Genomic DNA, 72089 nt, shown 5'->3' on the forward strand with positions numbered 1-72089 from the left:
CAGAATTGATTGACCTGACACGGGCATGTACCTTAGCAAAGGGTAAATGTGTAAACATTTTTACTGATAGCCAGTACGCTTTTTCTACTATACATGTTTTTGCGCAACAGTGGAAAAACTGGGGAATGATAACATCTACTGGCAAACCTATAAATCATGCACAGTTTATTTTAGATCTTTTAGAATCTATTCAGTTACCTCAGAAAGTAGCCATTTGTAAATGCACAGCTCACACCAAGCAACAAGATAGGATTTCAAAAAGTAATGCAAGAGCTGATACAGCTGCAAAACAAGCAGCCACAGAAATATTTCTTTTAAATGAGGAATTACAGCCCTCTGAAACTTTAGATCTCGATATGTTAAAAACAATGCAGACACTCACTACACAAGCTGAAAAACAACGATGGATAAAACGAGGAGCAATTCTCGAAAAGGGGCTGTACATCTCTAGAGAGGGAAAACCGATACTACCCTCTAATTTGTTTCGCTATGAGGCTTTGTTGAGCCATGGGCAGTGCCATGTCTCAACAGGGGGGGGTGGTACAGCTGGTGAACCAGGTGTTCACAACGTACGGATTTACAAACTACTCTAAAAAATTTTGTTTGATGTATCAGATTTGTAACAAACATCATGCACAGGGGGCAATAAAGCCCAAGCAAGGGAGTTTCCCTACACCACCATATCCGTTTCACACTATTTGTATGGATTTCATATAATTGAACAAATGTGAAAATAAGAAGTATTGTCTTGTCATTGTAGATATGTTTTCCACATGGGTGGAAGCCTTTCCAACCAACAATCCAGATGCAGCTACGGTGGCAAAAGTACTTGTCAAGGAAATCATTCCTAGGTTTGGTATTCCTGAAAGAATCTACAGTGACAATGGTACACACTTTGTAAATCAAACCATACAGCAGTTGAGTAAGCATTTTGGTATTTCTTTAAAAAATCATTGTGCATACCATCCGCAATCTGCAGGGCTAGTTGAAAGGCATAATGGTATACTAAAAAACAAATTGAGAAAATTAATAGCTGAGACAAAAAAAACTTGGTTATACTGTTTACCCCTGGCACTGTTGAGTATGAGAACTGTCCCTACAGCAAAAGGATTGACTCCTTTTGAAAAACTATTTGGAAGGGTTTATTATACACCCCAGTGGAAACTTCTCATGTCATCAGACCAGGAAGCTGATTTCACACTAGCTGAATGTATGAAAAAGTTGCTGAGTTCTAAACATCTGTTGCAGTCAAATTCTGTTTCAGATAGAAAACAAACCGAAACATCAGAAGTGGCAGTGATGCCAGGAGACTGGGTGTGGATCAAAAACATCAAGCAAAAAAACTGGGCATCGCCAAGGTGGGAAGGTCCCTACTAGGTGCTTCTTTCGACACCCACTGCAGTCAAGATAGCAGAACAACCTTCGTGGATACACCTGATACACTGCAAGCTGGTTAAGAACTTTGAGTTGGACAAAAATCTTACCTCTCCATCAGGGCCCTCAGCACAAAGTCTGGCTTCAAAGGGGGGTCAGATCAATAGGACTGATCCGTCTCAACCCCAGTGAAGAAACCATCGGTGATGAAGGTCCTATTAGGGCAGAGAGTAAGAGCATGTGTCCAGAATAAAGATGACAGAATCCAGTAAGATCCAAATACACCTACTTGGGAGATTCGGAGAAAACAGAAATGCAGAACAACCGTTTCCTCAAAAGTATTGCATAACCATCCTGTTGACTGTACTATTGACAATAATCTTTTTTGTTGTTTCCATTCCTTTTCTCAGCCACACAAATAGAACTGAACAAGTGTTCAGAGTGGCATCCGAACTTTAACACTTACCAGGCAATCAAATATGTGTATGCTGAGACCTTCAATGTTTCAAATTGCTGGATTTGCACAGCTTTACCAACAACATATGGGGGGTTACTGTTAACTTCAGTTCCCTTAGGAGCCAACAAGACCTGGGAAAACCTAATTTATGATACATCAGATGTCACATCACAAGATAAAGTAGCATTGCACTTGTCTGTTAGACAGAAAGGAACTGTGTGTTTTTACAAGAATGATACAGTTAAGGTGGGTTGGAGCAATTGCAATGTGACTGTTCTCTATAGATGCTACACTAAACCTGATAACATCGGATCCTATTGCAACACGACTTATGATTCATTTATTGAACTGATGCATAGGACAATTGGTGAAGTAAAACATAATGCCGACCTCTATAAACAACTGTCCATAATCGACAAAAAAATGTTTCATGCAGAGCCAGGGCATAGAAAAGTTACTACTAAAGTTGAAGATTGTTACTTTGTATGCAGTAGAAAAGCTTATAAATGGTTACCTGAGAATTGGTCCAGCAGTTGTTTTTTGGGGTACCTGGTTCTGGTCATACGACACACAGCAGTTTTACCTCAAGGAAAAATTTGGAATGTTCGAGAAATCAAAAAGCCTGTCAATCCAGTGCGGCAAATCAATGCACGCTGGACAAACCATCATGCTGTGGGCTTAGAGAACAATGGACCGTCACACATGGACTTGAGTGATACTGTTATATAGTGGGCAGGTGTACTGCCAGCATATGGAGCAACAAAATCAATCTGGGAACTGAGAAAATTGTCTAAGCTTCTCGAAATAATGAGCAATGCAACTTTTTCTGCCCTAGAATTGGTGACTGATGAACTGACTGCCATGAGAACAGTGATGCTTCAAAATCGCATGGCTCTTGACTTCACCCTAGTGGCGAGAGGAGGTACATGTGCGCTTTAATCCAGGAGGAGTGCTGTTCGTATATTCCTGACCACAAATATGAGATAGACAACCATCTTGAGGTAATTCAGCAGGTGTCAGCCATGACCAAACTAGGACCAAATCCATTGACGGACTTTTTCCAGAAATTGTTTGGGGGGTGGGGCAGCATCCTGATGAACATTCTGATTGCCATCTGTGTAGGAATAATCCTACTGGTGGTATGTGTGTGCTGCTGCATCCCCTGCATAAAAAGACTGATTAAAAATTTTAAAGACATTTCAGTTTCAGAAACCTTATACCAAGGTGCTGAACTTGAAGAATTGCTAAAAAACTGAAAATGCTTTCATGAGCTTAAACTGAATGACTCTCTTAACTGCAAATCCTGAGTAGGAAGAGGTTAGGGGAAGAAAAAACTGTTTATGCTTGTCTTGAAAGTAGAATAAAAGTATTAAAAGGGGGGAAATGTTAGAAAAATATATAACAGTAATATGCATGCTTAGTGCATTCAAGGTTTAAAAGGGTTAATACAATTATTCTGTTCACACTGCATGAATCTGCACAGCTATTAGAAACTTAACAAGAGACATTTCATTTCTGCTAATGTCATGAAAATAACAAGAGAAATTTAATTTCTGCTAATGTCATGAAACTTAACAAAGAGATATTTCATTTCTGCTTATGCCATGAGAAAATATGCAGCTGCTAGAAGCTTTGATAAAGAAAACAATAGATGCTTGAAAGTATAAACCATAGTCAGCATTACTTGTACTAAAGCTAGAAATGTACCTTGAATCTAGACAAAATGTAACACATGTATTAGAACTGTACAGTTGAAGAATTGAAAAGTTAAGGTGGGCTAAAATAAGCCCAAGGCCAGGTTATTTTTCTCAAAATGTTTTGCAAGACAGCAGATAATCTAACCAAGTCAGCAATAAGTCTGGTAACATTTTCTGTAGAACATACAAAAAGCTGAGTCTAACTACATCAGCAATAGAATAGTAACATTTTCTGTGTGACATGAAGAGAACTGTATAAGAATAACATATTGATCACCAAAGAGCCAGACAAACCCTGTACCTACATGCTTTGTCTCCTTGCTGCAAGTAATAAAGGGTGCCTTGCTTGAACCTAACGTGCATTGGTCTTTGAAGTATTTTCCTTTTACAACTGTGAAATGTGGAACTGCAAAAAATGTGACAACATTGCACTCTACTTTCATGTTAGAATTCAGTTCCAGTGAGTCTGGATGAAGGTTTCATGCCCATTGTTTTAAGGCTAAAGTTTATGACCAGAATTTACATGTGGAAGGTGCTTTATTGCTTTGGTTTCCACTAGAGTGTATATGTGAAATGTCTTCTATTGTTGTAAGTTTCTGAGCAGGTGTTAGCTTGCTAAATAATGCAGTTTGTGGCCTGAGAAAACTTAAGTGTCAAAATGATGTAATTTGGGAGGGCCTCAGCAGAGCTGTTGGTTAGTGTTTAAAAACTATTGTTCAGTAATAGACTGGGGGCATTTTGATCTTGGATATCTAACTCAGCACTCTGCCTTATGCTCACATATAAGTTTTAGCACTGTGATTTCTTGTAGGAATAGTTAAAGCTAGTAAAGATTAATTGGGTATTTTTCTCTGAAATCAGACCTGTCCTACTGTATTATTTTAAGTTTCTGTGTGATCTCTGAACTCTTAGATATCTCTGTGGTGTAGTAGTTTTGTCTTGTGTTTTAATTATTTATTATTAAATATTTTTAAAACCTTCTACCTGTGGCTGGTTTATGTAGGAATAAATCATGCTTTAGAGTACATTATATATTTATAGAGTTTACTGTCTTAGCCCTTCCAATAAGCCTAGACTGAATAGTCACATTACCAGTGGATAATAATATTGCACAGTAATAATTGGACACCTTTTTAAGGGACTTTTAGTAGCTGATATTATTAGCTGGGTGGTGGCAGGAATTTCGACTGTATGGTCTGGATAAAGAGGCACAGCTGGAGAATCTGTGTCGGCCTTTCCCAGGAGTGTCTGTGAAGTTGTATAAATACTTATCTCAAAGTGTGTGTGTGTGTGTGTGTGTGTGTGTGTGTGTGTGTGTGTGTGTGTGTGTGTGTGTGGTGTGTCAGCTACTTGGCAGGGACATGAAGCACTGGTTGGACAGAGAGGGTACTGGAGACTTTAGCTTGCCTAGCTAGGATGAGATCTGGACCCTATAGATGTGCCAGTGGGGAGTCTTATTGGGGACCTGGTGAGCAAGGGAGCAACCAGCCCCAGACTGACTGTGATTTCTGCGTGCACTTAAGGGAAATTGTACTTTACTGTGTGTATTAGTTATACTTTCCTCTCTTTTAGGAGACAACCTCCCTGGTGTTAGTGGTGAGGATTGAGGCTCCTTGATTGCTGGGCCAGGGCACGGTCATCACAAGTGTTTGGCAGTGGTGGGATCTACTTCACAAACTTATTGGCTTGTAGTGGTGTGGGGTAGAGCAAATTCCTGTAGATTATGTACAGTGATCTCTAAAAGTGTTTTGTACTCTAAAACAGCCACACAGTGTATACTCAGAGTTCAGATCACAATTGTTTTATTTCTTTTGTTAGCTTAGTGTTAGTCAGGGTGAGCAGGCAGCATGTCAGCAGAAGAGTATGGAAAGCTGACAAGGAGCCAGCTGGCAGAGATGTGCTAGGCTAGGGGGCTGGTGCATGGAAACCTGACTAAGACAGACCTGATTGCAGCCTTGGTTACAGCTGCATCAGAAAACAGCAGCCTGGAGGACAATCAGACTGACAGTGGAGATACAATATCCTCAGAGAATGGACAGCTCAACCTTTCTGCAGTGGACTTAAAAATCCAGCTGGAGCTGAAGAGACTTGAGTTGGAGGCCAGGCATATGGAACTAGAAGCAGCTGAGAGAATGAGGAGCCTAGAAGCTGAAGAACAGGAATGGCAGAGAAAGCATGAGAGGGAAATGCTGACTCTTTGCCAGAGTCATGGAGGTAATGGGGAAGGGAGTAACCGGACTCCAGAAGCACAAAAGGTCAGTAAATTTCTTCCACAGTTTAAAGAGGGAAATAATTTTGATTGCTTCATTCATATGTTTGAGCAGGTATGTAAACAGTATGAAGTTGATCAAGGACTCTGGGTACAGTTCCTGACCCCCTTACTCCATGGTAAAGCTGTAACTTCTTTAGTAAAAATGCATGACACTGACTGTTTTGATTATACTGCTGTAAAAAGACACTACTTGAAATGTTTTAAGCTAACAAGCAGACTTTAACTAACTCCAAGTATGTAAATATGTAAATATTGTAAACATCTGAAGAGCCATTCAAAAAAAAAATGTCTGTTTTACACTGTCTTATGATGTATATTACACTTTTGCAGTTTCCTGAATGTATGTCGCTAGGGACGGCTTGCACTTGTCACCCCTGGGCTTTCAGATATTGGCAAAGGCTCTTGCTATCCCCATAGTGCCTTTTTTAGGCAAGGCTCAAAAGACAAACCCACCTCCATAGGTATCACAAGGGATAAGAAACTAAGAGTAATGCTACTCAACGCCAGAAGTCTAAACCTCAAGATGCACGCACTCAAAACTCTCCTTAGCATGGAGAACATCGATATCTGTGCAGTAACAGAAACCTGGTTCAGGGCTCCCGAGAGCACCCCAGCACTACCAGGTTATACCTCATACCATGCTTTTCGGCCCCAAAACTTGGACCGAACCACAAAAGGAGGGGGAGTATCGATATTCATCAAAGATACCCACACCTCCAGGTTGGTGGCAAAGCGCGAAGCATCAGAGACTATCCACGTGCAACTAACAGTGGGTAAAACTGCCTTCCAGTTTATAGCCTGCTACAGACCACCCTCCCAAACCCAGGAACCCCACTCGGCCTTCCTGAGAACACTGGAAAATATGAAGGTCTCTCCAAACACCACTATATTGGGCGACTTCAACTACCCAAACATACACTGTGAGCATTACTCTAGCTCCAACACCCTAGCCCAAAGGTTCCTAGAATTTATAAACTCAAATGCTATGGAACAACTTGTTACCACTCCCACAAGAGGGGAAAACATACTGGACCTGATCATCACCAACATGGGGACTCTATGCTCCAGACCAGAAGTGTATCCCTCACTGGTAAGATCAGACCATAAACTAATCTCACTGGATATTCACATCCCGACCCCACCCCCTGCCCAGAAAACCACAGTGAAAAACTTCTCTAAAGCAAATTTCACACTCCTCAAAACCAAGGTGGAATGCTTCAAAGCCCCCGGGCCTGTGGAAAATATGGCCCAGACCGCAGAATCCTTTATAAACGCATTCTATGAACACCTTCAGGAATGCATGGATCATGCGATCCCAAATAAAACCAAGACCCAATCCTCCAAAGGCAGACGTCCTGTCTGGTGGACCCCAGCCATAAACAAACTATACAATAGAAGGAGGAAGCTACTAAATGATAGAGCAAAATCCCAAAAAGGGAAGGCATCACTGATCAGTATTAGCAAAAAACTACGGGCTTCGAGAGAAAAATTGCACAGGACACTAAGGATAATCACAAGGCTTTCTTTATTTATGTTAGGAACCTGGGTGGTAATTCCCAGATATGCTCAGAATTAGTCCAAAATGACAAAAAATACACCAAACCCACAGACATTGCTAACATCCTAGCTGACAGGTTCAGCGCAAACTTCTCCCCCCTCCCCACCAAAAGGGCAAATATCTATCCCAGCAGAGTGCTGCCCCCTGACATCTCAGATGCTCAGGTAAGAGCCGCCCTCTCCAAAGCAAAAAACACAGCATCAAAGGGACCAGACAGTGTCCCGGGCTGCATCCTACATGAACTCCAAGAAGAGCTAAACCCAAACATAAAACTACTGTTCAATCTCAGCCTTACTACAGGATACGTGCCCAAGAGTGACGTACAGCAACAGTGGTCCCTCCCCATAAAGGTGGTGCCTCAACGGATCCAGGAAACTATCGCCCCATAGGCCTGACTAGCTTGGTCTGCAAAGCTATGGAAAGCTATGGAAAGGATCATCATGGACCTCATAAATAAAGATATTGGGGACCTACAGACACTGGATCCTACCCAGTTCAGCTTTGTTAAGGGCAGATCCTGCCTCTTAAACCTGGTTGATTTCTTTGAAACAGTCACCAAGGCCATTGACGAGGGGAAAGTGGACTACACAGCATACCTGGACCTCGCAAAAACCTTTGATACAATACCCCACTCGGGCATTATAGATAAGCTCACCAGCTTAAATATAAACCCCTATGTCACTAGATGGATTGCAAACTGGCTCAAGGACAGAACCCACCTGGTTAGAATTGCTGGAGCCATGTCAGACTCCAAACCAGTTACAAGTGGTGTCCCACAAGGCTCAGTCCTGGGACCTCTCTTGTTCGGTATATATTTCTCGGAGGTACAGGCCAACACGGAAGGACTGTGGCTGACCAAGTTCGCAGATGACTGCAAACTGGGCGCCATAATCAACTCTCCAGCCGACACAAGCATCCTCCAAAAGGGCCTCATAGAAACAGACAACTGGTGCCAGAGCCATGGCCTCAAGCTAAATGCCAAAAAGTGTATAGTCATCCCCTTTGGCAAAAACAAAGTGCCCACAAATTACCACATAGGTGGTAATCCATTAAGTACAGAAGAAGTAATTAGGGATCTGGGGACTCAAGTTGATAGCATCCCCTTTGGCAAAAACAAAGTGCCCACAAATTACCACATAGGTGGTAATCCATTAAGTACAGAAGAAGTAATTAGGGATCTGGGGACTCAAGTTGATAGCAATCTCTCATTTGACAACCACGTGGCCAAAGTGGTTAGAAAAACATTTTATATAGCCCACCTAATCATGAAGGGATTCACATCTAGATCAGGGGAGGTCATCGTGCCTCTTTACTCATCCCTCATCAGGCCCATAATTGAGTACAATGCCCCTTTTGGGATGTACCTTACCAGACACCTGCAGCAACTGGAAAGACCCCAAAAGTACCTCACCAAGAGGATCAAAGGGCTCAAACAGATGCCATATGCTGCCCGGTTAAAGAAACTCCAGCTCTACTCAGTGGCATACTGCCTGTTCAGAGGCGATCTGTGCCTGACCTATAAAGCCATGTCCAACCCGGAATTAATGGACATGCTGCACCTCAGAAAATCCAAATCCCATCGAGCTACGCGCTTGAGAGACTTGAACCTCAGCACTGAAATAAAAAGGACATGCTGGAGGAACAGATTCATAACCCAGAGGCTTCCTTCACTCTGGAATAAAATCCCAGTCCAGGATAGGCACAGTCCCTCATTGACTCTCTTCAAGAGGAATCTTGATGAGTGGATGGGAGATCGTAGGTTTACCCCGAGTATCACTTCTGTGTCACTGTTAGACAGAGGCACAGTATACTAACCTTGGGCAGATAGCCTAGTATGAACCTATGAACCTATGAATCTCACTCTTGTATTTTATCTCTACATTATGTAACCTTTAGTGTATTTTGTAACCTTTATAATATTGTATTGCTGTTGGAGCTTTTCTCCCTGGGCCTCCACTGAAAATAGGCACATCTCGGCTCAGTGGACTTCCCCGGTAATCAAACTGAAAATAAATAAATAAATAAAACAACTGAAAGGTATATGAAAAGTTTTGTGAGCATAAATGCAAGGCAGATGAAAATGTATGTGAATATGTTGCTGAACTGAGCACTTATTTTCATAGCTGGGTGAGTGGATGTCAGGTCACCACTTTTGAAGGGCTGGCAGACCTTTTGGTAAAGGAACAAGCCCTTAGTTAGCACTTTTCCTGAGGACATGAGGATCTGGTTAGCTGATAGACAGTGTGCTACTTCAAAGGAGTTGGGGAAGAAGGGAGACCTATACCTAGCAAGCAGGGCAGCCTTGCACAGGAAAGGGACCCCCCCAGTACTGTTCATGGGACTAAAGGAACCCATGGTGGGCAGCACAGACTGCACCCCAACAGAATCCACCAGTAGCAGGGGAAGCCACTAGTCCAGGTACACATCCAGAAGGTGGGGTTAAATGTTTTGAATGCAACCAGTGGGGCCATGTGGCATACAGATGTCCACAGAGGCAAGGTGGGGAACCAAAGGCGAGGGAGCCAGTAAGTGGGAAAGACAAAATGCCAGCGGTAGGTTGTCTTGAGACAACAGGGGTATGGAACTACCATCCTGCAGATGTCCTGAGAGGGAAGGATTTGGATGAGGCAGTACTATGTACTTATGCTGTTACACACAGTCAGGCTTGGAGACAAGCATGTAAGTCTGGTAGCCAGGGGGAGACTCAGACAGACTTCACACTTGCAGCCAAGACTGCTGAGGTTGTTACTTCAGGGAGGAAGCTGCTCTGTAGCAGTGAAACTGAAGGTGAGCCACAGCTGCTTGTGGGTACTGATGGTCCCTTGGACAGAGTGACTACAATGGTAGAGGTGACTAGTAGTACCCATGCTGACAGTTAGGCACCACTGTCAGAGGATGCCAGACTTCCTGTGTAAGGGTTGCTGGGAAGGGTTACAAGGAGAAACTTGAGGCAGGCTCAGCTCTCAGACCCTACATTGCAAGGCCTGGGGCAGGTAGCTAGGGAGGCACCTGATTCTCAAGGGAAGGGGGAATCTGTATACTGGAACAAAGGGTTACTGTACAGAGAGTGGACCCCTGAGGGAGGGCTAGAAGGTGAGAGAGTACACCAGTTGGTAGTGCCTAGAGCTTACCATCTGGCGCTTCTAGCCATAGCCCATGATATTCCCTTTGCAGGTCATTTGGGCATAAAACATACAAAGAGACGTATTATGCAAAACTTCTATTGGCATGGAATTTCCAGAGATGTAACAGGGTACTGCAGGACCTGTGAGCAGTGCCAAAAGGTAGGCAATGCAGGAGACAAGGTGAGAGCTCCTTTGATGCCTTTGCCTGTGATTGAGGAGCCATTTCAGAGGGTAGCTATGGGTGTTGAGGGGCCCCTGAGTACCCAAGTTCCACAGGAAAGACGTATATCCTAGTGGAAGTAGATTATGCTACCAGATACCCTGAAGTGCTGGCCCTGTCCTCCATTGAGGCAGAAAAGGTGGCAAATGCTTTGTTAGAGATTTTCAGCAGGGTAGTTTCCCAAAAGAAATACCGACTGACAGAGGTGCCAATTTCATGTCAGACCTGCAAGCTTGTCTGTGGAAGCACTGTGGGATGCAGCACCTAAAGACCACCACCTATCATCCCCAGACTAATGGTCTTGTGGAAAGATTAAACTCTACACTAAAGACCATGCTACAGCCATTTGCAGATCAGTTTAAGATGGAATGGGACAAATATTTGCCCCATCTGTTGTTTGCTTACAGAGAGGTGCCCCAGGAATCCACAGATTTTTCACCCTTTGAGTTACTGTATAGGCATAGAGTGAAGGGACCTCTAGATTTGATTTGTGATGAGTGGGAGGGTAAGTGTGAATCCCACAAGGACTTTGTTGTGACATATATCATAAACCTTAGGACAAGGCATAGGGAACTCATGGGCTTGGCCCAGGAAAACCTGGCAGCAGCCAAACAGCAGGAAAAGGTCTGGTATGACAGAAATGCTCAAGCTAGAGAGTATGCTGTGGGGCAGCAGGTTATGGTTCTCATTCCTGTCAGACACAACAAGCTGCAGGCAGCTTGGATGAGACCCTTCAAAGTGATAAGGAAGTTCAGTGATGTTAACTACATGGCAGAACTACTAGGCAGGATTCAGGGGCACAAATTGTACCATGTTAACATGATGAAACCTTACCATGATAGGAAGGCCCTGGTTGTAAGTATTTGCAGTAGGAGGCAGGAGGTGTCTGAGGGGGATCTATGGCTACAGGGAGGCAGCCAGCAAAATCCCAAATTACTATGGTGGAGCCTAGAGTTGCTGGCATATGATATGACAGTGCAGCACTGTAATGGGGTCAGAAATGCCAAGGCAGCTGGAATCTCAAGACAGGGTATGAAGTAATGTATTCCCAGATAGGCTTATCCTTCTCAAGCAACGTTTCTGAAGGTTAACTTGAAAAACTAGCTTGAGTCTTTGAGGAGGGAAGAGGTGTGATGAAAGGAGATACTGCCAGCACAGCTATCTGCAATTTTGTGAATAATTATTTGTCATTAGTGAATATCAACATGATTTATATAAGATGCTTGGGTTAGAAATGTATTAGAACTGTCTGTCATGTGTATATCAAACTGATGGTACAGAAGTGTGTGTTGAAAAGGTTTTTGCAAAGTGCTTGACATGTATCCACAGAGCACCCTACTGGAAGAGAACAGAAATGTACACGCACTATTGTAACTGTTTAAATGTGTATATTTTCGCAGTGGAAACTGGTACGCAGGAGATTAACTTCAGTCCAGCAAATCTTCAGAAAAATAGCTGAAATTACATTACCTTATGGCAGCACGAGACACAATGTCTAATACTGGGGGGGGGGGGGTCTGTATTGTCTTTAAAGTGAAATAATTACTAGTTTTGAAATGTGATGGAATGCAGTTGTTTTATGACTTCCAGCACTTGCCAAAGATCTGAGGTCTATGTATTTTCACAGGTAGATGCTAAATACTGGTAGATTCCAGCCATGGGGGTTTCATCTGTGATAGAGTCAGATGACAAGAAATAATGTCATTGTGCAAACTATCCCAGCAGTAACATTTGAGATATTAATTTGAAAGGTCTCTTAGAGGGGACATAGCTAGTAAACCTGTGGCAGCCTCTCCCAAGTGTGTGTGTGTGTGTGTGTGTGTGTGTGTGTGTGTGTGTGTGTGTGTGTGTGTGTGTGTGTGTGTGTGTGTAAATCAAACCTCAAAGTGTTTGTGTGTGTCAGCTACTTGGGCAGGGACACGAAGCACCGGTAGGACAGAGAGGGTGCTGGAGGTCTTGGCTTGGCCACTCAGCTGAGATCTCAACTCTATAGCTGTGTCAGTAGTGAGTCTTACTGGGGATCTGGACAAAGAGGGAGAAACCAACCCCGGACTGACTGTGGTCTCTTTGTGCTCTTAAGGGAAATTGTAATTGATGAAGAGAGCTGCATCTGGAAATACTGTGTGTGTACCTTGTCATCCTCTCAGTGTTACCAGTGGTGAGGATTGAGGCTCCTTGATTGATGGTTGGCAGTGATGGGTCATCAAACAGCCTACATTAAGTGTAGCATTTCTCACTTCATGTTTGCAGGTTGATTGGTTTTACATCCAGCTTTTGCTCAACAGAGTTATTCCAGGAAACCCAGACTGGGCAACTACACGCTGACCAGCCAGTAGCTTATTGACCCAGGACTGCTAGGCTTTATGGTGGGCATACATTGGCCAATAGGGGCACATACACCCCTCCCACCATTAGCATTAGGTTCTTGGTGTAGGTCAGAGTAGGTTGGCGCCTCAACCTACTTATCACCGGTAACTACCCATGCCCATTTTGGCAATATTAGTCAACATGACAGAATCACCTAGAGCCATATTTTACACTGTTGATTGGCTAACCCTTCCACAGTACACAGTCTGTGATCCATGTTCTCCTAACTTCAGGATACTGCACACCACAGTAGATGCCCAAAGCGGTTGGGCTGTACAACTATTCCCTCTATAGGCCACCATGGAGAGTCTGTGCTGCTGCCCACAGCTCCATTCATTGGTGAGTTTGAGATGAAAACACTCTGCATGTTTTTGGAGGTGGGAGGAAACCCATAGGGGCACTGGGAGAACATGCAAACTCCAAACAGGCATTGGTCAGAGGTGAGGATCAAACTTTGTATCTTGTGTATGGGAGGTGAAGTCCATAACCATTATGCCAACCCTAAAACAAAAAAAAACGAGCACATTTTTAGAATACCCACACCCCCTATTACTTTAGAGCAAACACACAAAACTGTGTGCTTTGTTAACAAATGAAGTTTAACCCTCCAGATAGGGATATTTATCCTAAAACAACATCCACAGTTATAATCTAATATAAAATGAAGGTTACCCATTCTAAAGGGCATGTTATAGCCTGCATTGCCACTTACACCAATTGCTGTATGTTATTTTATTATCTCTCTCTGCCCCACCCCAGATATGAAAAACAGCTTATATGCTTTCAAAAAACATTATAATTTAATCCTAATAAAACATTGCACTGACTACCTTTAAATAAAACGAAATTGTGCATTGTTCTATTAAATGCATTAAATATAAAGGCTGTATTTTCTTAAGTCATTAGTACAAATATTTTAAGTGTCCTTGCTAATTTCTGGCTAAGAGACTGATAGCTATGGTAGTAGTAACAGTAGCACATGTTGAAAGAAAATAACACTGCAGCACAGTCAGATATTTGGAAAAAGAATCTGCAGAAGCATTATTTAAGTGCTGAAGATTTGTTTCCCAGGGAGGGCACCTTCTGTGTATGATGCATCTCATTTTCCTTGTGTTGAGTGGGCTTTCTGGTTTTGTGTCACATCCTTGAAACATACTAATAAGTGATTTAGGTACCTATTCTCTTAGAGATTTGTGTGTGTGTGTGTGTGTGTGTGTGTGTGTGTGTGTGTGTGTGTGTGTGTGTGTGTGTGTGTGTGTGTGTGTGTGTGTGTGTGTGTATGTGTGTGTGTGTGTGTGTGTGTGTGCGTGTGTGCGTGTGTGCGTGTGTGTGTGTGTGTGTGTGTGTGTGTTTTCCTGGGTTTCTGCATGTGAACACTTGGTCACTTGGTCCTGACGACCTGGAATAGTGTAAAGCAATAATCTGAGAACATATTAGCCTAGATTATTATCTAAGGATTTTACACTACTGGATGAACGAACAGCTGATAATTCAGAGGCAACTTCTTTATGAACCCTGTAAACTGGGCACATATACACAGCTTCTCCTGTCCTTCTTTTCAGAAGACATCAATGATTTGTGGGCAAGTATTCCTTAAGAAAATGCAGGAGAAAAGGCAAATGCCCCAATATTTTAGGAGAAAATATTTTCTGATGATCATCTAAATACTTCTGAAAATATTGATTTAGGTGTGCGGCACCTTAATGTGATTTAAAACAACAGAAATACAACTTCCTTAACAAAAATATTATTTATTTCAGTTAAGAAATACATGATTTGTGTTGGCTAAGGATATGGTAGATTAAACTTGAAAACATTCTATTTCAGAAAGAAATGTCCTAATTTAGGCATTTAAAAATGTGATAACCCCACATAGGTGTTATCTGAAAAAGATGCAAAATGATAATTTGCGCTCAACTGCACTTGTAATGAGTGTTGCTTAGGAAACAGTTGTTGACATTCATAGGTAGTTACTAGGCTTTCAGTGGAGGGAATCTTTAAAAAATCTAGCCCAAATTCATAGTTGCTCCAAGCATTATCTAGTTAAATGAATTGCTCAAAGTCGCACAATAAGCAAATGATCGCTAATGGAATCAAACCCTATATCACAGGAACTACTGCTTATGCCCTATGTTGTTGTTAAGATTCCTTTCTTAAATCCTTGGTTAAAGTATTCCATATACTGCTGAGGTTTGAGGGTTACAGAAAGTTATCAAAGTAATCTGGTATTCATGAGTGGTGCTCATACCTTTTAAATGTTGCACATTTTATTTTAGCTCTGCAAAATCCTCTATGCTGTAGAGAGGAAAAACAAAAACAGAGATGCTGCATATTGACCAATGATATTTTAAAGCATACAACTCATGATTCTATAAAATTCATAAAAACATAGGCTACAGTGTAGCTGCTGCTGCTGTGCATTTTCATTGTATAGTGTGACACATTCTGCCTACTTGTCAGACATTGTCTCACGCAATTTGATAAAGAAAGGTTGAGAAATGTGGTGCGTACTAGGGTCCCAGTGGAACCAAATGCCATCAGTCTTTAAGTATACTGTTGTAGAAAGACATGCATTGTACTGTCAAATGTCTGTTTGTAATGTTCTGTATTGGACAGATTTTGCACTTTTGGCCATTGTTGTTGCTGAAAAAAGCCCTCTGCATCTCTCTTTTTAGCCCAAGTTATCAGTTTCGGTGACCAAATGTTTAGGTAATAATTCCTGTTCCACAGTTCCTTCCCCAGTTTTACAGAAAGGACACAGGTCATGTGTAGGACTTCATACCTCTTGACCTTCATCTTTAACAAAGAAGTCCTTAAAGTTGTAAGAAGTGGAGCTCAACAAAAGGGGCAAGGTGGGTCCAAGCTGTACAAAGTCAGTTATTTAGTTTAGGATAAACAGAGATTTTATGTAGGCTCACAAAGCATTCATCACTGACAAAAGAATATCTGTGTACAACCTTTTAAAAGAAGATATGTGTCACTAGCATCTTTGGCATCTAGCTGAAGTAACTTGCTGATTAAGTGCCAGACGAATCTCTCTGTTGAAGTTCATTGGCAGTGCTTCATGAAAGACATGACTCTCCCCAAAACATTCAAGGCATTTGACTCTACATGTGGATGGCCTAACCTTCATCAGGCAAATTCAAGGCTGGTTGGGGTATTGATTTGATTTCAGTGTATTTTACCTGCAGATTTGGTTTCCTGAACCTTGACGAAGTCTCTGATAGGCATCTTTAAGTTGGTACTGGAGAAGAGAAGCATAAAAAAATCATATATGATATAGAGATGATTCCTATTATGCTTCCTTAGGTAAAGTGCTTATAAACAAGGAAAAGTGGTCCCAGTGTTGAACTTTGCAAACCATTAGGGACTGTCCTAGCTGAGAAGGAGAGGCAACCACTTTTGAAACCCTAAACCATCTTTTTATGAGTAAGGGAACCAATTTACTGGCATTAGCCACCACCAGTGACACGTGAATTTGGCCAGGAAACTAATGCTTAACAGAATCCAAAGACTTGAAAAGGTCAGCAAAGACTATAAAAAAAAAAAAACTTTCATTCACACCTGTAAGACCGATGGTGTGATTTATTTATTTATTTAACATTTGTTTACCGGGGAAGTCTGACTGGGCAGAAAGTGCTTATTTTCAGAGGAGACCTGGGGAGAAAAGCTCCACAATCACAATAGTTCAAAAATCAAGTGCAGATATTTTAAATCACAAAGTATCATGTTACATCACAAAACATCAAGCACAAATATTTAAAATCGCAAAGTATCATGTTACATCACATAACATCAAGTGCAAATATTTAAAATCGCAAAGTATCATGTTACATCACATAACATCAAGTGCAAATATTTTAAATCACAAAGTTCATAGGTTCATAGGTTGGTACTAGGCTATTGGCCCTAGGGCCTATACTAGCCTAGCCATAACAATTCTCTGGCTATTTCTTCCCACGCTATTTACTTCCCTGGACCCCTGTCTAGCAGGGTGACTGACGTGATCCCCGGGGTGAATTTCCTTTCTCCCATCCAATCATCAAGGTTCCTTTTGAAGAGGGCCAAAGAGGCACTCTGCTTGACATGTATGGGCAGTCTATTCCAGAGTCTGGGGAGTCTGTGGGTCAGGAACCTATCCCTCCAGCATGTTTTGTTTATTGTGATGACAAGGTTTCGATCCCTAGAGCACACGCTCTGAGGGATTGGAATTTCTTTAAGCGTAGCATGTCCAACAGCTCTGGGTTTGACATGGCCTTGTATGTTAAGCAGAGGTCACCTCTGAGTAGACGATATGCGACAGAGTATAGTTGGAGCTTTTTAAGGCGGTCAGCATAGGGCATCTGCTTTAGGTCTGTGATTCTTTTAGTGAGGTATTTCTGTGGCCTTTCCAGTTGTTGCAGATGTCTTGAGAGATACATACCAAATGGGGCATTGTATTCTATAATGGGTCTAATGAGGGATGAGTACAGTGGGACAATGACCTCCTTTTTTCTGGATGAAAAGCCCTTAGTGATGAGGTGTGCCACATAGAAGAATTTCCTGACTGTTGTGGCGATGTGGCTATTGAAGGTGAGACCACTGTCCACCTGTGTCCCTAAGTCTCTTATCACACTTTCGGTGTTTAGTGTACTGCCACCTATGTGGTAATTCACGGGTACATGTTTTTTCCCAAAGGGGATAACTATACATATCTTGGCATTGAACTTGAGCCCATGGCTCTGGCACCAAGCATCTATTTCTGTAAGGCCCTTTTGTAGAGTATCCACATCATTTGGTGATTCAATAATGGCTCCCAGTTTGCAGTCATCTGCAAACTTTGTTAGCCAGAGTCCCTTAGTGTTGGCCTGTACTTTAGAGAAGAAGATGCCAAACAAGAGCGGTCCCAGGACTGAACCCTGAGGTACTCCACTTGTCACTTGTCTGGAGCTGGATTTGGAGTTGGCTACTTTTACACTGTGGGTTCTGTCAGTAAGCCAGTTTGCAACCCATCGAGTGATGTAGGGATTAATGCCCAGCTTAACAAGTCTATCTATGATTCCAGAGTGGGGGATGGTGTCAAAGGCCTTGGCAAGGTCCATATAGGCTGTGTAGACCGCCTTACCCTCGTCCACGGTTCTGGAGACTTATTTGAAGAAGTCAATCAGGTTCAGAAGACATGATCAGCCCTTCACGAACCCAAATTGGGTGGGGTCCAGTGTTTGAAGGTTGCCAATGTCTTTAAGTTCCGTGATAATACGTTCCATGGCCTTGCAGATCAGGCTCGTCAGACTGATGGGGCGGTAGTTCCCGAGATCCAAGGTGGATCCCCCCTTGTGGAGTGGGATAACTGTAGCTGTGCGACAAAGGATACATTAACTAGCAAATGTATCATGTTACACTTCAAAACATAAGAGCAAAAAAATGTTGTAATGAGAAAAACATGGAACATGTGTCTCATAGTAGAGTGCAATGAAAAACAATAATATGAGATGAAAAGAATATGTGAGTAAAAATTCAATAGTCACATTATTTGTTACATAGTGAAAATTGACACCTGAGGCAATTCTAATAAGATAATTAAAGAGACATCAGAGATTACGTAATTAGAGACAGTGAGGTAAAATTGACTGATGTCTTAGTATGAATCAAGTATTCATATTATGGTTATAGAAAGAAAAAGGAAGAAAGGATGGAGAGAAGGAAATTATAAGAAAAATACAGGGTAGAATGTCTTCAGGAAGCGTAGATGACTAGGCAGGAAAGGTCTGCAGAGATGAACTAAATAAGGTAAGGTAGTGGGGCAAACCAAAAGGAGTGGAGTAGGAGGCTGGAGAGGGGTGTGAGGTGTGATTTAGGTTGAAAGCAGTGACTGAAGTATAGTGAGTAAATTCAGCCAGGATTGGCACAGGAACAGGTCCAAAATTTTGTAAGGTATTCTTTTAAGGAGCATTTAAAAACGGTTAGGTTAGAAATACATCAGGTGGTCAGATATAAGGAGTTCCATTTTTTTTTTTTTTTTTTTTTTATTGCTACTGAGTACGAGTATACGCTTTGTCCAAGAGATTTATTTGGTTTATTTATAAAGAGAAGTTATTTGTCTTCCAATCTAAGAGTTCATTTTGGAAAATACATGTTGATTAAAGGGGTAAGAGCTGGGCAGGCCAATGGTTTGTGCATGATTTTGTGTATTGTTATAAGCTGAATGTCGGAGAGGTGGAGGGGGAGTTCCAGCAGCTAAGAGTATGAAGAACTTTACAGTGATAGGTAAAGGAGGATGAATTAGTAGCAAACTTGACCATTTTGTTGTAGCAGCTTTCAAGTTTTTTTGTTTTATGGAGGATTGTAAATTAGTTAGAATTGCTGCTCCATAGAGCAGGGAGGAGAGAAGGCAGGGTTTGGCAAGAGTATTTTTTGTGGGTGTGCTCAGAAAATATTTTTTTCTGTATAGCATGCCTAGTTTTTGATGGGTTTTCTTGATATTGCTTTGGATGTGGATGTCAAATTTAAGATTATCATCTGTCATGACTCCCAGTAGTTTGGTATGGTGGACTCACTCAATTTTAGTGCCATTTGCGGAAAAGATTTTGAAAGATGCTTTGTTAGAGGGTGTTAGTTTCGGGAATAAAGAGGAAGAGTTTGTTTTGTAGGGGTTGAGTAGGAGTTGTTGTAAGCCAGTTCTCAGTGGAGATGACAGCTTGTTGAGTGATTTCTTGGAGGTGAGTTAAGGTATTTGCAGAGCAGATGATAGTAGAGTCATCTGTATATTGAATCAAGGTGCCTTCACAAGAAGATGAATGTAGCTTATTGATAAAAATATTAAATAGTAGATAGCCAAGGATGGATCCTTGTGTGACCTCTGTGGATGTGGAAAGGTATGTGGAGATGAATCCTTGCCATTTTACAGCCCATTGCCTGTTGGCAAGGTAGCTAGAGAACCATTGAATAGATAGAGATGCTAGACCCAGGGTGGAAAGTTGATTAAGGAGTTTACTGTGAGAGACCATGTCAAATGCTTTTAATAGATTTAGAAATACTGCAGATAGAAGTTTATTAGAGGTGTAAGCTTTAGTAGCAGTATCTGTAAATGGTAGTAATGCAGTAGAGGTGCTATGTTCTGGCCGAAACCCACGTTGCATATTGGTGATTAGCTTATTCTGTAAGAGATAGTGTAGAAATTGTTGTTGAATACATCTTTCAAGGATCTTATAGAGGGGAGACACGGTGACTATGGGACAGAAAATTGTAATGTCAATGGAATTACCTCCTTTATGTAAGGGGGTAATGTGTTCCATTTTCCACAAGTTAGGGACACAGGATTCATTTACTGATCTAGTAATAAAAATGCTGAATGAGTATGCTATTGCATCTGCAGCTAGATTTAGGTATTCAGGGGAAGGTTGATGGATGAGTAGGAACAAGGTTTTAGTTTACATAAAAGCTTTTTAATTAGAGTTATAGAAACTGGTTGAAAGGTAAAGTGGGTAGAGTTGCCAGCATGTGTATTGGAGAGTTTTCAGATAGGTGAGTTTTGTGAAGAAAATGTGCTAGGGTCTAAGGTAAGGGAAGCTGGCTGTGTGGAAGGGGATGTGTTAGTTGAGTTTGAGGTTAAGCTGGCTATGCATTCTATTAAGTATATATTGAAATAGGTGGCTGTTTGAAGGTAGGAATATTTGGGTATAAGCTGGGATCCTTTTATGTACCTGGGCTGATGAGAGAGGATATGAAGGTCCAGAATTTTTTAGGGTTGTTTTTATGGCTACCTTGTAAGCTGAGTATAATAAGACTTTCTCTCTATTAACTTGTTTCTTGACTTGGTTTCTTAGCTGTCTGAATACTTGCCAATTTTTTTTTATTTTTTTTTTTATTTTTATTCTTTTGCTAGTCAATCCATGCTTTGTCTTTGTTTCATAAGGAGTTTGCATTGGTTTGTGAGCCATAAGGTATAGCTGTTTTTAATTCTTTATGTATGCTGTGGGGCTAAGGTGTTAAGATTATTTAGAAATGCTGCATTGGCGTATTTATCTGCACCATTTAAGGGAGAGTCTTTTTAGGATGGACCAGTTAACTGCCTTCAGAGTGTCAATGAAAGATTCCTTGAAGAATTTGGAGAGATTACGGGTAGTTCTGAGCTTATATTCCTTTGTTAGTTGTATAATACTCCTGTGGGTATATGCTGGCAGGTGGTCACTTAGTGTGTCAGGTAGGGTACATGAGCAAGTAAAATTAGATGGGTTGGTAACCAGAATCCAATCCAGGATAGATTGTTGGGAGTTAATTTTGCTATATCTTGTTGGTGTGAAACAAAATCCAGGGATGACACCATGGCTGAAGCAGTACAAACTTTAATATAATAAAATAAAAGGAGTTAGCACTTTCACGTTCCCCCAAGGAATGCTTTTTCAGACTATAAAAACAAAATTTAATCAATTTACTTATATACAATGAAAAGCACAAATACAACCAATGGCATACCCATGCTCATTAGTCAATTAAACCATTTAAAGTAACATCCAACAGCCTAAAGCACCCTCATATATAAAGAACATATATCATGTAGATAAACACATAAAATGTCCTTTAAAATACTAAAAATGCAAACTATTAAAACACAAAAAACATATATTAAAACTATTTAATGTTGCAATGGTTTAGCAGCTAAAAAAGGTTTAAGGGTGACCTTATCATTGAGGCCATGGCCCTTATCCGCCTGCAGTCTGATGATCCACTTCATTTCAGCTTGTTCTGTCTGATTCCTAAGGTTACCTAGCCTAAGACTACTATGCATTAACTCTAGTACCAAGAATCTAAACTTATGGGAGAGATTATTACCTAGGACATGTCATGCTAATGCATTTGTATCATCTTCTTTATTAATTGCATAAATGTGTTCTCTGACCCTCTCCCATGGGTTCCTATTTGTTTTTCCTACATAAAACAAACACATTTACTGCAAATAGCAAGGTATACAAGATTCCGTGACTTGCAGTCAGCATAATGATACACTCTATAAATTTTATGTGTCATAGGATGCTCAAAAGTATTACCGTTCAACATGTAGGTACAATGGTTACAACCCCTACACGAGAAAGTACTTTTCCTGTCAGACTGTGTTCTGTCTTGATGGTCCCTCTCATAGCATAGCAACCTCTTCAATGACTTAGTATTTTTATATGAATAGTGTGGACTTCTTCCTACAATCTCACTGAGTTTATCATCTACTGTTAATATTCCCCAGTTCTTTGTGAAAATATCACATATATTTTTATTATTGTTTGAATAGGGAATAACCATTCTAATGCTTTGTCTATTAAAATTATCTGGTCTATTCACTGACCTGGCTACATTTGCCCTATTACTAAAAAATGGTCTCCCCTTATTGGTTCTATTAACCAATCTAGTGTCCCTTAGTAGGGCTTTCTCTTTATCCTTATACCCTCTCCGTGAGAAATCCTGAACCAATTCTTTTAAGGCTTCCTCACACAAATCATCTGAGGTAGTCAACCTAGAAATACATAGTCCTTGACCCTGTACGATATTCCTATACATATAGGTAGGGTGCATACTTTCTCTGTAATAAATTATTTCTTCTGCACTCTTTCCCAAACAACCCTGTTTCTATCATCCCTTCCCTTTTCCAAATGGTCACATCCAGGAAGTCGATCTTATCATGGGAACTGTTTACAACAAACTCTAAGAAATCCATTGTTCCACTAATATGAGTTATAAAGATCTCAAATTCATCTAACGTCCCATCCCATACCATAAACACGTCATCCACAAAGCATGTGTAGTAAGGAATGGACTTAGCAAACTCAGTATCCTGTATATAGACCATTTCCCAATATGCCATCACTAAATTCGCATAGGAATTCGCACACGGAGTCCCCATGGCTATCCCTTTTACTTGTAAATAATATATATCCTCAAAAAAGAAAACATTATTTCTTAAAATCAAATCCAATAAGAGGGTATATCTCAGTATACTATCATTAGTATAGTATAGATAGTATAATATACTATCATTAGCATACTAAGAGTAGACCGGCTAAACAAAAAAGGAGGTGGTGTAGCTATAATATTTAAACAACATTTAAACATCCAGATCTTAAAATCATCAGCTCCACAAATAGGCAATGAAGAAATAATATATACCAACCTCAAAATTAACCGAAACAAAACCATCAACATAATTGGATGCTACTTCCCACCTGGCCAAAACATCCCTCCACTAGAAAACCTCCTCAGCTGGTCTACCCACCATCTCCCCCAAGAAACTATCATCTTAGGTGATTTCAATATTGACTGGCAATCCTGTTCTGGCAACAATCCAACCCATCATGTACACCTTCATGGCTTCACCCAACTAGTCCAGTCACCAACAAGGATAAATAAAAACTCCAGCAAGCACTCTACCCTGGATTGGATACTAGTCAGTAAGAACCCCCAGTCATATATAACAGGCTGCTTATCAGATAGCCTCAGTGATCACTCCCCAACATTCCTACTCAAAAAATACCTGTACCAAGCTAAACCTGTCATCTATCGTCAAATATGTAAAAGAATAAACTTTAACCCACTCACATTCATCTCATCCCTCAAAGAATGTAACTGGTATGCTCTAAAGTACCTCAGTCTAGATGACGCAGTTGAATCTTTTAATACTACCTTCCTGAACATCCTTAATTACCATGCCCCCACAAGATTTTCCAGAACCAAAGCACAACCCTCCCCATGGCTACAGAAAACCACTAAGTCAGAAATGAAAAACAGGGATAAAGCCTGGGAGCACTGGCGCAAAACCAAAACCCCCGCAGCTAGACAGAAATTCCTAGAACTGCTAATAGAGTCAAAAGCTAATAAAACGGGACAAATTCCAATACTACCAGTCTGCCCTAGACTCCTCACAACACAGCCCCAAACAATTCTGGTCCTCCATAAACTCCATCCTCCACCCAGGTAAAGTCAGTACCCCTCCTCCTAACATCCCTCACTCCTCAGAAAATATTGCTACCTCATTCAACACACACTTCACCCAAACCATACTATCACTAGCTAAACAACACAACCCCCCTCCCCTCCAACCCACACCTTCAACTAGTAATCTCCCCACTGCCTTCTCTTTTTCTCCTGTACCTACCTCCAACATAAAAAAACTCTTAACTAAACTTAAACCCACCAAATTAGCAGAAGACAACCTCCCAAGTGAATACCTACAAATCGCAGCTGATGCTCTGGCCTACCCAGTATCCATCTTGATTAACCAATCTCTGTCAGAAAGTTACGTTCCCACATTGTGGAAAGTCTCACATATAATTCCCCTCCACAAAGGCGGACCCTCTGCAGAACTAACCAATTACCGCCCCATAGCTATTCTCACTCTCCACTCTCCAAAATACTAGAGAGATGCATACACTCTCAGGTCTCACACTACCTCCTTACTAACAACCTCCTTTCCAGTACTCAGCATGGTTTCCGACCAAACCATAGCACCACCACTGCCTTACTCTCCTTTACAAACATTATCCTTCAGCATAGAAACAATGGCTATCTCTCCTCTGCTACTTTCCTAGACCTATCTAAAGCATTTGACATGGTCCCACACAAACAACTTATCTCTGTCCTCAATAACCTATCCTTCTCACAATCAGTCACCAACTGGTTTCAGAGTTACCTGTCTGACCGCCAACAATCCGTTGTATGGCAGAATGACATATCTCCCCAACTACCTGTCTCCATAGGGGTTCCCCAAGGATCCATCCTTGGACCCCTACTTTTCTCTGTTTACACCAATAATCTAGCCTCTGCCACCAAACATGGCACACTCATCCAATACGCAGATGACTCTACCATCATCTGCTCAGCCCAGTCCCTACCCAAACTGCAAAAAGTCACACAGGAAGCCTTTTCCTCTGTTGAAACATGGTTATCCGATGCCCAATTAATACTCAACCCAAACAAAACTAAACTACTCATCTTCCAACCCACCAAACATACTCAAAACAACTCTCACTTTAACATCACAGCAAAAGACAGCACCACTATATACCCAACTGAACACACCAAATTGCTAGGAGTGGAAATAGACAATAAACTAAAATTTGATATTCACATATCCATGACCATAAAAAAGTACACAAAAAACTAGGAGCATTATACAGAAATAAACAATTTCTCACCAAAGCAGCAAAGATTTCAATAGCAAATTCCCACCTTATCTCCACCCTACTTTATGCCTCTCCAGTATATACCAACCTAAGGCAATGTGATCTAAACAAGCTAGAGACCTGCTACAACAAAATTGCAAAATTCGCCACAGGGGCATCCTACTGTAGTCACCACTGTCTCTCACTTGCTTAACTGGGCTGGCTTGAACTCCCTCACCTCCTTCAGTGGTATCAACTCTCACTCACCCACAAACTAGTAAACCATCCACTAAATGTCCCATCCCTCCAGAATCTACTCCAACCCTATCGCACCACCAGACCACTAAGATCCAGCAACAAAAATCACTTGCAGATCACTAAAACCAATAACTCTGCTGGTGAAGCACTATTCTCTTGCGCCATAGCCAAATTATGGAACTCACTCCCACCCACAATTACCTCCATACCATCATGCACCAACTTCAAAACTGTATTAAAAGCGCACCTAAAAACATGCTGGCTATGCCCTTGCAACTCCCACTCTAATATCATCCACCCCATCCAACTACTACCTTTCTTTCACCTCCACTAACTACCTTGATGATAGCAAGCTCAGATGCTCATAAGCCTAGTACTTATTATACAGCAGGAACTTCTCATTGTTACATTTGTTAATGCCTGTTATGTACTTCACAGATAAAGATTCTAGTTGTCTACTGATGTAAATATGTTGTAAGTAATTTCTATGTTAAATTGTTAATCACTATGTAATCCAATGTAACTACTGTCTATTTGTTTATTTTACTGTGGAGCTTTTCTACTCGGGCCTCCGCTGAAAATGGACCCACGTCCAGTCGGACACTCCTGGTCAACAAATTTAAATAAATAAATAAATTAGAGATGCCTTTTTCAACTAAAAGTAACCTAATATAATCCAATCCAACATCACTGGGAATCACTGTAAAAAGTGTCTTCACATCTAAGGTGACTAACAAAACACTAGGTTTGTAGTCCCTTGAATGCACATAAAAAGAAAAACCTTCTAAAAATGCTGAGTGTCCTTGGTGATAGTCGTAATTCCATTAACCACTTCCCTCAAATTTTTCTCAATAAGGATCGAGATGGACTCTGTCAGCAAACATTTACAGGAAACTGTGGGTCTAAGAGGGTTTTTTTTTCCATCCTTATGTACTTTGGTAAACCACAGAAAGTGGGAACACATGGATTCTCTATCAGAAAATATTTGTAAAGGTCATTATTAATCGCATTGCACATTAGCAAATCATACAGTTCAGCACATGCCATTTTCCATCCTCCGACGATTTGTGTCTCTTCCTTCCTCAACTGGAACTCCTCTGTTGGGTATTCATTCTTTTGATGGGTAGAGGAAGAGACCAAAAAAGCTGATTCGTCCGTTGAATTCAATGTGGGTTCTTTCCTGCTAACATCACTGCCCAAACTCAGTGTTGTAGTAAAAAGTGCTGTGGTCTTACCAGAACACAATTCCTTCTTCCTGAGTTCAGCACCATCATCTGAGGGATCTGAAACCATGCCTTTCGCATCTGACATCATCACTCTATCCTTTCCAGCCCCTCCTGACTTATTGGCTGTTTGGATTGGTGTTCTCCCTCGTCTCATCTTTAATGCAGCATCATTGTCTCTAACAGCAGAGATGGCAGAACCTATCTGTGTTCTTGCATTACTGGTTTCCTTGGGCCAAGTGAGCACAGGGGGCTTGCCCCCAGCTTACACTTGGAGAAGTGGTAAATGGTTTATATTTTATTTGTTTCTGTATTTAGTTGTGCTGGGATATAGTAAGTGTTGGTATCCCATGTGTTTTCAGTATTCTGAGATTCAGTATTTCGAGTTTTCAGTATTTTGAACTTTCAAGATTATGGTCTCAGTCTTTTGAAATTCAAGATTTTGGGCTTTCAAGCTTATAAAGTGAATCCGTTTTAATAGTAGAAACTGGAACATACAGAGTTAACTTGCAAAACTTCAAGGAAATAAGTTGAAATTAAAGTGCTTTATGATTGTGTCATAAACGTTATTTTCAATGCAGCAAGGAGACAGGGTGTCTACAACTAGGGTGCCTTCTGCATTGTTTTGTAAGTGTTTTATTGCTTTATATCTTCTAGCAACTGTAAACATCTGAAGGCTATGTATTTTTCACACAGAGATGTTAAATGTTGGACACAAGAGGTTTGTCCTGGGAACTGAAGACAGGTGACAAAAAGTGATGTCATCCAAGCTAATCCAGCAGTAATATTTGATATTAATTCAAGAACTCCATCAGAGAGAGACTGTGCATTTTGTATTTTGTCTTTCACCTGGAAACATCCACTCATCATCATCTGCACTTGCCTGTCTGTAAGTAAGATTCAGGGCATAGTATCTCTCTCTTGGATATCGATAGGAATATAGTAAAGATTAGTTTAGATGTTTTCTGTATTTATTTGAGACTGTCCTGCAATGTTGTTTTAAAATATTCCCGGTGATTTTGAACTCCGAAGTAACTGTGTTTGTTTTCTGAGTATTGTCTTGTTTTTTTTTTTTTTTTATTATTTATTATTAAATATATTTAAACCTATCTTTGTGGCTGAAATTTGTGAGACATATTTAAGCTCTTAGTGTACTTGCATATGTATTTGGTGACACTGTACAGGCCACTCCTCAATAGCCTTGCAAGTCTTGGTCAAGACTACCATTTAGATAATAGTAACATTACACAGTAGGATTGGACACCCTTTGCAAGGCTGATGGCAGTGATAACTACCTTATAGTCTGGGCAGAAGGGAGCATAGCTAGCAAACCTGTGCCAGCCTTTCCCAGGTGTGTTTGTGTGTGTGTGTGTGTGTGTGTGTGTGTGTGTGTGTGTGTGTGTGTGTGTGTGCGTGTGTGTGTGTGTGTGTGTAAGTGTGTGCGTGTGTGTGTAAGTGTGTGTGTGTTTGTATAGCAATCAAATCCCAAAGTGTGTGTGGATTCAAAGCACTGGTTGGACAGAGAGGGTGCTGGAAGTCTTAGCTTGGCCGCTCGGCTGAGATCTCAACCATATATCTGTGCCAGTGGGGAGTCTTATTGGCGATCTGGAGAAAGAGGGGGAAACCAGCCCAGACTGACTGTGATCTCTGTGTGCTCTTAAGGGAAATTGTACTTTACTGTATCTGTAGTTGTCATCCTCCCAGTGTGCACATCCCTCACTGTTCCCAGTGGTGAGGATTGAGGCTCCTTGATTACTGGGCCAGTGCAGGGGCATCACCTCAGGTACTACAACTGAAACCTACAGTGGAATCCAGGAGAACCATGCAAATATATATGATAGATATTAGCAGCAGAGATAGAGAGAGAGAGAGAGAGATAAAAAATGAATAATAACATGTAACCAGATGGCAACACACTACAATCTTACTCTCTGTAACTGTGCAGTACATAAAGCAAAAAGTAAGTGGTTTCACTGAATCTTACAGCAACAATCCAGAAGACACTTGCTAATATATTTGTTACACATTAACAGCAGAAAGACAACATTTGGCCAGAATTTAACACAGCAGGAAAAACATATAGGTGCTGCTACTACTGAATCTTAGAGCAAAAAGCTAGTAGCAACTTGCTGTTATATTTACTACGCATTAACAGCAGAAAGACAACACTTAGCTGCTACTACTGAATCTTAGGGGCGGCACAGTGATGTAGTTGTTAGAGCTGTTCCCCCACAGCAAGAGGTTCCCCAGTTCAATTCACACCTGGGGTGCCTTCTGTGCAGAGTCTGCATGTTCTCCCTGAATTCTCATTGGTTTCCTCCCAGTGCTCCACCTTCCTCCCACATTCATGCAGTAGGTGGATTGGACTCTCTAAATTGGCCCTAGGTGTGAGTGTGTGTGGTGCACCCTCTGAGGAGGGTTAGGCCTTGAGCTAGCAACCTGAGCCCATAAAACTCATAACTGCTACAGACACAATGAGAGCTAAAAGGTGCTCATTGGCCCATGTACCACATGGTGAGTAAACTAGAAAGATAGAGAGACTGAATCCTAGAGTAAAAACCAGAAGAAACTAACTGATTTATTTACCACACATTAACAGCAAAAAGAAAACACTTATCCAAAATTTATCACAGTAGAATCTTATTTGTAATTGTTTCTAGTACAAGGTTAAACCAGAATTAAATAATCCATAACTGTTAAGAAATTCAAAAACGCAATATACCTTACTGTAGAGTGAATCAGATGGATGGAGAGAACACTTGGGTCATGGGGTAGAGAAGAGATTTTAGAATTTGGAGCCACAAAGGCAAAAGTAGTGGGAGAGCAACTGAGATGTGGGAAGGGCCAATCAGGTACTTCAATGGAATGCAGTTTCCCCCCCCCCCAGATGTTTTACCACCAAAAACAAACAAAAATAATCAGTGAGATAAAATGTTTATGGATACAAAGACAAAGTCTTTGAATTCTAAATACACAGTGTGAGTCACAGCATTTAATTTTATGGCTATGAGCTTTTATTGCCTTTCTGGGGATTTTTTACACTGCTCAGTAAATATGCTAAAGTGCTAATTTAACTTCACCTTAAACAGTAAAAGGCCTTTGGGTGGGGGTGTCCCTCCAACAGATTCATCACTACAGTACAGAACACACTAATGCAGAAGTGAGTAAAAAACAATTAACTTTTAGTTTGAGTCTTGGAAATTGCCTTACATAGATTTTAACTGAAGGTATTGCTTCTTTTGAATGTTTACAACTGGAGGTGAAATTTCGGCTGTACAAGTTCCTTTGGTAGTGTGATTATGTTCATTTTTCAGCAGGAATTGTCAGACATGCCATGTGTTTGGTATACATACTGTACAGTGAAACAGCTGAATGGAGAGGAAAACACTTGAGTCGTATGGTAGACAAGTGATATTTGAGGCATTAAATGCATTGTGCCCAAGTCTGAAACACTTTTTGCTTGTGGTACAGAATACATTTCAGTGGGTATTCCATACAGTTGTCAGGCTCTACATTTTCAGGTAATGTAGATGGGGAAGTAGGGAGTTTGGTAAGTCTGCTTTCACTGGAAACTTTGGCCCCATCTCAGGAATGGATATAAGTAGCATGTCCTTCAGTATGTTAGTGAGAACAAATTTCAAGAGTGAAGACATATATTACAGAAATTCTATACTTCTGTACATACTTAGTGTGAATTTAGACAGTGAAGATTCATGTCAGTAAGGTTAAGAACCTGGCATGCATCTTTTGAAATTTGGAAATGCTTGTTATCTGTCTCGTCATGTGTCCCAGGGCCTTGAAGTTCAAGTATCCCAGCTTTGTGCAGGTCAGGGGTGCTGCTATAGGATTATCATACTAACCTGTTTGTCATATGGAAAGGGGATGAGATATCGCTTAAAGTATTACACGAGTATATGAACAATAGTACAATTTTTTTGAAATTTACTGTTTGCAGCTCGTATAATGAGATAGAGTTTTTGGATGTGATGGTGTTGAAAGACACAGAAGGAAAGAGTGACATGAAGATATTTAGGAAGAAGTGTTATAGGAATACGTATCTTCAGAGGCAAAGTATGCACCCCAACCATATATTTAAAAATGTGATCAAGGGGGAGGGCCTACGAGCCTCTAGACTGAATACTAATGAGGAAGGGTTCCATGAAGAATTGGACCATTTAAAGAATAGTTTTACAGACAGAAGCTATAAAAGTGAAGAACTAATTAACATATTGTCCACCATACCCATGCTAAGAACTGGTGAAGGCAAACCGTATTTCTCTGATAGATCCACATAGGCTATCAATGGGGGTGAAAATCATAGAACGTTGAGAGTCCCTTTAACCTACTCAAGTAATATAAGGTAGGTACAGAATATTTTTAGTAGAAATTGGTGTATTCTTTGCACAGATGCACAGGTTAGGTCGGTGGTTGGTCCTGTACCCAAGTTTGCTTTTAAGAACAAAAGATCAAAAGAGAATGCTGTGTTACCCTAGACCGGAGACCCTAACCAAACTAGATGTGGATAGTATAGGGACCTTTCCTTGCAACAAGTGCAGTTTTTGCCCTTTAATAGACACTTGTGGTAGATTTATACACCCTGATACAGGCAAAACTTTGGAATTCAAGTTGCATGCTAGTTGCAATTCTATACATGTGGTGTACTTTGCCTGTTGTCAGAAATGCTTGCCTTTTCATTTTGGCAAGACAGATAGAAGATTTAGAGACTGCATGAGAGAACATGTATATAACATAAACAAAGGAATAGACACAAATGCATGAGCTAAACATGTTTTGCAGCATGACTATGCACATCAATTTAAATTCTTAGTCATTGAGAACATTCAACTTAACGAATGAGGGGGAACATTAGAAACAGGACAGAGACCTCAGAACTGAAATAGATTATTAGAATGAGGATCACTGTAAGGAAAGGCCTTAATGATAAGATTAGTATTAAACCCATATTACAAACTAGGGAACTGATTAGATAGCTTTTATATATATTTTTTATTATATACATATTATATTTTATGTGCTTTTTATGTGCTTATATCAAATGTATACATACTATTTGTATTTGTCTCTTTAACGCATGTTTTGCATAAGTAATGAGAGCAGGAACTTCATTGGTTGTTTTGTATTTTAAATATGATGCATAGTGACATGTTGAATTGTCTGATGAAGCGGCTTGGTTTGCCGCAAAAGTGCTCACGATTAAAATTACCATTTTAAATTTTGTTTAAGATATTCTTTTCGCAGTGGTTTGGTCCATCATTTATTTTCATTGGATACTGTAGGTAGTGTTCACGCACAGAATGCAGGAGTTTCACACAGTGATATCATTGCTCACAAAACAAGCCCTACAGTAGGAGAGACAAGACGTGTCCTGATTGACTAAGGTCAGCAGAAAAGAAGGACCCCAAAATGGAATAAAAACATTTAAGTCCTTTGTCACCTGACATCTTCAAGCAGGTTTCTCAGGTTCTTCTCAGATTCTTTAACTGAATCAAGGACATTAATTCCCTTCCAAGCATACTGCTTTAATCTAAAGTTAATGCTCTTATGACTAGTCCTCTTAATTTCCATTTTTTTACTTAGGCAGTGTTTGTCCAGTAGTGTAGGTAGGATTTCATCGTTTGTTCAGTGTCACAGGTAGTTTGTAGCAAGGACTGTTAGCCAATTAACCAATACCATCTTATGAGTGGCCTGAGACAGATTATCGCTATCCTACATTCTTTAAAGCATTGGATATAGTAAAAGCCACCTCCTTGCAACACATAACTAATCTGCCCTTATCCTCTGTACTTTTTCCAGATATCTGAAAAATCTCTTTGATGTTCCTGCTCTTAATCATCCATTGATTGCATTTTTCCATCTGCATCCCATTCCAATATTTATATTCCTTAGGAAATGCTTGAAAAACATTCTAGCTTCCTAGCTAGCTAACTACTTTGCTAAACTCTCATAATTACCTTCATCATGCAAACCTTGTGTTAGTCAATGGCATAATAGTTTAACAGCTGTACTCTTTATCTCAAACTATTTATTCTATGCTTCATAACACTGTTCTTTGGTGCTCTGTCTATGGACCTAGGTAAGGTATTCAGTTAGTTTCTCACCACCTAGTGAAACTGAACATATGTTGTGACCATCATAGTGCAATCACAAAACATCTCATACACTTGATTGCAAAGAATAGCTACAGTAAGAAATATCACAACTAAAAGCGTTTCTTTTTCAGGGGAATGTGCCCCCTTGTTCTCCACAACCCCCACTACATATATGGGGAAAAGAGAAATATAATCTGATACCAAAGTTTCGATTTTTATTTGCAGACCCTGGTAAGTATGTCAAGTAGGTAAACATCTCAGGTGCGGGAAAAACACCCCTTCATATTCATTCATTAAGCTATTCTCCAATAATGTAATCAAGTTCATGGCCAATGTCTATCCAGACATTCAGTGAGCACAAGGCATAGAAATTCATTTTGAATAGTACATCAACCCGTTTCTGGACACACACACAGACACACACACACACACACACACACACACACACACACATGCACGCATGCACGCACGCACACACACACACACACACACACACACACACACATACACACACACATATATGCATGCATGCCATACCTCTCAACCTCTTAGAGCCAAAAATCTGGACAAAGCCAAAAATAATGGGGAGACAAAGGCTCAAAAAGGGACACTTAAATGTTGCTCTTACAAATTTAGAAAGTTGATAGAATAACAGGTTTTGTATTAGCATCACTTTTTGAAGGGTATGAAGTCTGAAACTCAGATATCTGTCATTGTTTTCTGACTTCAACAATCAAAAATTTGCCATTGTGATTTGCCAGAAAACCACAATTTTATGAGAAACAGACCAAAAATATGATGCAGAAATCTGGACATTCTGCAAAAAACTGTAAGTTGGGAGGTATGAGTCGCACACACACATGCATACATGCACACATGCACACATATGCGCGCACACTTTCTCTCTCTCTCACTCTGTATTTCCTTCTCAGTCTGTCATGGCATGGGTATTTACAGGCAGTTTTGGAGGACTGCTTCACCTACTGGACTTATTTGAGCTGTAGGAAGAAACTGGAACACAAAGCAAAAATTCACACAGACACAGGAAGCTTATGCTCAATCCACTCAGAAGGCATCCCAGCCAAGAAACCAACTAAGGAAACAAGCATGAAGAGACAGCAACTCTAACTTCTGTGGTACTGTGCCAAACCCACCACTTAATGAATGAACTAAGTGTTCATAGTATTTGAATTAACCTGTAAAGACTTGCCAGGTACTTAAACAATTTTTCAGTGGGAGTATATAAAAACAAAACTCAGTCTCCCTTGTACTGCACACAAGTTTATTTTTGCTATCTCCTGTATACCATCTTCATAAACAAGGATGTAGCTTACACATAACAGGGGCACACTACTTCCTACACTGATGACATGGTATCCACTAGGTCCAACCCATCCCCATATACAATTAACTCTAAATTAATGATTTATCATCCTCTCCTACTTGCCCACTAATAAACAACAAACAGTGAATAGCAACGAGACTAAAGTAATGCTTTTAGGTACTCATCCCAGGATATGACCGATGAACTTGGCTGAACAATCCCAGTGTCATTTGGTATTGAATTAGAAATGATACAAGCGTTTAAGTATCATGTTACAAAGATATGTGTCTGGAGCATTTCTCCTTGGGCCTCTGCTGAAAATTGGCTTTGTTCCAAGTTGGACTTTCCCGGTAAACAAATGTGAAATAAATAAATAAAATAAAAATAAAATGCTTTTGTTTTTTTAAGAAACTTTCCTGTCATTTAATACCTACATCAAGAATGTATAAAACAGAATCTGTACCATGTTAGAGTTGTTACCTTGTAACTTCTTTCTTCATCAAAGAAGCCCTTTAGGCCCCTGGAAAAAGTGCAACCCCATTTGCCCTTGAATATGGCCTTCCACTACTCACCCAGATTGTCACTAATAAACCTATATTAGACACATCCTTAAAGAAAATCTGCAGCTCTATACTACAAGTAATAAAGTCCAGAACCAAAACAAATAAATCCAAATCAAGGCAGAAGCAACTGGAAATAACTCAAAAACTCAAAAGAAACAGCGTACACTGTTTAATTATCCGCTTTCGTCCGTAGACTTCTTCAGAATAATACATACAAAACAGTCAAAGTTTAAATAGGTAAAAATCACCATAGAAATTAATTAAAATCAATTAATGATGTCAATTCAAAAACAAGAAGCAATACATTTAAAGAGATACAAACATGGTCAAGTAATGTGTAAACAAACTAAGTCATTGCTTTTATCAACTCTAAGTTTCCTATGTTTAAGGAAACATTTAACATTTATAGTCTCGTTGAGACCAGGGGGACAATCCGATCTCAGTTTAATCTGCCAATGTGTCTCCCTTTGGAGTAAAAAGTTCTTAAAGTCCCCCTCCCTCATGTCTTTGTGGCAAACTTCCAATATTGAAAATAAAAACTTATTAAAAGAATGACATGCTAAACTATGTTTAAAAAGAGCATTTTTGTCATCTTTAGTTTTGATACAATATAAGTGTTCCCTTATTCTGGTTTTTAGTTGCCTGGTCGTCATACCGACGTAAAAGGCAGTACATGATGAACACAAAGCAATATAAACAACACCTGAAGAGCGACAGTTCACAAAACCAGGGACAGGAAAAGTTCTATTAAAAGAAGCCACCGAGATGTATGGTCCAGTTAAAATGTACCTACATGTGTTGCAATCATGGCAGCAATTCATGCCTCTTTTACTAGTAAGGGTTCCGTTAGAGGTATTTTCACCTCTTTCTAAAATCTTTTTTAAATTAAAATTATTCCTATGTACAAACGAAGGTTTATCTCCTAAAACATTATACATTTCAGCGTTCCCCCTGATAACTCTCCAATTTTTTGAAATGATGTTCTGTATACGATGACTATCAGAGTTCATCTCCAATGAACATACAATGTTAGGGTTCAGCGTATTGCTATTATTATTGTTCTTAAAAGTCAAATTGTTCAAACATGAACTTAATATCGGGGAATAATCACTAATTCGTTTGTTATAGATGTCAGTGGCCGTTCGAATTAAATCTGGTTCGGGGTAACCCCTATTAGAAAACAAAAAAATAATGAAACAAAACTCTTGAAATGCATCAGAGTCTTTTGAAGTCATACGACTTGCCCTGATGAACTGTCCTTTTGGAATGTTAGAAATGACATGTTTTGGATGCCCACTTTTATAATGGAGATACCCATTATTAAAGGTCTTCTTCCTGTAAATACGACTATGTAACTTATTTTCTTCAGCGTCCCATCTCAAGTTAACATCCAAAAAATTGATGTTAATGCCATGGTCACCAATTACGAACTTCAAATATGAAGAACAAGAATTGATGTCATTAAAGAAGGAATCAATAGACAACTCTTTACAGTCTAAAATGAAAAATAAGTCATCAATAAAACGACAATAAAACAAAATTTCATATTTCTTAACTAAAAATGGAATAAATTGACGCTCCCACAAAGCCATGACAAGATTGGCATATGCTGGTGCAGCTGAAGACCCCATTGCCACACCTCTTTTCTGTCGGTAATAAACTTGTTCAAACAAGAAAAAATTATTCTCCAAAATAATCTCCAAAAATCTACAAATCAAAGAAATAGTGTTTTTAGAAAAACCAGAATAAAAATTAGTTAAAAAATTCCTCACAGCTTCAATACCCTCATCTTGAGGAATACAGGTGTACAATGACACCACATCAACAGTTAACATGATGTGCCTGTTGGGGTCAAAACCATTTGAGGAAACAAAATGATTAACTTTAGATAAAAAATGCCATGAATCCCGAAGAAAAGAAGCTTCATTGTTAATAACAGGACCCAATAAAGCATCAATAACTAATGCCAAACCTTCCGTTATACAATGAGGTGATGACACAATGGGTCTAAAGGGGGGATTTTCAAGGGATTTATGAGTTTTAGGGATCCCAAAAATAACCCCAATACGGGGCTGGTCAATGACACAAAAATCATAAAGCTCATGACTAATGTCCCCCTCCATGAGTGCTTCATATAAATATGAATGTATGAAACTTTGACGCTTGTGAATATCGAAAAGTGAAATGGTCTCATATTCGTCAGTATTATTTAAAAGCTTCAAAATACCTTCAATATAAACATCTTTGTTCATGATAACAATGTTGTTACCCTTATCACTCTTCATGAACCTGAACCTACTGCACATAGACTGTAAATTTTTAAGAGCTTTGCTTTCAGAACAAGAAAGATTTTGGTCACAATTAAAGGTGTGAGTTAACAAGAGGTCAACATCCTGCAAACAATTCTCTTCAAAAATCCTAATCGTGTGCTGTAATTTAGGACAAAAAATAGAAGGTTTAATAAAAACCTGGTCGGAAATGGTGACATCATGCAGTAAATAGTGTAAATTAAGTTTCCTAACATACTGTTTGATATCAATAACAGTTCTAACATAGTTGGCTCTTGAACGTGGGACAAAATTGAGCAAAAGTTTCAAAATATTCATTTCATCAGATGAAAAAGAATGATCAGTCAGGTTAATCACACTAAAAAAACTGCTTCCAAGTTCTAAGTTTCGTCCCCCGATGATTGCGAACTCAGAAAAGTTCGACTTCGGGTCAAAACCGTTTTTGTAGAAGCTTGATGCTTCTTGTTGGAAAAAGAAGAAGGCACCACCTCATGAGTTGATGTAGAACCCTGATTAGGCACGTGTTTAGGTTTAACAACCACATTGTTGTCAATAGCGGTCACAAAGTTACTATCCGATGTTAAAATAGTGCCTAAATCTGAAGCAGGAGTAACGTTCTCAGCACCATTGTTAGGCGCTTTGTTGTTGTTGTTGCCCAAAGAAGGAACAGAGTCAAGTACTTGTTCTGCTGCTGAACCCAAACAGTGCTCAGCAGAATTAACTTTTTGCTGGTGATCAGTGTTTGATAATACTTTGCCGACCCAATTAATTGGAGGTTTAAAGAAAGTTTGTTTGAAGGTGTTGTGACCCTTGTTAGGTTTGTTAAAAGGAACATGATTCAAATAAGCAGAGTCATTCTCATAAGCAGTGATGTCTCGTAACAGTTTATTCTGCTTTCTGCTAACGTTATCTGCTGAGAAATGTTCGAGTTCTTGAATGATAGAATCAAAGAACTCCCTACAACTGTTGTCATCCGAAATTTCTTTGAAAAATGACTCTAAAATAATAATTTCCTTTTTTAGTGCCTCTAATTTACCCAAGTTGTTGTCAACTAAAAGTTTTAAGAACTGTAAACCGGCTTCGTTAAAAAAGCCGGTTAAAGTCTTGAAAAAAGGGTCACCGGATTGGACTCCGTTGGGGCATTTAAAGAAACGCAGCCCTTTCGGAACAATGTGTAACTCTAAACACCTTAAAAAGTAACAGTTTTCTAAATGGATTGAATTATACCTTTTGAGCAGTTTAAATAACTGCTCACGTTTGTCTTGAAAATCTTGATGCCGTAGTGACTTCTTTGATCCGTCGACTATACCAAGGGAACCAAACGGGTTTTCAGCACGGTCGAAAAAATGACTGAAAGTCGCCCGACCAATAGTGCGCGATGTAGTAGAACCCAAATCCTTCACTGCTGAAGACTGATTATCCAGACAAATGACAGTATCAAGTTCATGAAAGGACCCAACAGGGCTAGATGTTTTAGTAGTGGGTTCAGCAGCGTTAGCCTTAGAAATAAGATACTGTAATGAACTCTTAATGTCCGTTAGAGTACCGATAAGTAAAGCACTCAAATTAACAGTCTCAGAAGAGGGTGTGGGATGAATACTGAGATTCAAAAGAGGATCTTCAGCCGCCTCAGCCATGATACTCACAAAAACCAATAATAAAGTCCAGAACCAAAACAAATAAATCCAAATCAAGGCAGAAGCAACTGGAAATAACTCAAAAACTCAAAAGAAATAGCGTACACTGTTTAATTATCCGCTTTCGTCCGTAGACTTCTTCAGAATAATACATACAAAACAGTCAAAGTTTAAATAGGTAAAAATCACCATAGAAATTAATTAAAATCAATTAATGATGTCAATTCAAAAACAAGAAGCAATACATTTAAAGAGATACAAACATTGTCAAGTAATGTGTAAACAAACTAAGTCATTGCTTTTATCAACTCTAAGTTTCCTATGTTTAAGGAAACATTTAACATTTATAGTCTCGTTGAGACCAGGGGACAATCGATCTCAGTTTAATCTGCCAATGTGTCTCCCTTTGAGTAAAAGTTCTTAAAGTCCCCCTCCCTCATGTCTTTGTGGCAAACTTCCAATATTGAAAATAAAAACTTATTAAAAGAATGACATGCTAAACTATGTTTAAAAAGAGCATTTTTGTCATCTTTAGTTTTGATACAATATAAGTGTTCCCTTATTCTGGTTTTTAGTTGCCTGGTCGTCATACCGACGTAAAAGGCAGTACATGATGAACACAAAGCAATATAAACAACACCTGAAGAGCGACAGTTCACAAAACCAGGGACAGGAAACGTTCTATAAAAGAAGCCACCGAGATGTATGGTCCAGTTAAAATGTACCTACATGTGTTGCAATCATGGCAGCAATTCATGCCTCTTTTACTAGTAAGGGTCCCGTTAGAGGTATTTTCACCTCTTACTAGTAAAAGAGGCATGAATTGCTGCCATGATTGCAACACATGTGGCTTCTTTTAATAGAACTTTTCCTGTCCCTGGTTTTGTGAACTGTCTCTCTTCAGGTGTTGTTTATATTGCTTTGTGTTCATCATGTACTGCCTTTTACGTTGGTATGATGACCAGGCAACTAAAAACCAGAATAAGGGAACACTTATATTGTATCAAAACTAAAGATGACAAAAATGCTCTTTTTAAACATAGTTTAGCATGTCATTCTTTTAATAAGTTTTTATTTTCAATATTGGAAGTTTGCCACAAAGACATGAGGGAGGGGGACTTTAAGAACTTTTTACTCCAAAGGGAGACACATTGGCAGATTAAACTGAGATCGGATTGTCCCCCTGGTCTCAACGAGACTATAAATGTTAAATGTTTCCTTAAACATAGGAAACTTAGAGTTGATAAAAGCAATGACTTAGTTTGTTTACACATTACTTGACAATGTTTGTATCTCTTTAAATGTATTGCTTCTTGTTTTTGAATTGACATCATTAATTGATTTTAATTAATTTCTATGGTGATTTTTACCTATTTAAACTTTGACTGTTTTGTATGTATTATTCTGAAGAAGTCTACGGACGAAAGCGGATAATTAAACAGTGTACGCTATTTCTTTTGAGTTTTTGAGTTATTTCCAGTTGCTTCTGCCTTGATTTGGATTTATCTATACTACAAGTACCAAAAAAAGAAAAATGACTGTCAAGTCATAAAAGACAAATTGTCCTCCAGTTAGTCACAGGAGTATTTTAATTTTTCCAAGCCTTCTCTACTGAACTCTTAAGATAGGCCACTGCAACTCCTTCAAATATTCATTATCTTTCCATATGCCTCCAAAACACTTATGTTAAAACAATCGGGTTACTACTATACTATAAGTTCCAAATTACTCTTTTTATCTTCAGTCTTAGAGGATTCCCTTTTATTGGTTCATGACCTTGAGACATCACTCTTACAAAATGTATGCTTTTCCCTCTCTTTTCTCTTTCAGAACTTAGGCAATACCTACCTCAGAACCAGAGCTGTACCAGCCAGTGTACCATAGCATGATCACCCGGCCCTAACAACATTGTGCTCCTTCCCCTTTTTTAAATCCATCATGGCAGTACCATAAGGCCTCAGTTAATGTGCTAATCCTTTGTAACAACCTTTAATAACAGGTATCCTACTTGTTTATCCTTAACTATTTTCCTTTGTACCCCTTTATTTTCCTTTGTGCCCTTTTGTTCTCCTTATTTATTTATTCTTTTGTCTTCTTTAATTTGTTCTCTTTATCTTTATTTATTTATACTTTATTCATCTTGTTTTGGTTTTAATCTTGCTTTTTCACTTTGCTTTCCTAATAATAATTCCACTTTTTAGAGTGTGTTTTATCTTTATTTTTCATTTTCTGAACATTTTATTTCTTCAGAAATGTTCACTGTTGTGTGACAGACTCCGTAGAGCAGCACAGAGAGTAGCTACTTTAGCCATGTGTTAAGACTGGCATAGTGCCATTTTTCCAAAAAAGGGCTGCATAGTAAATTAGTGTAGCTGCATTACAGGCAGAAGTCATGCTAGAGTTCTGTAGAGAAGGGGCAGTGCAACTGTATGTCTGGTGATCGATTTGACAAGAAATGTTTGGAAATGTTCACAGGGTTATACATGGTCACGTGCACAAAAAAGTGCCTCACAGCTGCAACTTGTGCATTTTGAGGAGGACAAAGAGGCCCAAAACAGCAAAGTGCCAACACTTATCATGCTATAAATGGGGATAACATAGGAGACAGAAGTAGAAAAGGCTTACCACGGGAATCTAAGTAGAGCAGAGTAGAGAAAAACACATTTTAGCGTACATAAAGAATGATAGGTGGAGGACAAGGGCATTGTTTGTGGGGCAGATGTTCTTTTTATATATACAAAGGAGAAGAACAGGTGTGGAAGGTAATAAGGAGTGTGTGTAGGAAAGGTGGAGGTAATATAGAAGGTAGCAGAGGTGGGGAAAAACATGAGATGCAGACAGACTGGAGAGGTATGAACACACAAGGTGGGGACAGTAATGGAGGGACACAGACATTGAGGGTGAGCAACTTGTGATAGGGAGGACTGGACTGAAGACAATCTGCAGGGAGTGACACAATAGAGAGAGAAACATCTGAAAGCAGCATAGGGCAGAATATATGGGGACTGCCAGACATAGCTCTGCACTCCAGATTGTCACAAAAATGTCCACATTTTTTGCCTCATAATTTTTGGTCTTTTCCTCATAAAATTTCTGTTTTTTTAGCAAATCATTGAGGATTGAAGTCAATAAATAATGGCAGACATTTGAGTTTCAGACTTCACATCATTCAGAATATTCATGATAATGCAAAACATTTTATTCTAGCAACTTTTTAAGTTTATAAGAGCAGTATTTAAAATATGTCCCTATTGTTGGGTCTTACTCCCCCTGTTAATTTTGGCTTTGTCCAGGCTTCTTGTGCTAAGAGGTTGATAAGTATAGTGCCAGAGTAATCCAGAAGGTAGCCTACCCAGACATCAGTTACCTCCATGGCTGACATCATAGGCAGGCTCTGCCCCAGGTAGCCTAGTGATTGGGCCAGCTGGTAGTATGACTCTACCAGCTGCACCAGGAGGTGCTACATTGTATCAAGCCAAGCATCCAACTGCTGTTGCATCTCAGATATTACCACCTCCACAGCTGATTGTCACTCTCAGAAGAGGACACCCCCCAAAAAATGACTACAGAGGTTATGAGAAAGTCCTCCAGGTCCCTTCAGCAAGATGGTCTCTATCCCCTTACTGAGAGGCAGACTTCATGATTGTTATTGAACCAGCAGCAGGTGCATCAGCTGGTGCAGACCCAGGTCCCCAACAGCTGCTGCTCTGTCACTGCCACAAACCACAAATAGAGCTATAAGTGGACAAGAAGAAACAGCAATAGACAAAGCAAAGCCTGTATGTAACAAATAAATATTCAGTTACATATTGCAGCAATGTACATAATAGTATATACACACTGCTGCCAGGAAAGCCATTTAGCACACCTGAGGCCAGCCTCCCTGTTCTTTCCTTGTACTTCTGCTGCTGTAGAAGAAGGCAGGAAGAACATAATCCTCTACTGAGTCTGAGAAGGAATAGGGAGGAAACAATCACATCAATAACAGGACAATAATACAACTCTACTTACACTACATAATTGGCATACCTTCTATAACCTATGTTTCCCACTAGAGAAGTAGGTTGGGATGGCACAACATTAACTTACTATATCTTTACTTACACCACTCAACAGAATGGAGTGGAATGGCTTGACTCACCTTCCTGGCAAGTATATGCTAGGCATCTACCTTATATAAAGGGCCATCATAATGGCTCAGCAGATATTTCTAAAGTCTCCTTGGAAGAGGTACAGGAACATTTTGCTGTCCCTGTCTTACACCATGCAGGAGTCCTGCTGAACTCGGTGCCTGATGAGGCCAAGAACACTCATCAGCTCCACCCAAGGAGCAGAATGGTAGCTCCATGTGCATGGACACACACTGAGGACAGCGATTTTGTGCTAGTGAAAGTATCTCTAGTGCGGTAATGTGGGGCTAAGAGCTTAAAAGTGCCCATACATGAAGACAGTGTGCACATTTCCCGTTAGCACCAGGATGAGCAGGGATGAGCAAGTTAGCACTGCCTGGATGTGACAGAGTAATGCATTATAGCAGAGATTCGGAGATGGTAGCACTAAGTTCCCTTATTACATAACCTCCGCACTATGAGGCCCATTTTGGCTTGATATAAGGTGCATCACCACATTGCAGGAGATCCCATTAAGATGAGCATGTCAGGAATCAGGATTTTTCTGAAGAAGACAGTGTACTTGTAGACATACAGATGGAAGGCAAGTTGCCTGATAATGTCTCTTCACTGTATTGAACACCCACAGTGGATGTCGGCTACATAGAGAGGAGGAGCCAGTAGATACTGAGAACATAACATTGTGCAAGGACATGACAGTTACTTGTCCTGCTGTGGAGGGAGGGGGGGCTGTGCCAAGAAATATGGCATACAAGCGTGACTGTTACAAGTATGGATGCGGGGTGGCCTGTGACAAAGAACACAGCCTAGGGGCATGATAGTTATTTGTCCAGCTGTGGGGAGGTGAACTTTTTCCAGGAACACAGCACAAGGGCATGATCGTTGCATGTCAAGCTATGAAGGGGGCACAATGTGGCCTATGCACACAGATGGTAGTATATAGGTTAAGAAAGAGCAATGCATATAGTGGGGTAGAGGATGTCCACAGAATTACAAGCTGTCAATGCACAGTTGCAGAACTGTCATCACTTTAACTTGCCCAGTGCTGCTGTTGGTATAGGAAAGGGTGGAATGGTAACAACACATCAGTGGATGGGTAGGTGGGAACCAAAGGGATGAGGGAGACATTGCATATGCATATGGATCAGTCAAGGAAAGTCATGTGTGCACACAGATATAAACTGACCATGATATGTAACCCACAGGTGTAAATGTCCTGTTGTGTACTCACAAGATAGGTGGTGGCTGGAAAAGTTCATCAACCAGGAGAGTGAAGTGTTACTCTGCAGGCCATATGCATTTATATCATGCACATCCTGAGTAAAGTTAAAACAGACAAGGCATTTAAAGACCAGGTGTAGCAAGAAGTGGTATAGGACATCAGTGCAATAACAGGACCATTGTAGGGGTGTGCAGAAGGGTAACCAGTATGCTGTTGCAAGATAAGACCAAGACATAGAATATTTCCAGGACATGTCTAGTACAGAAGATAAGTTACAGAGAAGTTTCAAACAGTGTAGGTGATTTCCCTATAGTTATATACAGGAGAGGTAGGAACCTTAAAGACTATTGTGAGTCTAAGAACATCACAGTCAAGACTCCTGGCATGTACAAGTGCCAATCCTGTAATTATTGTTCGTACATGTTGGAATCCAACAGGTTTAGTGTTAACGATCTACATTTTACACTGAGATGGAGGAACAACTGTAACTCCACCCTAGTCGTTTATCTTGCGTTATGTCAATTTTGTCCTGCATTTTATGTAGGCAAAACTGAGAGGAAACTCCGCAACCGAGTATACGAACACTTATATGCAATAAAGAAAGGGAAAATGGAAAATGCCCTGGCCAAGCATGTTGCTCAAATTTCTAACCACAGGTTTAAGTTTATAGTTATAGATCAAGTGCAGAGAGATGTTAGAGGTGGTCCTGATGCTCTAAAACTTGAAGAGTTGGAGTTAGCCTGGCAAATTAGGCTTAATGCCTATAATTTGCCAGGTTTAAATGAAGGATGTGTCATCAGTAGTATTTTAAAACTAAGAAGTTTAAAACGTTAAATTTTCCTGTATATATATATATACCTTTTATTTTCACACTTCATTTTTGTAAATACACTAGTTTTACACTTCATGTAGGGCTTATAGTACTACATATTTAGATAAGAAGGTGGTGTTGTTTCATTGCTTCATTGTTTTAATGTACTGTCTTTTTAAAATAAGAATTATGTCTAAACTTACTCTGATTGGTTATGTTTTTGTATTTAAATGTACTAATTGTGCTTTTAAAATGTCTGATGAAGTTTATGTTGTGGCATAAACGAAAAGTGCTTAACATTAATTCTTGAGTGTGCCTCTTCATTCTGCTCTTTGGTTTATTTAGTAGTACAGAAGATAGTCTACCCACATAGAAGTGAATTAGAGAGGTGGTAAAGTACCTGGTATCTCTGACTGGAGAGAGTAAGTGAGCCTATACACCTTGCAGTGGCTTGAATATTGAAACTGGGCTGAGCTTAGCTGGGAATGATTGGATGGGTGTCTTTAGGGGATACACCAGGTTAGGAATAGCCAATACATTTCTATGATCTTCTGTGACCTGTTCGTGAAGGCGATTTACATAGCAAAACAATTCTGCATATCTCTTCTCCAGAAATATCTTAGCTGTAACTACAATGCCAAGAACCTCGAGGTATGTCTGTGCTACATGGTATTAACGGATTGTGTCATGTACCAGTTTGTGTGCCATGTGCTGGGTTGACTGAAGCATATGTTTCTCTGTTACTAGAGGTATATTATCTTTATGCATTCACAGGTGCCTCTGGTGGAGGGTCCAGAAGGATAAGATGGCATATGCCAGATGTCAGCTGGTCACCTGTGTCTGACAATGAGGGCAGCATGCATATGGCAGAGTCAGACGACTCACACATATCCTCCAGATATGATAAGAAGTGAGAGGACAGGCCAGACTTCTGACTTCACCAGTGTTTACCACTGGGTATCCTGTTATTGTAAGAACCACTCAAGTATCACATGAGTCGCCACTACAGAAGTCATCTGTCAGCCACACTGCCTCTGATATGCATCCACTCACTGTAGGGGAGAGGTGTGTTGGTGGGCATTACTGCCACGCTTCAGGTCTTTCCTCAACCTGGAGGTAACTCTTGACATCAATCAGCGGATGTGCAGATCATTAATGCAGATGCAGACAGCTGCTATACACACCACGATAGATTCAGTGAATGCAGTGCAGTGATGACATGCAAAAGTTGCATAGTGGCATGGAGTATAAAGAAAGGGAATATATAGCATATAGTGTTGCTCAGCTCCTAAGTAGACCAGCATCCATGAGTGCTTCAATAGTGAAGATAACCGCTCTCCATTCTTTGTCTGGAGGCCATGCTAGCAGTGGGCATGCCAAGGTCTGGAGACAAGAGTGATGGTCAAAGACCAGCTGTGCACAGATAATACACACCATTCTAAAGACAGCATCCTTGTCACCTCTGGCCACAATGGACAACACACCTGGGTGTGAGTTGGTCTCACAGTCATGAATGATAGCACTTCTCCGGCTCCATCATCAGGATACCTTACTGAACCACCTACTCATGACCATGCAGATCTACACTGCATCTATCCCCACTTGGCTGACAGGGTACCACCCCTATCCATGAACATCATCCAGGTCATGGATGCCAAACATGTATTGGCTCTTAGCATGGAACACCACATTGGGGTTTCAGTACACCCTTCTGAAGTGCTACACCATCCTTACTGCAGACTGCTTCAAGTTCCCAATAAAGCAGGCTAACCTAGCTCACACGGACAAAGATCGCAACATTGCAGCTCTACCATGCTACTGGAGGACATGACCCTTGACCCCTCCCAACCTGTCATCCATGAGTGGCCACCACATCGACCTCTGACCCAAAACTATATGATAGCACTACTGACACATTTCACTGTTCTGCATCCTGTCAGTGCAAATGATGATGACTGTGCCCTGCTTGTCATCTAACTTTGGTGGGTATGGTAATGCCTGACACACATCATAGGTTCATAGGTAGGTACTAGGCTATTGGCCCTAAGGCCTATACAAGCCTAGCCAAAAAGGTACCCTGGCTTTCACCACCCAAGAAAATTATTTTCCTGTGCCCCTGTCGAGCAGAGCCACAGAGGTGATCCCAGGGTGAATTTCCTATTTCCCATCCAATCATCAAGATTTTTCTTGAAGAGTGCTAATAAGGAGCTTTGTTTGATATAGATAGGTAGTTTGTTCAAGAGTATGGGGAGTCTCTGGGACAGGAATCTATCCCTCCAGCATGTTCTGTTTATTGTGGTGACAAGGTTTAGGTCCTTAGAGCGTGTAGCTCGGAGGGATTGGGATTTCTTTAAGTGGAGCATGTCCAACAGCTCTGGGTTTGACATAGCTTTGTATGTTAGGTAGAGATCTCCTCTGAGTAGGCGATATGTAACAGAGTAAAGCTGGAGTTTTTTGAGACAGTCTGCATAGGGCATCTGTTTGAGGCCAGTAATCCTCTTTTTGAGGTATTTCTGTGGCCTTTCCAGTTGTTGTAGATGTCTTTTGAGGTACATACCAAAAGGGGCATTGTAGTCTATAATGGGTCTAATGAGTGATGAGTAGAGGGGAACAATTACCTCTTTTTTCCTGGATAAGAAACCTTTTGTGATGAGGTGTGCCACGTAGAAGGATTTCCTGACTACTGTGGCGATGAGATTATCAAAGGAGAGACTACTGTCCACCTGTGTCCCAAGGTCTTTTATCACACTTTCGGTGTTAAATAGACTAAAACCTATGTGGTAGCTCATGGATACAGAGTTTTTACCAAAGGGGATGACAGTGCACTTTTTGGCATTGAGCTTGAGGCCGTGGCTTTGACACCAGGCATCTGTCTCAGTGAGGCCCTTTTGTAGGATGTCTATATTGTTAGGAGTTTCAATTATGGCTCCTAGTTTGCAGTCATCTGTGAACTTTGTTAGCCAAAGACCTTCTGTGTTAGCCTGTACTTCAGAAAAATAGATACCAAACAGGAGAGGACCCAGGACTGAACTCTGTGGTACTCAACTTGTCACTGGTCTGAAGTCGGATTTGGAGTCTGCTACTTTCACAGTGTGGGTTCTGTCAGTGAGCTAGTTGGCAATCCATCTTGTGACATAGGGAAATATACCTTGTTTAGTGAGTTTATCTCTAATTCCAGAGTTGGGGGTGGTGTCAAAAGCCTTGGCGAGATCTAGATAGGCTGTGTGAACCACCTTACCCTCGTCTACGGCTTTGGTGACTGCTTCAAAGAAGTCAATCAGGTTTAGGAGACATGATCTGCCTTTTACAAACCCGAACTGGTGGGGTCCAGAGTTTGGAGATTACCAATGTCTTTGTTTATAAGTTCCATGATGATACATTCCATGGCCTTGCAGACCAGGCTTGTTAGGCTAATGGGGCGGTAGTTCTTGGGGTGTGTGGTGGCTCCCCCTTTGTGGAGTGAAATAACCATCGCTGTGTGCCATTTAGTGGGCACAAAGCCTGAGGTGAGGCTATGATTGAACATGGTGCTTAGGTGGGGTGCCAGTTCATTTTGTGGTTCATGTAGAACGCAGCCTGGGATGTTGTCAGGTCCCATGGATGCTGTGTTCTTGGCTTTGGAGAGCGTGTTTTTTACCTGTGCAGCCATGATTACAGGAACTTTGCATTCTTCTGGCATAGAGATGGGCCCTTTAGGGAGTAAGGGGGGTAAAGAGCACTGAACCTATCTGCTAGGATGTTGGCAATATCACTTGGTTCTGTATATTTAGTGCCATTGTGCTGTAACTCAGAGCAGATCTGAGTGTTGCCATTGAGATTCTTGCCATAGCTTTAGAATGCTTTGTGGTTACCTTTAGAATCAGTGGCAATTTTGTTTTCATAACTAGCTTTGGAGGATTTTATGAGGAATCTCAGCTTCTTACTGAGGCTGACCAGGGAGTTCTTCCAGTCATGGCAGTTTACTCATTTTTGCAACAGTTTCTTTCTTCTGTTGTAGAGTTTGTTTATGGCAGGGGAACACCAGATTGGCTTCCTTTTTTTGGAGGATAGCATCTTGGTTCTGTTAGGGATAGCATGATCCATGCACACGTGTAAGTGCTTATAAAGTGCATTTGTGTAGGATTCAGCAATTGTACCTCTATTGTCCATATGCATTGATGTTGTGTAGTTTGTCACTTCTGTCAAGAAGTGTGAAGTTGGCTCTGGAGAAATTTTTTATGGTGGTTTCCCTACTGGGGGTTGGGGTTGGGATGTGGATGTCTAGGCTGATTAGCTTGTGGTCGGATCTGTTCAATGAGGAATCAACCTCTGGTGTGGAACACCGGTCGCCCATGTTGGTAATGACCAGGTCTAGGATATTGCTGCCCCTGTTGGGGGTGTGGATAAGTTGATCCAAGGCATTGGAATTTATGAATTCCAGAAAACGTTGAGCAAAAGAGTTGGTACATGAGTAGTTTTCCCAGTTAATGGTGGGGTAATTGAAATCTCCAATTATTAGGATGTTGGGTTGTACCCTAATATTTTCCAGTGTATCAAGAAATGAGGAGTGGGAATCCTGGGGCATGGTGGGGGATCTGTAGCAAGTTACAATTTGGATTGCAGTCTTGCCCAGATTTAGTTGCACTTGGATAATCTCGGATGCATTATGCTGAGCAACTAGCCTGGAGGTGTGGATAACCTTAATGAATATGGACACGCCTCCACCTTTAGTGTTTTGGTCCAGGTTAGGTGGCTGAAAGGTTTGGTATGAATTATAGCCTGGTAATGAAGTGGTGCTCTCTTGGAGCCTTGAACCAGGTCTCTGTCACTGCACAGATGTCGATGTTCTCCATTTTAAAGAGTGCCTCGAGTGAATGCATTTTGAGGTTTAGACTTCTAGCATTGAGTAGCATTACCCTCAGATTTTGCTTGCTTGTACCTTTTACAGTGGTGAATTTGTCATTTGAACCTTGCCTAAAAAAGGCACTATAGGGGTGGGAAGAGCCTTAGCCAGTATCCGGAATCCCAAGGGCGACAGGTACAGGCCATCTCTGGCAAAGCATTGTGGTCTGTCGATCATATCATCCCAGGCAGACAGATACTGGATCCCCTTAGAATGACACCAGAAGCTTAGCCAATTGTTGAAGTCAATCATTTTGTCCTTGTACTGTGGTATAATTCTGGGTGATGGCAGGATGCTACTCAGGGCAAAGGTCATACCTGCCTTGGCTACAAGACTGAAGAGCTCCTCCATGTCTCTTTTCATGTAGTCCAGAGAGGTACGTCTCAGGTCATTCACACCAACATGGACAATGACAGAGTCATATTTGTACTTGTGGAGTGACCCGGGTGTGTGCATTATGTGGCGGATCCTGGCACCCGACAGGCAGCTGACAGTAACCTTCTCCTTGTTTAGCCTGGTGAGAGGAACATCAGTGTGCCTGACTATAGAGTCACCTATGACTAGAGTGTTGGGTATGTTGTTATGCCTTATGGGCTGTGGTTTAGTGGCACACTGAGTTTGTGGGCTATGTGTCATTTGGGTTTTGTTGGGAGGTGGAGGTTGCATACGTTTCTGCTTTGGAGGTCTCCGTTGCTTGAGCAAATTTTTATTGAGAGTCTCCGCATATGTAGGTGTGTGTTTTGTGTTGCTATGTGTGTGTTTTGTTGGTGTAGATTTTGAGGGTCTACCAGTCAGTGACTGTACTACATAGCCTGAGTGAAATATTGCATACATCCATTTTATTCTGTGTTTTCTATGTTATGTCCTGTAGTTGTTGACCAAATGTTGCCTTTTTTTCAATGCTGCACTGTATTGCACCCACCTCTACCTTGCATGAGGTGCCATTGCAGCCTGTTCCTCCAATGATGGTGTGCCCAGCCCTTCATCTACTGCTGTTACAGGTCCACAGACAGTACAGTGATGCCACCGAGTTGTATCTGTTTACATAACACCTTATTATATAACATATGGGCACCATGAATATCTGCCTGCAGGTTTCCGGTGAATGCTGCAGTGTACTTTCATTTGAATCCAAGTGGCAGAACCATCTCTTTAGGAGTACAAACACATGTTCAACAATGTTCCATATTTGAGAATCTGAGGAGTTATAAGCTATCTCAACCATAGCTGTAGTCTGGTGATTTCATATGGGGATCTTCATACATGGTCCTAGTGCATATGCAACATTACCTGCAATACAGAACAGTGGGTGTCATTATATGTTGCTTGCTTAAATTAGAACAATGTGTATTGGTCCATATACCCTCCCGTTTGTGCACCTACCAAGTAGATGACCCTGTGGGAAGTCACCCTGCATGAATCATTGGCAAAGATCACAGGTGTCAGACATGGGAATCATAGAAACCTGCCTGGATGATGGAGTGGAAGCCCTTCAGGTTGATGTACACTACTTTTGTGTAGAGCAGGTGTGGTTTTGATGGCTATGTTTTTGCAATCAGTGCTTCCCAGGGAAAGGAAAACAGGTTCTGTTCTAAAAATGCCTGCATAGTGTATTGGCTCCTCTGTTATCTGTAGAAACCATATATGGTACTCCATGTGCTTCAGCATCATTTCAAAAAACTGGTGTAAGATATATGAGAATGATGCCTAGAAACTTCTGACTGCATCCCCCAGAGGTGTAGCTAGTTATTCTTGTGACCAGTGCCATCCCACAGTCTGGCACCCTTCAGCTTTATATTGGGGAGCAAAAAGGAAAAGCTCCTCTTCTAGCAGCTGCTGCAGTTTATGTCTCATATGGAACACTTCAGTTCTGACTGCAAATATGATACAATTTATTCTGAATGCTGGTAATGCACTGTAGTCAGATCGAGATCTGCCAATCGTCTCTCCTAAGCACTTTGCACTTGAGGCAACTGCCCGCTTCAACCCACTATAGCTACATCTCTTGTGTCCTGTGTTGAATGCTGAAAGCTCCCTGCAGCATGGATTATTTATTAATGCTACACACACACCTTTGTGACCTCAGAGATGGGACAGTGTATGCATTCCCCTTGATTCCATGTGGGGGTGACATATATCCTAGCTCCTGATTGGTCTACCTATCCCACAGTAGTGGTCAGCAATGTCCTGGTTGTATATGAGATGGTATATAATGAGGAGTTGTATCAAAGTCTTTGCATTGTATTTTTTATGCTACATTTCATTGTGATTTTAAATCTTTACTGTGCACATTTTAGTCCTGTCGTATGCTGTGTTTACAATTGGGATTAGCCAGAAATATATCCACAGTGGTTCAGCACTCCATCCCAGTTAACAAATGTAAATAAATAAAATAAATATATCAGATGCCACAGCGGGTGGCAACATGCAACATCACAGACACCTGTTGTTCAGCTATGACTGCTGCTATCGTTAGCACCACATTGCTTGTTTAGCTCCTGTACGTCCATGCTTTCCATCTATTAGAATGGCTTAACACCACAACACAGTGCTGGCCTTATGCCTCTGAATCGCTCCACCATGTTTCCTGTCATCATTTGTATAACATCGTGCAAGCTTTTGCATGTCATGCATAGTATTTCACCTAGAGAATGACCAGACTACTTTTGTGTCATAAGCATCTCCTCACTGCATCAACTTAGAGAAATTAAACTGAAAGAACCCATATTACAACTTGTACTGTTTTGCTTAACACTGTGCTATAAATATTTCTTAATACTTCCTAGTATTTTTTCAGTAGTCATTTTCTGTGGGATGATTGAATGTGATTATTGCCTAGCTGTTGTGTCTCACATTTACATCCTTCAAAGCTTATGCTTCATCATCACATTATTTCTAATTAAAACTGCCTGTAATCTATTTATTATTTGTCTATTTTGTTGTACTGTGCTGTGTTACATGTTTGTTCTGCTGTATTTGATTTATAATTGGGTTTTAGTTGAAAAGTGGTCCTTGTAGTCCAGTCCACTTACCCATTCAAAATAAATAAATAATTACCTTGGAAAGACCTCTAAAGTGTCATATGATTGGATTAATTTGAGGATATTTTCCAGACTAGATTTTATTTTACTCTTCTGTATGTCTCTTGTGTAGAGTATGAGTATACGAAATCAGCAGGATTCTTGATACTGTAGTTTCCATGAGAAAGTAAAAGCATATAAAATATTACTTTGCTATGATGTGCAATGAACAGTTGTACAGTGGCTAATTCCAGTCCTTTTCCCAAAAGTCTCACACTTACTGCATTTGTTCCAATGAGTTGCATTAATTGCGCTCTCCTAGGCTTAGCTATGTCTGAATTCCCAGTGTACAAGCTCATAGTTTGTTACTTTCACCCACTGAACATTACTGACATCTTGCTGAATGAACTTGTAATGGGATGAGGTGTGCTGAGAGACCTGCTCGAAATCACATGCTATGATCTGCATATGAGAATCTCTTTTATGTTCTTAGACTGAAAGGACAGTGTCACGGCTGTGACCCAGATGACCTGCATGCATTGAACAGCTCAGGTGTCTGCTGGAACTGGCTGTGGAGGAAGAACAGTGAAGGGGCTGATTCTGCTTGGCCTGTCACGGGGTGGGAGGAGATGCATTATGTATCTGGTCCACACAGGGTGCATTGATTTCTTCAGTGGAGATCAGAGAAACATGCATGACATGTCCATTCAAGGAGACAGGAACATCTTCAGAATTATGTCACTTTCTGAAGTCATTGACAGTCCCATATTATACACCCATTACACTCTTGCCTAGGAGAACATTTACTTTGAACACACAGGATGTTAGAGTCGTAAAGAGAAAACCATGGTCCCTTTGCGGATGATAACACCACTCCCTCTTCACTCACTACTTGTTCATAGGAGAACAAATAAGTCAGAGGGTCTTGCTGTAGGGAGAACAAGTGGGCCAAATAAGCAGCAGGAGGGGCTTAATGGTTGGAGTGGGAGCACAGCAAAAAAACAAAATTGTGTGTTTAGTCATCTGTTGCACACAGGTGGTTTGATACACCATCGACACTTTTCAGCCATGACTCCTCCCTAAAAATTAATATGACCTTAAGACACAAACAACTCACAGACTAATACATATGTCAGACAGGCTTGCATTGAAAGTGTTAAGTAACATGCTGTTCTTAGAAGCATCTGTTTCTTTACCATTCATATTTATTACATTCTGTTGAGACTAAACTCAGCCTACCAGATCTATGGCTATTCCTTAGTGGAGATTCAGAGGCTGCAGACCTGAAAGTCATTCAGAGAGAGAGAGAGAGAGAATACAATCTGACACACAAAAAGAAATATGAAAGACATTCATTATTCATATAGATACAGTATGAACCATCCTTTTTCCCTAAGACTGATTTGTAAGATTCAGTGAGCTGTTGCTATGGTGATTAATGTAGTATGTGATCCAGAAGATAGGAAAATGCTGATGAAAGAATACCTTTAGTTCATCATGTGTGCCCATTTGTTATAGTTTGTTTGATGCAGATGCTCCCACCTTTTTCATGTGTCTCAGCTACAGTAGACCTACTCTGCACGGGCATTCTCTGACAAAGTCTGGTAGTGCCCTACTAGCCTATTTTTAAAGTAATATTCCGTTACATCTGCTGTGCCTTCTCCATTTACCATGCTTGTCCTCACTTCAACCCTTTCTTTTATATTTGTATACTGTTGGTGTGTATCTGTTGTTGCAGTACATCCATATCTGATCCACATTTCCCTTGTCCTCTTCCCACTGGTCTGAGACTGTCCTTATTCTCTGTGTACTACATTCTTCTTGTGTTCTTGCTAACACGAAAGTTCACACTGTCACCATTATAGAGCTTCTCATTGCTTTTAGGATGATTTAAACGATTTTAGGGATGACCTAATCAGCACCTTGTCAGGCAGGAGGGTAACATCTGCACCCATGGAATCAATGCCCTGAGAATACCCCATTGTAACCAATGCCCGTTCTATAAACCTTTGCAGTAGCACTCTTGGGCTGTGGAGCATGATTCAACATACAGAAGTGTATTACTTCCAGATTTTCTTCTTTCCTCTGTGTTCCGCAAATCTGTTCTTCTTCCTAATATATATATATTATCCCCTCAGTACCTTCCTTCATCAGGATTCACAGCCTCACACTTTTGTGTTGAAAATCTGCTACCATCCGTCTATCTGCCCTGAAGTTTACATTACGCCATGCTGGAAACTGTTTCTTCCATCTGCTTCAATTTTGTTGTTATAAAATAAATCAACCTTGGTCTGTACTTTTCTTGTTTGACACAGATATTTTGAACAGCCCTTGTCCACTAAGCCGAGTCAGAAACCACACCAGATTGACTTTGCGACCTTTTATTACATAATCAATGACAACCAATAATGATGCCAATAATAATTAATATGCAACATATAAACAACCACCATCAAATCATTACCTCAAGTTGGTTGGTGTAACTCCGTCTGTTCCGGCTGCCACTTCAGAAAAAAATGGGTGCATATTCCAAGGTCCCTCAGACCTGGTGCAAACCCATATAACTCATATTTACAAGCCACATACTCACTGATGCAGCCACTGTTCAAATCTGAGTCCAACTTGAGAAGAGCCAAGGCCACTGAACAGGAACAAGGGGAACACATGGAGGGTGAAACCATAAAGTTGCTGCATGACCTTGAAATAAAGAGTTGGGAGGGAGGGTCGGCATGCCTGCTGATGGATCTGGAAGGCAGAAGGTGAAGCACTCCCTTAAATAGGGAATACCCTATTCTGTCATACCTATGATGACTCACAGCTCATGGACAATGAGCTGTTGCTTGGTAATTTGTCTTCATCCACTGAGTCAAGTCAGAAACCATACCAGATTGACTTTGCAACCTTTTATTACATAACAGTCAATAACAACAAATAATGGTGCCAATAATAATTCATATGCAACATATAAACAAACACCATCAAACCATCACCTCAAACTGTTTGACGTAACTCCACTTGTTCCAGCTGCCACTTCAGAACAAACTTGTGGATATTCCAAGCTAACTTGGACCTGGTGGCAAACACATCTAACTCATATTTTACAAGCCACATAACCCTTGATGTGGTCACCATTCAAATCTGGATCCAACTTGAAGAGAGCCAAGGCTGCTAAACAGGAACAAGGGAGAACACAAGGGGGGGTGACGCCATAAGGCTGCCACCAACCAGGCATATGACATGCCGTTCCTCCCAAATAGCTGGCCCCACAAATAGAATCTGTGTTATGGAAGGAACCAATTAAAGTTTGAAAAATGTCTGAATAGAAAAAATGATATCTAAATTAAACAAATCAAAACTCATGTTATTCAAATGAACATTGTCCAAATCCTATAAATCGGGCTCCAGTCTGTCACTATCAGTGTGCTCAGTCACCTGGAAACCTATTTGACTAGCAGTCCACTTGAATGTATGGTTGATGAAACACTTGGCTCTCTTAATAGTATCGGACCTTCTAGTGCCTTTACAATAAAGTCTCGGGATGATGGCAGACCAGAAGAAAGCCACCTTCGGATACACCTGCCACTCTGCTCGACAGTGGCACAGGAAAATAACTTTCTTGGGTGGCGTAAGCCAGGGAACCTTGTTGGCTAGGCTTACGTAAGCCCTTGGGCCGATAGCCTAGTACCTACCTATTAACAACCAGTGCATATCAATCAGGATTCTGGCCAACAGTATTTTTTTAGGGGCTTGATCCAGATTATTACTCCCCAAAGTGAATTATAACAATACTGGGAAAGGCTTCTTCCATGGTAATCTTACTCCAGACTTCCAAGAATTGAAACCAACTGAGGCCAGAGAAAACAAAAGAATGAACTTTTCAACAGCTACTATCAAAAGAACTTCAGTGACCAGCTGGGTGAGCCAAGGCTCGATTTGAAGCTCTCTTGATGAAAGAATGTCCCAAGGGCCACGTGACCTCCTTCCCTGCAACAGAAATAAAAATAATTCCTAATATATGACAAAAAGGCATCAGAGACCCACCTTCCCATTCTTTGAATGAACTGCACAGAGTGCCCTTCTATGGCCAAGTCCGAGGTATGACCTGTCTGAAAGGAATGTGAGGACCTGGCCACTAAAAATTGAAGTAACAACTGTACTCCCCATATCATGGGACCAGAGATCAAAGGGGTCTATATTACATCTCTAAATCTCACATCAGCAAACGGTTCTTCATCGAACAAATAATCATCAAAGCCACTAATCAGCAAACAAACTTTTCAGTGAAATGTTTCCAAGGCCAAACTGGCAGTTGGCCACCATCTTGAATTTGTCCTTTTCCCCACAGTTGTGCAATCTTAATGTTGGTATATTTAGTTTGGAGGGATGTGGGGGTTGTAGCCCTCCACCTTCATTGGTGTTACGTTTTCTGGTTTTGTTTACAGTCATTAGGGTGGACTACTGTTGGTTTGCCCTAGGAAGCATTTCACTGAAAAGTTCGTTCACTGACTAGTGGCTTTGATGATTAGATGTTCTACGAGGAGCCATTCGCTGATGTGAGATTCGATGATGTGATATAAACCCAGATCAAAGACCTGTAGAATGCCTTGAAAACCTGGAGGGATAATGAATATGCTTTCCTAGTATTGCTGGCCCAAGAATTTTCTAAGAGCAATAATGCTAGTCTTCTCCAGTTATTCAGACTCCTATAGGAAATGGGGTGCCTTTTGGATCTGAATGCTTAGCCAGTAGGTGAAATCTGACAAACTGGAAGTAGGAGAGACTATCAGCTATAGGATGAAGATGACCAGGGACATGAACACACAAAAATAACAAATTAATCTCTAGACTCAGCAAAACTAAAAGCCTAATAACAGAGTGGACCCACTTGGACCTGGAAGAACATTTTTTAAGAACATGCACCATTGCAATGTGGCCAAGAGTACTCCCAACTCGGAGCAAAGCCACTTGAAAATGGGCATGCTTTCCAAAACACCATCCTGACCCTACCCCAATATCTGGAAATCATCTAGATAGTGTACTGCTGACTGGTAGGGCGCTCATTCTTGCCAGCACCAATGTAAAGCTATGCTAAATAGTTTGAACTTTGCACAAGCTATAGCACACCCCATTGGCACTGCAGTGTCAAAATATATTTTGCCATTGAACTGAAAACCTAAATAAGGACAATCTTCTTGTTTCACAGGAAGATGACAGAAAGTGGATTGAATATCCATCTTAGAGAGCCAGGGGTCAGCATAGCCCATAATGACTTCCACTGCCTGGCCCAAAGAAGATTAGTGCACTTTGGTCAGCTTGGTGTTAATAAATTCATTGACTGAATCCCCTGCTGGATAGGACAAGTGATGAATCAACCTGAACTCACCCTCCTATTTCTTGGGAACCAGGCCAATGGGGGAAATTTTAAACAAAAGCCATGGAGGGGTGGAAAAGGGCCAGTTATCCTGCCAACTAGTCACTCTTTCTCAATCACCTAGCGACAATGTGTTCATGTACTTTGATGGATGACAAATTGTTAACTAACTTAGAATGTAATGGGGCTGTGGACTAGATAAGAAAACCTTTGGGGAAGCCTTTAAGAAGAGTGGCTGCTGCCCTATGATCTGCGTAACCTGACAGTAGGCAGGATAATCTATCTGGACAAATGGGGGAATAAGCCAGCTGTGGTAAATTCAAGCCCCTTGCTAAGGCCCCCCTTTGTCCACGAAAAGGTGGCTTGGCCCAAAAAGAGAAGTTGCACCTCCTACCATTCTCTTCTCTACCTGAGGAGTGGAAAAAAGCCAACTTGTCCCTAGCCAACAAATCCCAACATCTGGAATCAGGATGGGATGACCTTTCCCACATACTGAATTCAAGTGGCTCTATTTGCAGGCGGGCCAGACACATCTGCCATGATAGAATGCCCATCAAAACCTTGTATCCTTTGTTTTAATAGCCCCTACATTAATGCTTATAGCTACCTCCTTGTCCATCATTACATTGAGCCATATGTCAGGATGCCTTGACTTCCACCCAAGAGAACTATTGAGAGCTTTCAGCTTCTTGAAATGCTGATCATAATTCAACCAACCAAAACTTCCTTTCACATGGTGGGCTTCCCTTATGGCTACAAAGTAAGCTAATAAAGGCAATGCCTGGATGGGGTCTTTCTCGATGATCATGCCCATAAAATACCACAAAACCCAGAGACCAAGTATCCCATTTTCTGACCGGTGTCCTGGCTGACACCTTCTTCCTGATGGCTGCTAAGGCTGCAATCAAATCCTTGTTAGACATGCTGTCAGCATCCAGTATGTGTTTAATTCCCTCATTGTCCACTCAATCAAAAATATCTACAAACTCCCCTTTTATAATCTTGTCTTTGACCTTGGTGGGAACATGTGCCGTGATGTGAGAAACAAGGAAATTGGAACCTGTAAAGCTGAGCATAGCCATGGGGGACAAGAATTGGGGGATACCCTCATTCAGATGAGGTGGAACCTCCCTCTTTGAACCCCTGACCTCCTCAGACCCCATATGCAAGTTGGGTATAGATAATTGTGCAACATTGCCAACTCCAGTACATACCCGTTCTCCATAATTTAGAGCTGCAGAGGCAGCAAAGTTTCTTTCTAAGGTTAAGTCAAACAGCCTTACCCTCCCTTCTTTTGGCAAAGAATTTATAAACTCATCTAAACAATTTTCAGCAGATTGACCTCTATCAATAATACTAAGCCTGTAGACCCAACAAAGATATCACCTTGTGCTTCTGTTGATAATTTGGACAAGCAGGAAGGGGTGACCCTTTAACCAGGGGAATCTCTGCGTTTATTTCCAAGCCTTCTTAGCTGGGGCTAATCCTTCAGCTGCACCCTCCTCTGAATTCCTTGAAGATCTTCTCTTGGAATTCAGGGTCTGCTCAGCTGCCCCCACTGTTTCTAAATCATTTAACAAGCCTTGAGCTTCCTGCGACAGGACAACAGTAGCAAACAAAAAAAAAATAAATAAAAAGAAGAAAATAGTAAGGGGGCAAGGGAGGAAGAAAAATATGATGAACTAAAACCACATGGAGTTCCAATTAGCACTGAATAACAATGAATGCTGAGATGCTTTGTTGCTGTAAGGTTCTAGAATGTATAGCCCTCAGGATGTTTTCTTGCTCATCCCTTCCCTGAAAAATGCCACTCTGACTAAACCCAGCTGAGCTGCTGTGGAGGTTCCAGAATGCCATGTCATATCCTGCAGAAACCACTCTACCAAAACCAAGAATGGGCATAACAATCATTAAATGAAAGAAAAATGTTAGCTAAACTAACCCCGGGATTCAGCAAACTTCCGTACAGGAATAGCTTATTCCTGCACAGAAGGGACCATTCCCATGTAGCACGACAGCGCGCTATGCATATGTATGAAGGCGCGCTGCCCTGCTCTAAAACAGACATGGTTCTGTGTGCAAGTGCAAGGGATGTGTCTGAGAGCAGTGGTCTCACAATACACATGCCCCCTGCACTCCATAATTGCCGTACGGCAATGTAATGGTGGCGAGAGTGTCAGCAGAATACCTCTCAACCTCTTAGAGTAAGAAATCTGGAGAAACCAAATAAGTCTGGCTCATACAGACTTAGAAAGTTGATAGAATAATAGGTTATGCATTAGCATGAATGTGCTGAAGGGTATGAATTCTAAAACTCAAATGTCTGTCAGTATTTTCTAACTGCAGTCTTTAATGATTTGCCACTAATCCACCAGAAAGCCATAATTCTATGAAAAATGGACCAAAAATATAAGGCAACTATCGGGGCAGTCTTTGACAATCTGTACAGTTGAGAGGTATGGCGGACACTGTTAGTGTCCCTGGAGCATATCTCAAATCCAAAGCCTGCCATGTCATCACCATTGTAAAAGCAGAGCCCCCCCCCCCACAGATAGTGTTGCAGAAATCAATGTGCATATCCCAACCGTACAAAAATAAAACACAACAGTTTAATTTTCTTTCAGACCCCAATAAAATGTAAGCATAGCTGAGCAGGTGTGCGCATCACACAGCTCTGCACAGCCTAGCTTACACATCATAAGGAGCTAAATAGGTATATACTCCAAAATGTAGCAATGTGGAAATAGCGAAGTGGTTAGAGCATTTGTGTTAAATAAAATTCAGAATTCAATACACAGGAGGTTCAGATTCAAAAGTTTACTAGTGTACACCAGGAGGCAAAAAACCATACAAGTACAGAATTTTATCTGACATAAAACAGGAAGCACACAATTTTATATAGGTTTAACATTTAGCTATGCCCACCTTTCTGACATGATATGTCACAGGGCATCTACATCACTTTAGCTTACAATTCTACATTCATTAAGTTTGCTGATGCTGTACATTAAAAAAAAACTTTTCCTTTAGATACAATACGGCCTTGCTATCCAGCTGGTCAGTCATAATGTCTTTCTGTAAAGTTACTTATTCAAGGTTTCATATCAGTTCAAATACAATAGCAGCTTAAGTCTTTAAATGCATGTCTTTGTTCTGTTACACTTTCTCACACAGCTGCGTGATATCTAAGTAACACATATACAAGGCCATCTCATTCTTACAGGAAGAGCAGAAGATTTCATTATTTCACACATTTAATTTCCTGACCCAGCAGATAATCACTTGTGAAAAGCATAAACATTAAAACTTGCTAAGCTAGCATTCTGTCAGGGTCAGGGATCAGCTTTTGCTTCAAGCCACACTGCAGTTTCAAAACTACTTCACATTTAGACATGAATTAATTTTACTACTATATGATTAATAGAATAAAATGCATTATATACTACTTTGCTTTTAAACAAGCATTTCTCATGTATTCAAATACACATTTTTCTAACATTTTCCCCCTATTAATACTTTTTATTCTATTTTGAAGTACGCATAGTGTCATTTCATCTCCTAGCCTTTTCCGCTCAGGATTTTCAGCTAGGTGAGTCATTTAATCTATACTTTAGAGAAAGCGTCATCTGAAATCAATCTTTCAATTTCAATATCTTGATAGAAAGTTTCAGTAACAGATACATCAACAAAATCTTTGATTAATCTTTTCATGCAGGGAATTCCACAGCAAACACATGCCCCTATTAGGAGTATACCCACACAAATGTCAATCAGAATATTCATTAGGATGGAACCCCACCCCCCAAATAGATTCTGGAAAAAGTCCATCAGTGGGTTTGGGCCTGGTTCAGTCATGGCTGATACTTGCTGAATTACCTCTAGGTGGTTATTTATCTCGTGGCGATTGTCAGGGATAAAAGCACAGCATTCTTCTTTGATAAGCGCGCACGTACCTCCTCTCGCCGCTAGGGTGAAGTCAAGAGCCATCCGATTTTGTAGCACAACAGTTCTCATTGCATTCAGTTCATCAGTCACTAATTCTAGGGCGGAAAAATTTGCATTACTCATTATTTCGAGAAGTTTCGACAACTTCCTCAGCTCCCAGATCGATTTGACTGCTCCATAAGCTGGGAGTATTCCTGCCCAGGATATAACACTGTCACTCAAGTCCATATGAGTCAATTCGCTTTTGTCTTTTACTGAATGATGGTCTTTCCAACCAGCTTCAATCTTCCCAACTGGATTCACAGGTTTCTTAACTGGACCTTCGGATTTTCGAGATGTTTCTCTTACATTTCGTATCTTACCCAAAGGTAATTCTGCAGTATGTCTTATTGCCAGAACCAAGTAACCCAAAAAACAACTGCCGGACCAATTCTCAGGTAACCATTTATATGCCTTTTTCCCACAAATAAAATAACAGTTTTCTACTTTAGTACTAATACGCATTAGCCCTGCATGAAACATTTTCTGATCTATAACTGACAATTGTTTAAGCAAAACTGGAATTTTTTGAATGTCACTCATAGTTGTTTTCAATGAGTTTAAATACAAGTCATAATTAGTATTGCAAAAAGTATTGCCATTACTATTCTTAATATAACATCGGTAAGATATGGTTATATTGCAATTGCTCCAGCCCACCTGGAGAGTGTCATTTTTGTAGAAACATTCAACTCCTTTTTGTGTGACAGGTAAAAATAAAGCTATTTTGTCCTGTGATCTCACAGTTCCTGTGTCGAAAAGTAAATTCTCCCAAGTCTCATTTATCCCCAAAGGGACAGCGGACATTACCAGTCCTCCATATGCTGTTGGTATAGCTGTACAAACCCAGCAATTTGAAATGTTCATAGTCTCTGCATACACACGTTTCATGGCCAGGTATGTGTTAAAATTTGGATGCCAGTCTATAGACATTTCATCACGCCTTCCCACTTTCACTTGTGTGGTTGTGTGTAGGATAAATCACAGCAAGAGGAAAATTGTCACAATTGCAGTTAATAAATGTACACACAACAAAATGATTATGCAACATCTCTGGGGTTGATCTAAACTTCTATTCGCTTTGTTTTTGGCCATCTCGGTCTGGTTGTGTATCAGTCACAAAGTTTTTATCAAGTTGAAAGTTCTTTACCGGTTTACAATGCATTAAATGAACCCAGGATGTCCTCTCGGCCACTCTAACTGCAGTAGGCGTTGCCAACAAAACCTGGTATGGACCTTCCCACTTTGGACTCGCCCAGTTTTTCCTTTTCGTCACTTTCAGCCACACCCAACTTCCAGGGCCCACGACTGTTTCCACCGGTCTGGTCTGTTCCTTATCTGAAAGAGAGTTAAACTGCAAAACAGACTTATTCATTAACAATTTCTTCATATACTCTGCTAACGAACTGTCAGCCTCCTGCTCTGCAAGCATGAGAGCTTTCCACTGAGGCACATAATATGCTCTCCCAAAAATCATTTCAAAGGGAGTCAAACCCTTTGCATTTGGAACCGTTCTCATACTCAGCAGTGCTAAAGACAGACAGTATATCCAATTATTTTGGGTCTCTTCTACTAGCTTCCTTAACTTGTTCTTTAGGGTACCGTTGTACCTTTCCACCAGTCCTGCTGACTGTGGGTGGTAAGCACAATGGTTCTTCAAGGAGATGCCAAAAAATCTCCCAAGCTGGTGAATCATCTGATTCACAAAATGTGTGCCATTGTCACTATAAATACTCTCCGGAATGCCAAATCTAGGGATTACTTCTTTTATCAGGGCTTTTGCCACTGTTGCTGCATCCGGGTTTTTGATTGGAAAAGCTTCTACCCATTTAGAAAACATGTCTATAATAACTAAACAAAACTTTTTCCCTTCACATTTATTCAAGTCTATGAAATCCATACAAATAGTATGGAACGGGTATGGTGGTATAGGAAAACTTCCTTGCTTGGTTTTAAATGCTCCTTGTGCATGATGCTTGTTACAAGTATGACAAGCTGCACAAAATTTTTTGTGTAGTTTATGTATCCATATGTTTCGAATATTTGATTTACTAACTGTACCATCCCTCCTGTTGAGACATGGCACTGCCCATGGCTCAACAAAGCTGCATATCTAAATAAATTAGACAGCAATATTGGTTTTCTTTCTTTGGAAATGTACAGTCCATTCTCAAGAATTGCACCTCGTTTTACCCATTTTTGTTTTTCTGCTTTTGTAGTAAGCATCTGCATTGTTTTTAACATGTCTACATCTAAAATCTCAGAGGGTTGTAATTCCTCATTTAAAAGTAAAGTTTCTGAGTATGAGGCTGCTTGCTTTGCAGCTGCATCAGCTCGTGCATTGCCTTTCGAAATCTTATCTTGTTGTTTTGTATGAGCTACACATTTACAAATAGCTACTTTGGTAGTTAACTGAATAGATTCTAATAACTCCAAAATAAATTGCGCATGAGTAATAGGTTTTCCACTGGATGTTATCATTCCTCTATTTTTCCATTGTTGTGCAAATACATGTACTGTAGAAAAAGCATACTGACTGCCAGTATATATGTTTACACACTTGTTTTTTGCTAAAGTACATGCTCTTGTCAAAGCTATCAACTCTGCTGCTTGTGCAGATAAGTTGTGTGGTAAGGATTGAGCTTCTAAAATTTCAGTGTCTGTAACTACTGCATATCCCACCAGATTCTTCCCTGTAGGACCCCTTCTGCATGAGCCGTCCACGTAATATGTCACCTCGGCATTATCCAAGGGCATATCTGTAAGATCTTGTCTAGGTAAAGCTAACTGTTCAGTTTCCTGTAGGCAGCTGTGTGGTGTGCCCTCTGCAGGAGTTGGAAGTAATGTTGATGGATTCAATGTTGTACATCATTCAATTGTCATATGAGGTTGGCTCAGCAGTATAGTCATACATGAAAGATGTCTAGCAGGAGAAAGGTATGCCATTTTCTCTTGCAGTAAAATTATTGCAACTGCATGAGGCACTCTCAATGTGAGAGGGTGGAATAACACCACTGAGGCTGAAGCCTGCACTGCCATTGCGGCTGCAACTACTGCTTGTACACAGTGAGGCAAAGATCGCGCCACTGGGTCTAACTGTGAGGAATAGTAGGCTATGGGGCGTTGCTTGTCCCCATGTTGTTGCATCAATACTGACGTCATATATCCTTGCTTACAATCTATGGTCTGAAAGAACCGTTTGTGATAATTTGGAAGTCCTAAAACTAATGAAGAAGCTATCAACTGCTTCAACCTGCAGAAAGCCATTTCTGCTTCAGTTGTCCATTGCAAAATATCTTGTGCTGCCATTGGTGTCTTATATATCAAATCAGTCAGTGGAGCAGATTCCAAAGCATAATTTGGTATCCAGCTCCGACAAAAATGAGTTGTACCTAAGAAGGACATCATTTCTTTCTTGGTTGTTGGTTTGGGTGCTTGCAAAATCACTGTTTTTCTTTCCTCATCTAGTATTCTACCTTCATTGGATATTACATACCCTAGGTATCTAACTTGTTTTCTCCAAAGTTGTAACTTACTTTTGTTTACTTTGTGTCCTTGTGTTGCTAAAAATTTCAATAATGCTACTGTATCCTCCCTGCACTGTTGCTGGGTGGGGGCTGCTAGCAAGATGTCATCTACATAAAGCAGAATTTGACTACCTCCCGGTGGGGTAAATCCTGCCAGGTTGCTAGCCATTTCTTGTGCAAAAATTGTTGGGCTCTCACAATATCCCTGTGGTAGTCGAGTATATGTATACCTTTTACCCTGAAATGTAAATGCAAACCAATATTGACTATCAGTATGTATAGGTATTGAAAAGAAAGCATTGCTAATATCTACCACAGAGAAATACTTCTGTTGCGGTTCTAAATCATTTAACAAAGTATGTGGGTCTGGCACCGTAGGTGCTCTAGGTATTACTGCATTATTTACAGCTTGTAAATCTTGTACCATCCGCCATTCCCTGTTTGCTTTTTAAACAGGAAATAGGGGTGTATTACATGGTGAATCAGGAGATTCTACCAGTACTCCTTCTTTGAGTAATGCTGCTATTATAGGCTTAATTCCTATTTCTGCATCCTTTCTCAAAGGGTAGTGTCTTTTCTGTGGTCTAAAAGCTGACTTTGGGGTTATTGTAACTGGTCCTGCTGTTCGAATAAGTCCTACATCTGACTTGCCTGTTGACCAGAGAGTTGTTGGAATTTCACATAAGGACTTTTCTTCTTCTTCTAATAAAAATGCTAATCAGCTGTCCTCGCTAGATTGCAAGTGTACAGCTGGATGTGTCTGTGTCAACCAATTTAGTTTTTGTTTTTGTATCCCTTGTTCTGATAGTTCTAAATCAGTCTGTTTCTCCCATCTTGTTACTTTTTCTCCTAAATCTGCCCATTTAACACTTTTGTTCTTAGTCAAGCTGACATGTGGCAACTGATTTGATCTATACAATGCAAGGAATTCTTGAGGTAATGAACAGCTAACTACACTGTTCCCCTCAGCATCCCAGTACAAAGTATGCAAAACCAATCTAGTTGCACGATTTCTAAACAGTTCTTGCTCATACTCTCTATCAGGTCCTGGTGTGGTACAGTAGTATAGAGTACAGTGTAACAAATGCTGTCGATCAGTTAACACGCCACCTTCTTCCCTTCAGGACTGGTATCAGGACATTCCTACCTTCGAGCATCACGGAAAGGCTAGCACTAGGACTGATAACAGCCTATGTTTCCGGGAGTCGCTGGCTGCACTCGAGACTTCATTGTACAGGTACCGTAGCTTGAAATTGGACAATATGTACCTTAATGAATGTCTCAAAAAAAACATTGTACCAAAGGGCCTGCGGGTCTTTAAATATCCTAGTAATGTCACGGCTGGCAGTGATTTTCACTTTGACTTAATACTAGCCTTTGACAAATGTGGCTTGGACATTGTGCGAGCTATAGTTAAGAAAAATGACTCGGAAATAGCTATGCTAGACAAAGATATTATTAAATATAATGATGCTGTTACTTCTGATCTTATGTTCCAAGTTGAACTTGAAAATAAAAGATATTACCAAATTAGGAAGGAAGTAGATAATAAATGTGCTGTTATTTTACAAAGAAAACATAAGAAGTTACAAAGGGATATGAGGGAATATGAGGAAGGGTGTCCTTATCCCATACCCTATTCCAGTACTGACAGAAAACATACAAAACACCAGTCTGTGCATTATGCAGAGGACATTTCTTATAACAATGAACATGAAACATGTCAGATGCAGGGACCTGATCCACTTCCCAGGAGATCTGAAAGAATTAGAAATCAGCGTAAAACACATACTGAACAGTCTTTTTCCCCTCAGGGCCACCCTTACAGAGAGACATCGAGGAACAACGGGAATCATCACCCCATCCAGGCCCAGTTTTGGGAATAGATAATATTGAGGCCAGTTTTATTCCTGATGACAACAGCCATACAGATCCTATATGTCAAAAGGGAGGATACACTATTTACAACTATAGTTCTTTAAATATTCATGATACTTATTTTGAACTTTTTACCAAAGGCTTCAAATATGTACCTAGTAAGAGCAGTAGTGTTACTCAAGTTATTATTGATCTCAAACTTTTTATTAGGAAATTGAATCTTGAGCATTTAATGGGCAATGGGGAATTTCCCTTACATGTTGAACCACACAGGAGTAGTTTATACAACCCCCCTTTACATCCTCAACTTAAAAACCTAGAGAACAGGATAGAACAACAGGTCAGGCGTCATTGTGAGCGGGCTAGGTATATCCCCAATCTTACTGTCTCTGAAAGTAATTTGTTGTATGATTTACAACAAAATGCAAGCATCAGGGTCATGGAGCCTGACAAAGGGGGAGGGACGGTCATTATGGACCAAGTCATTTATGAGGGCAAAATGAACACCATTTTAAAGAATGAGGCTAGATATTGTCCAGTTTCCCTCAATGAAATCAACATAGCCCATCAGAGGATAGACTTGGCTATAAAAGATCTATTGGACCAAGAAGCCATAGACTATGGTACCTACATTTTTTTGGATAATCCTCAGCCCAGGGTGCCCTCTATATTCGGTGTACCTAAGGTACACAAGAACATACGGGATCCACCTATGAGGCCAATAGTGGCAGCACAAGGGTCCAAAATTTCTCCGCTTTCTAAATTTTTGGACTACAAACTCAAAAGCCTATGGCCTAAAACCACCCATATGCTCAAGAATTCATGGGAATTCCTTAGACAAATTACCCCTGAACTTTGGAGTCCTACCTTAAAGTTTTTGATCATAGACATTGTGGATCTTTTTTCTGTTATACCCCATGAAATAGGGTTATCATGGCTGGAAGAGGCCTTAACATCTAATCCCATATCCAGCAACAATGACAATTTTGTCATTTTGCAATTAATGGAACTGGTTCTGCACAATAATTTTATTCATTTTTCAGGGGAATTTTATAAACAAACATCTGGAGTGGCCATGGGAGCAAATTGTGCTCCGACTTATGCGGACATAATATTGTCAATTTGGGAAAACAAATATGTGTTCAATAGTTCTTTCAGTAAACAATGGGTTGCATATTACAGGTTCCTGGACGACATCTGCATTTTTTGGACAGGACCAGACAGTCTCATTACAGACTTTATGGAATATTTGACTAACACCACCAATTTTCTCACATTTACATACAAAGTCACTGTGGACAGGGTGGAATACCTGGATGTAACGCTTAGCATTGACAGTGACCATCAGTTTAAATCTTCTGTATATAGAAAACCGACGTTCTCCAATAGTTACATACATTACGGTAGTTTACATCCTATACACCAAAAGAGGGGGATCGTCAAGGGTCAATATGTCAGAATCTCCAGAATGACATCTAATGAACAGGAGTTCATGGATGAGTGTGACAATTTAAGTCTCTTATTTCAGGACAGAGGTTACCCCAGAGATTTTGTATGTAACATTTGTGAACAAGTAAAAAAGGAAAGAAAGGACAGGTTTCGACCTATTTTGGGATTAGGACATGGTGACAACATTTCTACTCAGCAAACAAATCAGTCAGAATACACCAAGGCTTTTATTACACAATACAGTTCTAATTCTTGTAAAATCAGAGATATTATTTGTAGAGAATGGGAAACCTTTTCTGAGGTCACTGACTTGTGTAATTTGCATGGCAAGGACATGAGGTCAGTTTTTCGTAAAGGAAACAGTATTAAAAACATTCTAGAAAAGGGCCCCTTTCGACAACATTCCTCTAGACCATGAAAGGGTACTTTCAAATGTGGGTCTTGTGCACAATGTTTATACATTGTGCATGCTGAACAAGTTTTTTTAGCAGCTAAAAATAGAACCATCAAAGCTAAAGCATATTACAACTGCAACAGCCAAAGGGTGGTGTATTTAGCTATGTGTACTATATGCCCGACATATTACGTGGGGAAGACTGAGCGCTCCCTGAAACGTAGAATTTATGAACACATATATGATTTACAAAAAGGAAACAGCACAAATGCCCTGTTTAAACATACATATACATGTCCTAATGCCAAATTTTTATTTTTTGTGTTGGACAGTATTCAACAGGACCCTAGGGGTGGGCCGTGGCAGACAATATTAGAACAGAGGGAGACATCTTGGCAAATCATGTTGGAGGCCAATAAGGAACCTGGGCTAAATGATTATATATCCATCAAGCCTATATTAAAATTAAAAGCTATTAATATATAGGCTGTGATGGATTTATTAAATATATATTTTTTGTATATTGAAATATATTTTTTGTGAATATTACATTTTTAACATGTACAATTATTACAAATATTTTATACATATTTATATATTTTGTATTTATAAAACAATTTTTCAGTATATACAGTTTTTATATATATATATATTTTAATTATTTTTCATGTTTCTTAAGTATATATACTTATTTGTTATGTTTCTTTAAGATTCAATTGTTTCAAACAGGTATTTTAATTGATACTATTATATAAAGAGGAAGTTCAACTGGTCATGTTGTCTGATGAAGTTACTTCTGTAACGAAAACGAGTGTCATTGTGTTTCACTTGCGTTAATTGGATATATTAAACCTGAGTTTTTTCTACTCGCATCTTCTTTGGATATTTATTGGCACTTTTCTCCACCTGGTGTTGGTCTTGTTTTTCGTGTTTGTCTTTTACCAACATTTGCTTCTGGTTTTGTTTTTTGTTTCTCCCATCTTGTTACTTTTTCTCCTAAATCTGCCCATTTAACACTTTTGTTCTTAGTCAAGCTGACATGTGGCAACCGATTTGATCTATACAATGCAAGGAATTCTTGAGGTAATGAACAGCTAACTACACTGTTCCCCTCAGCATCCCAGTACAAAGTACGCAAAACCAATCTAGTTGCACGATTTCTAAACAGTTCTTGCTCATACTCTCTATCAGGTCCTGGTGTGGTACAGTAGTATAGAGTACAGTGTAACAAATGCTGTCGATCAGTGTCAAGGGAGGGGCTTTACTGATGGCTACGTTCATCAGCTCCTCGGTCACTGCCCCTGGACCAGTCGTGACTAGGTCCTGGCTGTACCAATAAAAGGTTTCACCCTCCGATCGCACTACAAAGGTATCCATTTGTCTCTGTGCCTCCATACCTTGTACAGTTGGAACTACTGCTATGCCAAATATCTGCATAAGGTCCCCGCCCAATAGGTTTACTGGACACTTTGCAGAAACAACTATTTTACTTCTCTGGGTCATACCTGAAACAGGGTCAGTTATTGCTATATCATGGGAAAGTGGTTCCCTGTATAGCTGTCCATTTGTGGCTTTTACTGGTATATAATCAGGTGATTCTGAATGTTCTGGTAACTTGGAGGGGTGTATCAAAGTCCGTGACGCTCCTGAGTCACACAGGAATTTGACTTCCCTTCCCTCCACCAGAAGTGTAACTTCCGGTTTCGTATCTGCCAAGTAGAGCTCTAAGCTCAATAATGCTAAGTCCAAAATTTCACTTTCTTCATCCTCCATATCTATTTGCACTTCCTCTACTCCTTCTATCACATTTACATTTGCTTTCTGTTTATTAACTTTTCCTGATGATTTCTGACTTTCACTTGATGTAGCCTCACTATCATATAGTCAGTCCTCATCTCCTTTATCTTCTGTAATTACCTTCTTGTTTTGCCTACAATCCCTTGCTAGATGCCCTTTTTCCCGCATTTGAAGCATTCACCTCTCTTTTTCCTCTCTTCAAAATCTTCTGATTGTTTATCAGACTGTTTGTTTCCCTGGGCATTCTTTTTCTTGCCCTTTTTACCTGACTGTAATACAAATACTTCAGCTCCGTCTTCAGCAGTGAAGACTTGCGCCTTCTTTTTCTTTTTACTATTAAAATGTCTCTCAGCATGTCTAGCGTATTCGAGTAAGGCTTGTAGCCTCCCTGTTCGATGATCTATCATATGCTTCGTAATGAAGCTACTAATAGGTGCAATGCAACCTTTCAAAAATGCATTTTTTAATTGTTGTTCATACGGGGAATCATTCGTTTGGTTCTCAGGAACCGACATACCGCTATGATTATTAAAACATTCTAATAATCTAGCATAATATCCATCTATTGTCTCATTTTCCTGTTGTATGCATTGATTAATGCAAGTCCAGTCTGCTCTAGGTTTCCATTTCTCAGAGATTCGGTCTGTCAGACCTTTCACTCTGTTGTCTAACTCTGCGTCACTATGTGGGAGTGGTCTGAGCTCTGTATTACGAGGATTCCAGGCGCCACAAATCATGTGCCAATCTGGACTTATAATTTGTCTTACTACTTTTTCTACTTCTTCCCCATTCAAGTGTTAACTTAACCTCATGCCTTGTAAATCTTCTAAAAATTTCGTAAAATTAACTTTCGGATGGGGGATTCCCTCAGTAGCCTTCCGGATGTCTTCCGGTGTCCATGGTCTATATACTAAGAGTGTTGGATCCTGCCCTTCTTGTCCTGCCTGAGGATTTGGAACTTCTATAAGTGGGCATATTTCTTCCTCACTCTCATCCTGTAGATTCCTCTCTATTTGGTATGATTCT

The sequence above is a fragment of the Protopterus annectens genome, chromosome 7.part0 (genome assembly GCF_019279795.1).
Source record: "Protopterus annectens isolate FY-2018-M chromosome 7.part0, PAN1.0, whole genome shotgun sequence".
In the NCBI taxonomy this organism is placed as follows: domain Eukaryota; kingdom Metazoa; phylum Chordata; order Ceratodontiformes; family Protopteridae; genus Protopterus; species Protopterus annectens.